The 62293-nt window shown below is 42.4% G+C and overlaps 2 protein-coding genes and 1 long non-coding RNA gene across 8 annotated transcripts; 2 read left to right on the forward strand and 1 right to left on the reverse strand.

The window, feature by feature from the left end:
- The first annotated feature begins 4099 nt into the window (after positions 1 to 4099).
- DHRS7 (dehydrogenase/reductase 7) lies at positions 4100 to 18010 on the forward strand. Its single transcript, XM_018082769.2, has 7 exons — positions 4100 to 4145; positions 5016 to 5168; positions 10467 to 10573; positions 10905 to 11144; positions 15374 to 15496; positions 16891 to 17106; positions 17795 to 18010. Exons 1-7 carry the CDS (start codon positions 4115 to 4117, stop codon positions 17828 to 17830), a joined length of 906 nt encoding a protein of 301 aa, XP_017938258.1. The 5' UTR covers positions 4100 to 4114; the 3' UTR covers positions 17831 to 18010.
- A 1804-nt stretch (positions 18011 to 19814) lies between these two features.
- PCNX4 (pecanex 4) lies at positions 19815 to 35659 on the reverse strand. Of its 6 annotated transcripts, none has more exons than XM_018082827.2 (12): positions 35619 to 35659; positions 33177 to 33229; positions 31808 to 32534; positions 29988 to 30167; positions 29385 to 29899; positions 28470 to 28570; positions 28199 to 28321; positions 27595 to 27958; positions 24332 to 24435; positions 22845 to 23881; positions 22137 to 22323; positions 19815 to 21784 (listed from the first exon to the last, which is right to left on the reverse strand). In XM_018082827.2, exons 3-12 carry the CDS (start codon positions 32494 to 32496, stop codon positions 21533 to 21535), a joined length of 3552 nt encoding a protein of 1183 aa, XP_017938316.1. In that variant the 5' UTR covers positions 32497 to 32534; positions 33177 to 33229; positions 35619 to 35659; the 3' UTR covers positions 19815 to 21532. The 6 variants fall into 6 exon arrangements, with proteins under 6 accessions (XP_017938316.1, XP_017938315.1, XP_008920451.1 ...); XM_018082826.2 differs by having other exon boundaries at positions 35608 to 35631; XM_008922203.2 differs by lacking the exon at positions 35619 to 35659 and having other exon boundaries at positions 33177 to 35272.
- A 10439-nt stretch (positions 35660 to 46098) lies between these two features.
- LOC108641340 lies at positions 46099 to 52198 on the forward strand. The gene is made up of 4 exons (XR_001921905.1): positions 46099 to 46168; positions 47148 to 47287; positions 48806 to 48840; positions 51925 to 52198. It is a non-coding gene; the product is annotated as an uncharacterized LOC108641340 (long non-coding RNA).
- Positions 52199 to 62293: the final 10095 nt, after the last annotated feature.

Consider the following 62293-nt stretch of genomic DNA (forward strand, 5'->3'; position numbering starts at 1 on the left):
CGGTGGAAGGGAGGGCTGGGCAGTGGAAGGTAGGCGGGAGGCGGCAGGGGGCCGGCGCTGGCGGCCGGGCGGCGCGGGCGGCTCCCGATAAAGGGGCGCCCCGGCGGGGCGGGCTTGCGGCCGCGGCGCAGGCGATGGCCGTGCGGCGCTTGTGCCTGGTGCTGGCGGGCGAGGCCCTCCTGGCGCTGCTGCTGCAGCGCTTGCGCCTGGCGCGGGCCGACGGGGACCTCACCGCTGCTGTGGCCCCGAGTGGCGGGGGAAAGAAGGCCAGGTAATTGCCCGTCCCCGCTTGCAGCCTCCGGGGCGGGGTGCGCAAGCGGGGCGGCCGCGCCGCGGGTGCCGGGCCGGGCGGGCGGGCGGCGCTTGCTTGCTCTGAGGTGCGGCAGCGTGTGGGGAGTGCCCAGAGAGCCGCCGCTGCTCGGTGGCACCAACCCTCGCCGGCTGTCCCGTGGGCTTATCCAGAAAAATACCACAAGTTTACCTGCCCCTATGCCTGGGTAAGACCTCCCGTGGCGATAAAGCGGCTCCCTGAAAGCCGCGCCGCGGCGTCCGTGGGGTCCCCGCGGGTCCGTTTGCCCCAAAACTTGCTTGTTTTGGACAGTTTCTGGGCAGGTTCCCAGCCCTGGCACGGGCCCGCGGGGAGCGGGGGTGGTGTCGAGGGGAGGGTTGGGAAGGGGACGGGTGTGCCCGGGGCGTGCGGCGGCTTCGTCGTCTGTTTTAGCTTCTGCTTCGCCTTGTCCTGACAGCTCCAAGCAAGCAGGTCTCGGTTTCGCAGGGGTGTTGAAAGTGTTTACTGCGAAGTAAACGTGAATATTAATGTTGGGTTTAAAGGGGTTTCCTCTTCCGAGGACTGTGCCCCGAGCGGTGCCAGGGACCAGCCCCACGGGATGCTCTCGGGGGCTGGACATGTTTCTGTACGGTGCTGCCTTTGTCACCCGTGGGTACGAAAGTTCGATGAAATGCTGCCAAAACAGGGACTTTCAATTCTAGCTCTTGAGGAATTATGTTCTTCAAGTGTTGATCTTTCTAATCCGACTGCAATTCTTCCCGCTTCTGCACAAAGATCTTCGGAAATCATAGGCTTTGTTTGCTTAATAGAGGCTTTTTTTCAGAAAAACCATAAATTTCTGGATATCCCCCCTCAGCCTAGCCAGCAGTGGTGATTTGGGGCTGCTGTGAGCTGCTGGGTGCGGGTGGTTGAGGTGGAAGCAGGGAGTGGAGGCAGGGATGAGGTGGGATGAGGGACGCTATAAGATGTCCCATGTGGAAGTTGAAACGTTGTTGGGTTGAGACAGGGAGATAGGACTGCATCAAATGAAGGTGGATCAGGAATGATGGAGTAAGGTTTGGCTTGGGACTGTGATTTGGTGGTGGGTGGTGGTGCAGGTGAAGTTTGGTGTTAGGAATGGCTTGAGAGAGGAGAAGGACAAACTCGTTGAGACATCCCTGTGTTTTACTTTCAGTAGAAGGCTACTGCAAATGTGCATGCTTTTCTGTTCTCCATTAGATGGACTAGCACAAGTAATAAAGCTCTAAAAATTACTAAATTTAAATCAGTGTGAACAATCTTGTGTAACTTTGGATATACATCCCAAGGTTTTATACTAACTCCATCAGGAAGATAGTTCCCTTGCTGTAAGAAAACTACAAAAAATCTTCATGTGTGGACTTTGCCCTGAGTCTTCTATGACCTTTACAGAGAAACAAGATAAATCCTGACTACTAATACAACCAGAATTGAAGCTCCATCCTGAGGGATCTACGTGCAATGCCCATCAAGGTGTAGGAGCTCTCAGGTAGACAGCATTACTGAATGTAGCCTTGAGAATTATTGGAAGCCTGGAAAACTTTTAAGTAGTGTCTAAAAGTTACAATATAAAGAGCAATGTAGTCATTTTTTGATGGAGTTGTTTCAACATGTAATACAAGAAGAATCAGGCAGAAATTTGACTACGTAAGAGGTGAGCTGTGCTTTGGCACCCCACCCTACCCCCAGCCTCAGTGCTTGTAAGTGAGTAAAATACATAGCTGAAATGGTACCATTTGGGAAATCAGGTAGGAGAGCAGAAGTGACAAACACTGGAAAAGATGTTTATTTAAATAAATTTCTCTTACTCATCCCGATATTGTGCATGTAATGTAGTGTGTCTACATAAATTACATGGGGATCCCATAAAAAACCCTTTGATTTTTAGTTAAAGCTGTTGTTAGAGCTGTCACTCTTGCAGTCATTATATTGTGTTATCACTTCTACAACATTATTATAGATGTTGAAGTTTTTGGACATGAAAATATTTGGCAGAAAGCAGACTGATCTCGTATATTTCTTGTGCTGTAAACTGTAATTACAGAGAAAGGCTTCAAGGTAGGTAGGACTGGTTCCATTTCAGTGATTCAATTCTACAGAGAAAATCGACTTCTGGATTTTTTTTATTGGCAGATGCTGGATTGCTTCCCACCTTCTGAGTATGTTTGTGGTCAGGAGGGAAGGATTTCTGGGTGCCTTTCCTTGTGTGTTGTGTTTCCTTAGCTGGACAACAGTCACTCTAAACCCTGTGCTTTTTACAGGCAGCCATGTGTTATGAAGTTAAGGGGGATCCATTTATGTATGAAAGCCTACTCCTAAATTTGGGAATTATGGTGTGGTTCTTTAGGTCTCTGGGGAGGATGCTCTGCTGTAAACTTCCCCACCTCAAATATTTTTCCTGAATGAAATGACATGGCAGCCTTGTGCTATAAGAGCTATACAATGTTTGAAAAAAACCCTCTAAATAGAGCTACAAACCCACCTTTTGGATTACTTGCAGTGTGACTCTGTCTGACCTTTCATTTGTTATGCCTGGTAACACAGTAGTTAATGGTTAGTAACAGTATAATCTGCTTTTAGTTTTTAATTTCGTGCGGTTAATTTTTAAACTTGCTTCCAGTAACAGCAGGACACTTACTCTGGAGCAGTCTGATGGTTTGATACTTGTTCTGCACCAGGATTGGAGGTTTTCCATTATGGTAACTCTCAGTAGCTCAGTGCTGGGTAACTCAGCGCTGGGGAATTGGTGGAAAACTTGCCTTATCTCAGTTAATTATTCTGTTCACAGAACAAGATCCTGAATAACTGCTGTGAAGCTGCCCAGGACAGGTTGGGAACTGGGAAACTAAGGGGTAGGAGGAAGCGGATTTGTTTTCAGTAGCAAGAGGAATGAGTGTGGTAAGCAGGGCTGAAAGTATGTCCATGTGTTGTTTTGTTCATGTAGTGTTTGTCTACTTGTGTTTTCTTGTCATTAGTTCAATGAATTGGGAATATATTGGAATAAAACTGTAGTAAAAGGGTGTGAATAAGCTGTACAGGCAGCAGCCATTTGGTATAATGATGAATACATTATACCAAATGGATATTCCTGCAACTTCAGCAATATCTCTTTCCACCCCCCAAGCTCATAACCTTAGAATACATCTCTCCTTTGGGAAGTGACTCTTGTTGCTGTTGTTAGTGTTTTTAGAAACAAACAAAAAACCCAAACCACAAAAGCTTGTTTTTCTGAGGGATTTTTCTTTGGCTAAAATACAGTCAGCTTAAAAATAGACAAATACCACTCACTGCCAGTCCCACAAAGTCAAGCTGAGCTCTGACAGTCAGTCTTGAGTGCTCTCTGCTCTTGTCAAAAGAGTAGAAGGTTTTGGTGCTGATGTCTTTGTGGGTTTTTTGTCATTAAGACTCCAAAAGTAGAAATTTGAAATGCAGTGTGGTGTAGAGAAAACCAGGAAATGAATCCCTGGAGTAAGCAGGAAGTAAAAGCAGTGCCAGCCACCAGCTGCAGTGAAAAAGAAGTACTTTTGCTAAATTAAATGATGGGTGAGTTTCAGCTTAAAAAGCTGGAAAATGCTACTGTGGCCCTTTACAGAGTGGAACTGGCCTAAAGTCTCAGGAACTGCTTTTGGCTCTGCTGTTTGAATTATGCCATGACATCTTATTGGCTGGCAAGATGTTGAAATACTCCTCTTCATGAACTTGAGAAAGAGAAGGAGGAGCTCCTGTCAGCAGTGCTCTGAGTGAGACAGATCTTCCCCAAGACTACTATTCACTAAAACTGATCTTGGAGAACACAAGTGTCAGGCAATGGTACATTCTGGAAAGTGCTGTGATATTAGTGAGTGATCATTCATCCTTAAATCATGTTCTAGAATTAAATGGGTGATTTTCAGCCATGTGTTGTATTTGATGGTTTTGGATACATGTCTGGAAAGCTAAGCCTTTTCCCAGTACCCAGGTGTACCATGGAATGGGAATGATTGTAAACAAGGGGGGACAGGCCTATCAGCAAAGGAGTAAGAGGAGTAAGATGTTCTTATTTTTACTACAGGCTAAAAAAGCGTGTCAGGGCAGGAACTGTGACTACAGGGGGAATTCACACGTGAACTTACACCTTGGGAACTCTGTGTGCTGTGCTCTGGCCAGTGCAGGAATTAACCTGCATCAGATACAAAACAAAGTGAATTAACACCCATTTGGGTTTTTATGATCTGCTGTCTTTGTTCAGAGGATTCTGTTCTGTCAGCAGTTACTTAGAAACGTTATTGGGATGAAACATTATTTGGAAGGGTTTGCTTAGGCTTTTCTTTGGATTTACAATACAGTAACTATTTCCTGTCACTTCCAAGTATTCTCTTTTCCCTTTTCCTCTGAAGCTCTGTTTGATGAGGTTAGTGGAACTGCTATGTGTGGATGGCTTGCAGAAATGCAATCACATTTCTTCCATCAGGTAAATAATCCATGTTTATTCAGATTACCCTTGGGACAAAGTTCAAATGGCAACAGGACAACTATGAACAATTTCACAACTTCATGTGACTAAAAAATAAAGAAGTCAGGATTTTGTAATGCCCTCAAACTGGAGCATATCTCTTAAAAGCAGTATCAGAATTCTTAAAAAACAGTATCAGATTGTACTCCTGCAGTGAGTTAGATGTTTATCCTGGCATTGGCAATGTGTAAACTGCTGTCTTGATTCCTTTGACAGAAAATGAGCTGCGTGGCAAAGTTGTCTGGGTGACAGGAGCTTCAAGTGGAATTGGAGAAGAACTGACTTACCAGCTGGCAAAGATAGGAGCCCTGCTTGCCATCTCTGCAAGAAGGGAGGATGAGCTGGAGAGAGTGAAAAGGAAATGCCTTGGTAAGTACAACTTACTACTTCATGCAAACAGCTCCACTCTTGCTGTGGTGGAATTGCCACAGAAACACTAACCCACGTGTCACAGGAATAAATTTAATGGTGAAAGTCAGCTTTATAGAGGGCTTCACTGTACCTTTGAAGCTGGTATTTTCTTTTTGTGAGCGAGAAGCCTTTATGTGGACTTGCATTACAAGTTCCTTCATAAGCCTCTAAAAATCTCCTTATCAACTGCAAGTGGTCTTGTAAGATACTAGATTAAGAAATGCAATAAATACTGTGGGGAATGGAGGAAACAATCTCAGGGGTATCATCCTGTAAAGAACCAAACCATGTAGGTGCACCCTGCTGAGAAATCTTTCTTCAGGTTTGTGTGTGTTACAGGCAGAGCGACGACTGACTTTGCTCTTTAGAACAGGAACGAGTAGAAATGTTCAGTAGAAGTTATTCTAAAAATGTGCAAGAAAAAGGATCTCCTGTAGATCAAAAGGGACAAATGTGAAGTGGAATGTTTTACTATTCCATTTACCTTTCATATGCCTGTGGAGTCAGTAGTCTGGTTTCATTTCTCCTGTTTCTCTTTTTCCCTCCTGTTTTCTGTTTTGGCAGCGAGAGGGATACACAGTTAATTCATGCTGACAGAGGTTTTGAACATGGTTAATGTTACACCTCTTTCAGGCTGTTTATCCTCTACAGCTCAGGATGCAGTGTTTTATAGGGAATCTGTTATCACACCAGCAGTTCTTTCCTAGTAATGTTGATAAAATGTCTACAGTCTACTTGGAACGTGTGCTAGGGAACACTGAAATGTTTTTCTTGGGTTAGCACCTGAACATTTCTAGAAAGCTAAAAGCTGCAGCAGCCTACTCAGAAAATCTCTCGAGGAACTTTCAAAAATGCACAACTCCTTAGTTTTGTTTACTGATGGTTCCAAAAAGCAGCCACTTAGAGGTTTACATTTAAAAAGAAGCAGGGGACATGCAATGACAGGGTCAGTCGTGACTGAATGTCAGTGCTGTGTTTAGTGGTCAGGAGAAGTCTGCAACTACATCTGCATCTGTGGCTGTTTGTTATCATTGCAAAACTGATAACACAAGATAGGCTGGCAGGAGCTCTAATCCTGGATAGGCATTTTCAGGAAATACTTGCATAAGAGGGTTATGTGTCAAGGGAATATTCAGAAATATTATTTCAATTCACGTGCACCAAGAGCACAGACTTATCTGAGATGATTTCTGCTTTTGCCAACTTTTAAGTAACCCTGTGAATGTCTGAGCTGTGCTGTGTGTGAGCTTTAAAGTCTTGTGTAGCCCTGTGCTTTGCAAATATTTACTGCTAAACTTTTAACTAAAGGTCTGATTAGTAGGAATATTGGAAACTCTTCAGTAACACAGAAACAAAACAAGGGCATGAAGTGATAGAACAAGGGGCTTTAATTTGACAGAGGACATGTTTAGATTAGATATTTGGAAGAAATTATTCCCTGGCACAGGTTACCCAGAGAAGCTGTGGCTGCCCCATCCCTGGAAGTGTTCAAGGCCAGGTTTGGCGGGGCTTGGAGCAACCTGGTCTAGTGGAAGGTGTCCCTGCCAGTGGCAGAGGATTGGAACTGGATGGTCTTTAAGGTCCCTTCCAACCCAAATCATTCTCTACAATTCTATGACAGTTACTTCATGTTTTCTATCTCCAGCCTTCCAGTACTGGAAGAGAGTAATTGAACACACTTCACTCTCATCCTTTGCTTCTCAAGGCCATGTAAATCCAGCTACTACCCCTTTCCTTGACCATCTTAGTGGCCCTATTCTACACTATCTCTGGTGTATGTGTATTTGTTTTGAACTAGGGGGGTCCAAAACTGGACACAGTGCTTCAGATACAGTCTGAGAATGCTGTGTAGAGGCTCTTAAAAATCACTTTCCCTCAGTCTGCTTTTGTTAGTGCAGCCCACTAGCATTTGTATTGCCAGAACCAATTGCTGACTTACTCTCAGCTTGCTCAGGACCTCGGGTCTTGTTTGGGGAGCTGATCTGTAACCAGCTGGATGTTGGCCTGCAGTACTGCAGAGCATTGTGCTGACCCAGGTGGCAAGTTTGGCATTTGACTTCATTGAGCTTAATGAAGTTTGTCAGACTGTTCTTAGGGCTTGTAAAGATGCCTCTCCATGGCAGCCCTGCTCTGCAGCAGAGCAACTGCTCCTCTGACCTTGATGTTAACTGAAAATTTTCTCAAAACCTGTATTTTGTCCCATTATCTGGCTCATTAATGAAGATACTAAAATATATTGATCAGGGAGAGATACCACAGATCACAAAAAGCAATTAAGTTGATCAGGCGGTCTATGGCCATGCTAGATCCATGCAGATTTTCCCACGTACCTACTTCTCCTTCATGTACTTGGAAATTGCTTTCAGGAGGAATTGCCACATAACTTTCCCAAGGGCTGAGGTTAGGCTGTGTGACACTTCATTTTCTCCAGTCACTGGGCAGTTACTGCACTTACCAAGGACCTTCCAAAGACGAGTGATATCAGTCAGCTCTTGTAAATCTCGGATGTATATATTGCTCTGCTTATATGTGCAGTTTGTCCCTAATTAGTCTTCCTCTGACTCTGTTAGTATTTATTTCCCCCAGAGTTTAGCCTCAGGAGTGTGGGAGACTTGAGAGGAGATCTTGCCAGAGAAGACTAAGGCAAAGAAGGCAATAAGTACCTGACATTTTTCTGTGTCCCTCCTCACTTCCCCCTCACCATCCCTGCTCAGCAGTGAGCTCAGTGTCTTTGGTTTCCTTTCTGTTGCTGCTGTGCCTGTGAAGCCTTTGTTGCCTTTCACATTCCTCACCAGTTTCAACTCCACCTGGCTGTTGATCTTCCTGATTCCATCCCTGCATGCTTGGGCAGTGGGTCCATGTGCTTCCTGGGTGGCTTGTCCCTGCTTCCACCTGCGTGTTTTCTCTTTGCAGTTGAGTTTAAGACTGTTCTGCAAGGTTTGAGCAGCAGGGGGTGGATTATTCACATGTAACATCAACGTGAATTTGGCTGAATTATGGGGCATAATTGGAGCTAATGGGCTGTGACATGGCTGCTGGAGAGGCTGTACACAGCAGCAGCTGAACTGGGTGTCAGAAACAAGCACATGTGTCTTGTTCAAAATTTAGTGACACCACCCTGTGATACAGGTTGATGCATTCTACACTGCCTAAAAGCTGAGGGACAGAGAGAAGGAAAGCCCTGTAAGAGCTATGGTAATACCTGTTGAGTCATGCACATGCCAACTCAACACTTCATTGCACTTGTGCAGGAGGGAGAGAAAACAACTTGTATAACTTACAAGGCTCCTGCAAATGGCTCCTCTATTTCCCCCAACCACTCTCTGCAACATGAGCTGAATTTTATCAGAAATGTTGGAGGCTGCTTTCTCTCAAAAGCCCTAAAAAGAATACAAGTAACTGGGATGTTTCCTGGCTTGACAAAGCTCAAATATGACTTAAATATGGATAGGCCAGATGGGTGACAGGCAATCTGTAAGTTCAAGAATCGTGCAGTAATGGAGGTTGGGGAACGGACCCCAGGAGATCACAAGGATCAGCCTCTGCTAAAAGCTCAACTTCTGTCTAATGGCATCACACAAGGGAGAAATAAAAGAAGAGGAAATGCTGAAGAGCTGGAAAACACTACACTAAGCAATAGTGTTTATCATGTTATGAGAAACTCAGATCTGGGGTTCACATGTATTGAAGAGAGTCGTTGATCTGAAACCTGAACAATGAACTCTGAACTAAGGTCTCCCACTTGGGACCAAGTGTTTTTCTGGGTGTCATTATTGTTCCCTTAAACACATCAGTTTGGTAGCAGGCAAAAAAAGGCAGTGGAATGTTGGGGGTTATTAGTAAAAGCAATGAAGAACATCATTCTGGCAGTGTATAAACTGGGACGTGCCCATGCCTTTGGCACTGGGCACAGTGCTGTGCCCAGCCAGAAAAAAAAATGGGATGAGTGTCTCTTCCTCTGCTCTTTTCTTTCTCCTCTGTGTAGCTTCTGTGGCTGGGTTGAGTGTGTGGCCTTGTTAATCCAAGGCAGAAACACTCCACGCCCCGAAAGGTTTCAGCCCTGCAAATCTGCTTGAGGCAGCATGAGGTGGAGATGTGTCTCTGAGAGGGCAGCTTAAACTACATGGATTTTACTGCTGTATTTCTGGAAGAAATTGAAGGGAAAATACACATGGAGGGGTTGGAGGGAGCAATAAATGGAAATACTTTGTAGCGTTAAACCAGACAGATGGGTTTGTTTTAACCAGTGGCTTAAGTACTAATGACCTTTGAACAGAGGCAACTGGTGGATTTAAGTAACCTCTTTATTTCTTCATCACTGTTAAGACAAAGTCTAACCTTCCTTGTGTGTGCAAGAAGTAGTAAATAAAAAATCAAGGCCCGAGGCTCTCTGTAGAGTTCAGCTGCTTAAAGGGGAGCAGGTACACTTAGTTGTGGCTGGGAAATGATTTAGAAACAAAAATGGCACTATCAAACTAATATAAATAAAACAAAAAAATCGTGCTATGTGTGGTTAAAAAGGCGGAAGTGACGAAGATTTTGTTTTGGTGAGTCATCTGTCCTGAAACCCCAGGGTAACAAATCAGTGCTCAGGAAATGCTTTCTATGCAAGAGGTCAGTTGTTCTGAAGAGGCAGTGGTAGAAGCACTCAGCATGAGGGCTGGAACTTGATGGCAGCTGACTTTTATTTCAGGAGACCGATATGTTAACACTGCCAGTTAAACAAAACCCTCCTGCTTCCTCCAATAATGCCCCAGTAATCCAGCTCCTCTAGACTTTGCCTCATAGCTACTCAGGTATGCATGTTGTGTTTTGGCTCTGAATTGTACTGGTCCTGTTACCAGGAATAAACGTGCTTGACCTGTTAACATCCAAGCAGAATGTCAGGGCTGCCAATGCGCTGTGCTTCTGATTGGCTCAGAGAAAAATTTGGATGCACGTTACTCCCAGCTGTTGCAATTTATTTGGAGAATTGATTTGTCTGTGTGGAGCTGCACAAGCCTGTTTTGATAAAGTCCAAGCTTTTCATGTACAAAAGCATAATGATGAGAAAAGAAGGACCTGGTAGGAACAGGTTAAAAATGGATTCTTCGTGGAGATAAAAATGAAAACAAAGCATTTACTTTTCAACTTGGTGTTACAGTTTCTCGGTGTCTTTTTCGTGAAAATGTGGTGTGTAAAAGCATGTTACATTTCCCACAGTTGTTACATTAGCAGTCTCTTACTGGTTCCCATTCACTCCATGGTTGTTTTTAGAGATCAGCAGCTTGAGTGAAAAAGATATCCTTGTTCTACGTCTTGACCTGACTGACAGATCCTCTCATGAAGCTGCAACCAACAGTGTTCTTAAGCATTTTGGCAAGGTAAGGCATGCTTCTGGGGTTAAACTGCTTTTTCTTCTCTACCTCCTAGACCTGCATTTATGTTCTTATTCTACTTTTATTTTATTATATGATAAGTTCACTGGTGTCTACATCTTTATTCAGTATCAATGTTAAACTTGCCAAAAAGTCCTTGAATTTTTATCCCTTCTGTTCTTGCTTCTGGGTTTCAGCAGGCTTTGTAGAGATGCAACAACAAACAAATAATCCCTGGGCATAACTAAAAACTAATTTGGTGTCACTGAGTTGGCTGAGGAAGCACGAGAACTAAAGGAAATAAGTTATATTAATTTGTCTTTATATCTTTCCCAAGATTGATGTTTTGGTCAACAATGGAGGACGCTCCCAGCGCTCCCTGTTTGTGGATACAAACCTGGATGTCTACAATGCCATCATAGAACTCAACTACCTAGGTACAATCTCTTTAACAAAGTATGTCCTGAATCACATGATCCAGAGGAAAAGAGGAAAGATTGTTACTGTGAGCAGTGTGATGGGTATCATGGGAGCTCCTCTTGCCACTGGGTACTGTGCCAGCAAGCACGCTCTGCAGGTAAGTTAAATTTTGGAAGTTAATTAAGTCTTGCTGTGTAGTAGACCAGCATCAGTGCTATGGCAAAGGACTGTTCTGTGCAGAAAACACAAATCTCCCAAGAAATTAAACACAGCATCCTCAGGTATTGAAAGTCCTGAAATTAATTTGCTCTGAAATGCAAAATAGCTCCCAGTATAGATCTATTTTCTGACTAGAATTCAAGTGCCATCTTAGTTGGTTCTAACCACTACCTGGGTAAAATTCCACTGTGAAACACAAGACCTTGGCCCTCAGATGAGGGGATACCTAAAGAGGAGGATTATTCTGTATAGAAGTTCTCAACTCAGTGAAGGAGGAAAAATCACTAGTGAGAGTTTTAAGACTACAGGAAATCTTTAGGACAGTAAAGTGAGAAGAGTGAGTGGTAAAGCAAACTGCTCAGGGAAAGGAGAATTTTTGATCCATCTGGGAAGATCTGAACAAATCTTCCCAGCAGTTCTGAATGTTGTTCTGGTGTGAAGAACTGGCAGCTCACAGTGTCTTAGGAAGTTTCTTTCAGTATTGCTTGGAAGGGGTTTTTGAAAGTAGCCTCACTTGAGTGGAAAAACATAAAAGAGGAGCTCAGAAGAGTATCTGCCTGTATGGTTGAGGAATCATTTGTTTAACTGGTAAATTTGTTTAGACATATTCGTCTTTCACCACTGTTTGTCTTCCTGCTAATGTACATTTTGGTCTCAGTAAAACAAACTTCAGCTGTGCTCAGTGGTGGTTTAAATAAGTGGCACCTTCGCCCTCCCTGCTGCATTTAAGCACGTCAACAGAGTAAATAACTTCTTAAGCTGGGGGATCAATATCTTTTGGATGATTTGACTAACAACAACAAAAATGTAACAAGTGGCTGACACTGCAAAGCCACCTGAAAGAATGAAGGTGTAGGCAATGGTGACAGGTCTCTGCTGACAAAAAGTTTTCACTTAGTGGTGGGGAGGGATCTGCTGCTCTTCACTGGTGTAGCAGTGCTGAAATTGCCCATTAGAGACCAACTTTTGGGTTAAGTCTAGTAGATTTAAATTAGAAGAATGCAGTGATCAGAAGCCTGGATCCCCTTCATGCTCCTTTATTTATGAAGTGTTCTTTTGGTTGAATTCTCTCTGGGTGTGGTGCAGTTGGGCTAAGCATGGCCAATTAATTGCAGAGCACAAGGAATTCATGTGCTGCTTTAAAAATACTTGGAATTCTGAATCTCATGTTAAGATTGAGAGCGTGGACAGAGCTTTAAAGAGATAGATTTCTAAAATTAATTAAAATATGCTCTCTGAACTGCTTACATCTTCATTAGCTTCTTCCTCTGCTCAATAACCAGGCCAGGCTTTAACCTCCATTCTTGCTTCTTTCACAGTAATTCTACAAATACCAATTGCAGGTGTTGAAACTTGTGATTTGCAGCATAGATTTCAAAAAGACACTGTCTGAGAGTCTCTCCTGGTCTGGAGCTAAGGCTAAGTGTGGGCAGGAAGCCCCCAAAAACTAGGAAAAGCTTTTTTTTTGAATATTGAACTTCACCAGTACAGTTCAGGTAAGGAAAGTCTGCAAGAGTGGCAGCCCTCTTCAGATAGCACTGCAGCCCATCTCTGATGGTGACCAAGAAGAAATCACAGATATCACAGAATATTCTGAGTTAGAAGGGACCCACAAAGCTGGAGAGAAGGGAGGGGAAAAATAAGACAAAGCTTAAAGTGATGCTTTTCCTGTTGTGTTTTCCCAGCATGTATCCACCTGTATTTTAAGACCTTCTTGAAATGAAGGTTGCATTTTGGCCACCAGTTATTAAGTATGTGAGCCTGTCTGACATGAATTCATCTGTTCTGGTTTATTGGTTTGTTTTTGTTTTTTTTAATTCATGCCTTGGAGTCTGTCACAGCTGACACCCTTAATGCTGCAATCTTAATCATACTTTTTGTGGAAAAGTCCCTCCTTTTGCTGGTTTTGTTTTGGTTTTGTTTTTGTTTTTTTTAAATTCTTTTAAATGGCAGTTGGAGGAGGAAGGAAGGAATGAATTCTGCTTAGAATTAGAATTTGTTCTTGAAACAATCACGCTTTGATTCATGCCAACTGGAATTCTTCATAACAATGTTCTAGTGATGAAATTATCCTTTGTTTCAATGCTGTAAGAGTGTGAGTTGAGTCCATGGGAGTCTGCATCTGACTGAAGCAGTTTCTCTCTTGGTGAGATGATGCTCATGGAGATCCTGTGCCATTCATCCAGTTGTAATTTGTCTAATTGGTGGCACGTGGAGTGGATTAGAGTGGCCTTCAAAGTGTCCCTTCATCAGGAACTTACCTAATAAGTCTGCACTGAGCAGCAAAAACTCCTCTTTTTGTTCAATTCTCTGGTCATTAGTGGAATTTGTAAATGTTTCTGTCATAGGAGTCATTTCAGCCTTACCTTCTTCAGCATCTTCTGGGGTTTGTTCACCAAGCTGGAAAGGCCCAGGGATGGCTGGAGCAGTTCCTGTCCCACACACCCTGTGTCTGTGTGGCAGAGTTGGCTGCAGTCTGGGCTTGGTGGAGACACTCAGGTTCTTCCTCTTGCACTTGAGTTCCTTTACTGCTCCCAAATCCGGGTCTGTCCCTGCCTGAATTCAAAGAGGGCAACTGCTTTTCTTTCTTAGGAATTTAAAGCTTGTCTTCTGGGAGGAAGTGGAGGAATTTCTTACCAGCTATCTTTGGATATCAAAGATAAGTGCTGGAATTAGAGAGCATGTACAAACTGTATATAGAGCCTCCAGAGGGGACTGAGCACATGTAAGACTCTGGTTTTCACAGCTGTGTTGGTGCCACATCTGAAGGTGCTCAGTGGGCTGGAGGAGGCTCCTCTCAGGGCAGGAGGTAATCCAAGGGAGGGCCTGGCTTTTTAATCCAAAAAATCTGGGTGGCTGGCAGATTCCTGTGGTCCAGCAGCAGATTTCTGGGCACATAAGTGTCTTTAACATTAGAACTTGGTCCTGTCCAGGCTTTGCTACCATGCTGTGAAGGAAGGTCTGACACCAGCTCTGGGGCCTGCAGGTACTTATGACTTTAAATATGCTGTCAGGGTTTTTGGGAACTGAACTGCAAAGCCTGTGTGTAATCCATACACTGGAATTAGCCACCAGCAATTGGGAAATTGGAGCTCATGTTCTTGGTCAGAGTGTGCAAGAGCTTCTGTGGCTTGTCCCAGCTGATGCTTCTGTGTCATCACAGCTTTGTATCTGACTGGTTTTAGCCCTGTATTGCTACTCAGTGAGGAGCTCTGGGTTAGCCAGCCCTCTTCCCAGGCTGGAGGGGAGTACAAGTGATAACATTTTACTACAGTGGGAGTTTATCAGCCTGTGCTCACTCTTTGTCTCTCTTGTGACACAAAATTTCATGTTGGAATAAATACAGGGAACTGCTACTAAGCAGGCCAAAGATAAGACATGATGGGGTGTTGGCTAAATCATCATTACTTGACCAGTGCCTGACTAGTGCCCTCCAGAATTACTCGTGTTTCCCATAACAGTTGCCATGTAAATGTGAAATGCTACCCAGATTCAGAAAACTTGTATCCTGTTAGCTTAAAGAAAAGAAGTACTTGCAGTTTTTTGTAATTACAGTTTAACTTGGATACACTGGTGTCATATTCCTGAGCTGAAATAAGATTTATGTCTGTGTGGATGCAGATTTCAAAGTTTGCAGTGAGTTCAGTGGTGCAGAATTGCCCCCTCTAAATTTGTCAGGGTGCACCTTTGACTTGCTGTGCTGAAAAGTTTTCCTCCTTCTCTTACATAAAACCAGCCACTTACTCAGTAAAGCCACTTAACTGATAGAAACCACATAAAACCTTTCATCTCACCACAAAGAGCAAATCACCTAGAAAAGGTAATTTCCATGATATTGTAGTTCTTAGAATTGGTGGCATTTCCACTACTGAATAGCAAAGCTCATCCTCAGTACAGGGACAGCAGAATCCAGGTGTAGTTCAGCAAAATTATCCTTGTCTTCCCAAATACACAATGCACTGCACACTGGTTTGTATGTCAATGTCTGTAACTGCTGATAAAATGTTAAATTAGCCATTGATAGTGGAAAGTCAAAGAAAGTAGTAGGAATTGTAGTGGAATACTGTTAAATTTTTACAGCATGAATTAGTATGAAAAGATGGTAGTCAGTTAAACCTTGCAAAAACATGGTAAAAGGAAGATTTCATTATATTCTTTTTCTTCTAGGGATTTTTTAATTCCCTACGGACTGAGCTGACTGACTACCCTGAGATCAGCATCATCAACATCTGCCCAGGGCCTGTGCAGTCCAAGATTATCCAAAATGTCTTTACAGAGAATCTTGCAAAGGTAAGAACTCAGTTCTGTTCTTATAAATCCAACTTTTGCTACAGGGCCAGTGATCCTCTCATGGTTTTCTTTTCTTTTTCTCCTCCCAGCAAACACTGACCTCATCTTTTTACCAAGAAGTGCTTTGAGTGGTACAGAACTGTCAAATCTGTATGATAAAAAAAAAAAATTGAGTTTGATAATTGTTTTATGCCTTCTCTCTTCCAACACATACACCCCAAGTCTGGTAAAATTTACTGTACAGCCACTGTGCTGCAGTTCTGGGGGAAAGTCCAGGCTTTTCTGGACACAGCTCTGCCTGCAGAACACTGTCCTTGGGCACAGGTAGGGTTTTGTTTGCCCTGGTCACGCTGTGCCCTGGTGGGTGACGCTGCTGCTGGCACAGCCCCAGCTCAGCTGACAGGAGCTGTGCATTCCTTTCCTGTTAGGGATTGTTCCAGGAGGAAAAGCAAAACCTTCCAACTGCACAATGGCTTTTAATAAAGGCTGTCCTAACAAAGCAGCTGGCAAAAAATTGCCACTGTGATACATCAAACTGTAATCTGCCCTAAATTCAGTCAATCTGAAGCTCAGGATAACCCACCAGTGAGAGGGAGGGGTTCTCCCATTGCTGAATCCAGTTCTGGAAGGATTTTTGGCTTGCAAAGCTTGATAATTGCGTGAAAGAAAAGATGTACTCTTTGAGCAATGGGGAAGGCTTGCAAAACACATTCCTCAGATTGCAGCGTGGCAGAAGACCAGGGAGGAAGAGCAAATCTAGACCAGAACTGCTTTTGCCCTGGGAAACAAGAACAGATTGCTAGAGCAGTGTGTTTGTGCTGCAGTGAAATGTCTCTAAGGTCACAGGGGTGGTTTATGTTCACTAAGTGATACATGGGGACAAGACCTGGGGTAGACATCCCTGCTCCAAGGCAGCCTCCTGCTTTTCCTTTGGCTGAGATTGCCCCTGGAGGGAGAGTTGGCAGGAATATTTAAGTTAATGGGGAATGTGTCCTCATCAACCAACTTGATTACTGAGTAACTTGTAGCATAGCAGGGGGCAGAAAGCTGGGAATGCTCCCATTTCCCATGGGGTGTTCCCATTTCCTGGAGCTGCAGGAATGGGGGTAACCTGTTCCAATATTCTGTGTCACCAGCCAGTAGAAGCTGTGCTGAAGCAGGGCAGAACTTGGAGATCCATTTTTTTTTTTTTTTAAACCTTTGACCCATCATTCAAGGCATTAATTAAAAGGGTGCTTTAATTAAGCCAAAGGAAGGCGGGAAGTGTTCCCACAGTGAAGACCAGCCTCTGCCGTACCGGCTGGGGAGGCTGGGAGGAGCATGCCTGTCACACAGAGCTTGTGTCACTCCCTGGGATCCAGCTCTAATCCCTGCTCGCCCTCTCTCCCGCCCAGTCCCTGGAGAGCAGCGGTGACCAGTCCCACAAGATGCCCACGGAGCGCTGTGCGCGGCTCACCCTGGTGAGCACGGCCAACGACCTGAAGGAGGCCTGGATCAGCGACCACCCCTACCTGGCCGTGTGCTACCTGTGGCAGTACGCGCCCACCTGGGCCTGGTGGCTCATGAACAGGATGGGCAAGAGGAGGATACAGAACTTCAAGAGTGGAGTGGTAAGTGCTGACCGACTCTTTTCGCCAAGGGAGCGTTGGGATTGCGTTTTGGATCCGATCCTGGTTGGTTTGTTTGTTTGTTTTATTTTTTCCTCCTCGCTTCCATAGCAGCTGATGCCCGGCCAGAGTCCATCCCTGCAGCCTGCTGGTGGTCACAGCACAGCAAAGTCAGCACATCTTGTAGTGCCCCAGGCCTTGCTCTGATCTCCATCACATGGGCTGCAAGTTCAGGACTCACCACTAACGCAGAGTTATAAGTCACTGGCGTTAATTGTTTAATGCAGCTTGGAATTAGGACTGTGGAAAAAATCTCCCTTGGTCTTGTCTAGTTTTTGTGTCAGGCACGTAACCTGAGCACCTCCCAGGAGGGTGTTACACAGTGCTATTGTCTGTCAGGGCTCTTCACCCACACAGGCAGCCCCGGGGTACAGATGTGCTGCCTTCTGTCCCTGCAGTACTGCTTGGGAGATGCTATTTATTATTACTCTGTTTTTGTTGAACTTGGCACAAAAAAAACCCACATTAAAAGTACTCCAAAAGCAGGAAATGCAAAAATGAAACTTCCTACTTCCACAGTGTAACTGCCCCCTGTCACAAGCTCTTTCAAAGAAGAAACACTGTGAGTGAAGAACTTTAACACAGCAGAAAGCGGGGGGTGAAATACTGATTTAATGTCTTCTCCCTTCAGGATGCTGATGCCTCTTACACAAGAAAGAAGAAATAAGGATGGGCCTGTATGACATTGTGCTGTTCTTGTGCTAAGGCTGAGAAACTTTTCATACTGCGTGACTGCAGGCACCAGCTTTTTTTTTTTTTTTTTGTTATATCTTTATCATCCTGTATCTTGACAAATCTATCAAGCTGATGCCACACTTGACTAAATAAAAATCTCTTTCTAAACACACCTGTTTCGTGTCAAAATTCCCACGGGCTGAATTTTTAAGCTTACAAGCATTGAGACACACGAGAGGCTGGGCTGCTGTGATGCTGTTTTTCTGCTGCTATGACATTGGCAAATACGTGGTGAGCAGCCTAAAAATTATATACACCAGGATCCTGTTTCCCTTTTCTTGTTGAGCAGAAAAACAAATGTCTAGTCTGTGCTTGTGAAGTGTTCCTTGAGGAAAATGTGTATTGAGGGCTAAATCCCTGAAGTTCTGAAACAATGTTTAGAAATTACCTAATCTTTGGGTCTTGGTACCCCTCCAGGGTCCACAGGCCTCAGTCCTGTGGCTTTTGGTGAAGACAGACAATGGATGGGGCAGTGGGAAAGGGAGGGAGCAATGCTGTTCTTGCAACCCTTTTTAGGCAGTGCTTAGCCCTGTGCTAAACCTGGCACTTGTTAAAACTACAGAGCAGCAGGAGAGAGGAGCGGGGAATGTTCCTGCAGCAGGACAGCCTCTGGCAATTACAGTGTGAAACAGAAGCTGCATTCTAGTTCCTGTACAGAGCAGAGGCCAATCTCAGCAGCACTGGTGGTGCGTTGGGCAGCGGCAGCAGCCATGAGGGAGCAAGAACTGCACTTTTAAAATGTTTATCATGGCACTGACACCTAATTCAGCCCTTGGCTAAGTTACCACTCCTCTGCATTGGTTAACTCACCTGCTCTTATACCCTTGGTGACCTTGCTGTTGCCAAACTCCTCGGTAATCTCTGGATGTACCTCCGGCCACACACTGTCCAGGTAAGAAAAATCCTTACTTCACTGAGTGATAATAAAAGACTAACAACCCCTTTGTAAATTATGGGAAGTTTCCAAGCAGAGCAAATCATGTTTATGCCATGACAAAGATGGAAAGTAGTGTCTAGAAAGAAAAACCCAAACCAAAACCCCTAATCAAATGGCAAATGTCTCGAGTGGAGGGTTCACTCCACTTGCAGCACACCAGCTCCCACCTCACAGGCTCAAAAAAGGGGATGAGAAGCCTCTAGTAAGGATGTAAAACTGATGTCATTTAAATAAAAGTTCTCCAAAGCCATGATGAAGGTGTCTTACACTTACCTTTGTGTGCTGAACATCACAGCCTGTAAAGCAAGGAGGTGTTGGTAGGAGTTGAGTACAGCTGGTGCACACACGTGGTTACAAAGCAGAGCAGCTCTCAGGGGTCACAGGGGGAAGGGGTGGGGTGGCCTGTGCCAAGCCCAGGCCTGCATCCTGAGTGCAGTACAGTGGTAACCCCAACAGGAGCCTGTGCACACAGACAGGGCCAGGCTGGAAGGTGCCCTGATTCCTGAATTCCTGGTAAATCAAAGAAATGCTCCGAACCAAACAGGACACGGTTCAAGAGCACGCAAACAAACCAACATGCTGAACAGGGGCAGTCAGCTGCACAGAACAAGAGGCTGTAACTTTTGTTTCTGCCAAAAAAGAATATAGAAGAGTGTAACAGGAAAGGGCATTGGGAACTGGGATCACACTGCAGCAAAAAATGCTGGGATGTGCTGATGGCTCCGTGCAGCAGTGAGTGAGGGGCCTGGGACACGCTGCCTGTGATAGCAGGGGACAGGATGTTGCAGGGCATTACAGCCCAGCCCCACATTCCTGTGCACAAACAGGAATTCTGCCCATCACTAATTGTGCTCCTCCATCTGGTACCAATCAGGATCTCTGCTGGAACTCCAGGGCCAGTTACCAGCAACACTCCTCAAGAAGGCTGGGTACCATATGGAGAGAACCCGAGGAAACCAAGGGAAAAGCATCACAGCTCTCATTTTTCTTCTCAACTACTTTATTCAGTTTACAAAAGACAAAGAATGAGGGCAGAAATCACAGCTATCTCTGAATAAAAGACTGCTGCTGCAAAAAAAAAAGGTCATTAAATTTTCTGTGGCCGTACGGAAGACAAGTATTAAGAGGTTTACAATGAGGCAGGGAGGGTTAACTGGATTCAGGAAATAACTCCCAACTTTCCAATTGCTGCAAGAATAGCAGAGAACTGGAGTGAACTACTTGAAGGGTTCGTGACACTCCTGGTATTGGAAGTTTTACATCAGAGTAAACATTTGCCAGGGTAGCTCCTTCTGAGGGAGCTGAAATAGGTTATCTCTGCAAGCCCCTTCCAGATCTCTTCCATGACTCTGAATTTCCAGATGCTGCTCAGGGCCGAGCATGGCACCAAACAGGTGTCTCCTGACTGCTTTGGAATTCCACTACACCTCGTGCATAGTTTTTAAAAATCATTTATAGTCACTGACCAGAAGAAACAGCCAGCACTCAAGTACACTGCTTTGTGACAACGAGGAGTAAAAGTAATAAACATGCTCCAAATCAGACTAGGCTGGGTGTTCTAAACCAGTTCTACTTCAGTTAAGGAGCAGGTCTCATTTAAATTCATTCTATAGGTTAAGGAAATATAATTACCTGCTCCCTGCTCAGCATTTGCCAGCAGTACCTACATTGTAACTACTGACCTACAGAGAAAGCACATTCATGTACTAAGTGGTGGTAGTGAACAGGATCAGTGAGCCACTGGAGACTGGACCCAGACCTGCTTTAGAGGAGACTAATATTGCAAACCAGCTGCCAAAGTCTGTTCCAACCTGTGGTAAGGTTAAAAAAAATAAATTACTTCTGGCATAGACAGTTGGATTTCCACCTCCCCCCCTCCATCATCAAGCTCTCACTGTATTTCTGGAAGACTGGTTAGTGAGGTGGATATAGGTTGCAAATAACATAATATATATAATATATATCATACATATGGATACTGGAAGAAGGAGATGAAATTATTCCATTTGTACTCTCCTAATTATACATATTTACTTCTTTCATCAGTAGGTCACACAGGTTATCAGTGTGTCAGAGCACACACTGTTTTATATAAATTCTCTTTACCAAAACAAATACTTTTGTAAAAATTGTCCCTTGGAACTCACTTTTGTTAAAGCATGGCTGAGAACTTAAAACAACTACGGAATATCAGTTAAAGTCATATAACAAATACTAGAACTGAACTCAGTCCAATAAAAAATGGCCAGAATAAAAAACCCCTCATATAAATAGTCCTATGTACACTTTGGTTGCCAACTCTGGGGTAGACAGTACTACAGGGAGCTGTAACCTGACTGGCAGTGCAAGTCACCTGTCCAAGAAAAAAAAAAAGTAAATATGCACCAAAAATAGTTAATGATCAGAATCGTGCTGCTCCTCTCTAAACTGGAGAAGAGAATTTCAGCATCTGGCTCGTCAGCCACACAGGCAATGGTGTCTCACATTCCAGCAACAGGAAAACAATTCCAAGCTTCCTGCCTGCTGAAGGTTCTGGCCAGCACCATCTCTGTGCCAAGGACATGGGCCAGCCTGGCACCGCCACCGAGAGAAAAACCTGATCTGTAGTGCACAAATGGAGCACGAGCATTTGATTCCCAACATGCAGGTGAAAAATACAAAATAACAACAGTCATAATGAAAAAAGAGAAGGACATTCTAGAGCAGAGGGAGCTGCAGGAGCTCTGAGGAGTACACGGGGTAGCCCAGGGGCGGGTCGGCAGCCTGCACCGTCAGGTTGCGCAGCAGCACCGGGTGTGCCTGGATGCTGTACCGCTCCTCGTCGTCGTTGGTGGCATAGAGCAGCTCCCAGGACAGGTTGGCCCACTGACCTCGGACAGCCTCAGCATTCAGCTTTCCCACCTGCACCAGCAATTCCTGAAGGGTGAGGACTCGCCCGGTGTAAATTCCCTGTGAGAACAAACAGATCACGGTGTCCAGCGCGTTCTCTGAGACGAGGCACGAGCAGTTTGGTTACAAAGCTCAATGAAACCTTGGGGCTACATGCCACGAATATCATCCCTTTAAACACAGCAAAGTATATAAACCAGTCTCCTGGTTTTGACTCTTCCATCTAGGGAGATAATCAGGAAATGCTGCTGCATCTGTGGTGTGATTTTCAACAACAGTAGCGTCAGTTCCTCTCTAGTACAAACATAAACTTTGCACAGCCGTCAGGGAACACAATTACGAAGGGAAAAGAAAGAACAGTGGAAAGGAAAACCAAATTTAGACCTTGCTCACTAGTAATTCTTCTTCTTACCATGCTTGGGTCATGCCCCAGTGAGAAAAGATATGGCTTTTCCTGCAGAACTGCCTGCTGCCACTCCAGGTCTGACACCAGCCCAATGTACCAATCGCTGTCATATTCCTCCAGATAATTCACCAGCTCTTCAAAGTTCTCCACCGGACCCAGGCTGGCTTTGTCCACCATAAGTTTAAAAGTGTATCTGAAAGGTGCAGAACACCACATGGTCACTTGTGCAGCAAAGACAGGAGGGAGAAAGACTCTTCAGGCCACAGAAGGTGGAAAAAGGCTCCAGCAAACCCTGTCAGTTACTACTTGTCAGCTGAGCCACGGCCAGTCGGTCTGGCTGTGCTTTTAGCCCACCCAGATCTAAAACACATCAGCTTAAGCTTCTCTCATTCCCCTCCAACACCGTTCCTGCTGCCTGATAATGGAAAATGCCAAAATCCAAATCTCTTAGATATGGGGACAATGAAAATGCGTTGTTTTTTCCCCCCTTAACACAGCAGATTGGAGACAGCTGCTGTTGGGAAGGGAGGAAAGAAGAAAACTCCATACCACAGGCTGCACTGCCAGGGGTCACAGGCAATGGTTATGTAGGAAGAAGCTACAAATACATTTAAATGACACGGGTTAAACATAACTTCAATGAAATGGTATTCACTTCCAAAGCACAGGACTCTCTAATTTTTTCATATATATGAGGGAATGTTTTTCTTTTACCTGAATGCTTTTAATGCCAGCTGGAATAGCTCTGGTTTGCCTGTCAGCCAGTCCAAACCCACGGACCAGGGAATGCCCCCAGTGTAGGCCCTGAACACGTGGCTCGGGGCAGGCACAGCGTTATCCAGGCCAAACAGACCAAAGCAACATGACAGCACTCCCTGGATGTACAAGTCCTTCAAAGCTTTATCTTCCATGAGGTCTGCAAGTAAATTGGAAGGTTTTTCTTTCAGATGGAAAAAGTCCAGCTGACTCAGAACGAAGTGGTACCATTCCTCTGGAAACCTCTGCCTCATCTCACTGACTTTGGAAGGCGGTACCGGTGCTGTTCTCCATTCCTCAGGGATGCTCAACAGCTCTGAGTAAGAGCAACTGAATTCAACCCGAGGCAACACTTCTGGCTGTTTCCCTTTGTCTACAGCAGGCAGCCCAAGCACCACAGCCCTGTACAATTTATCTTCTGGTGACATTTCTTCTGTGAAGTCTTGGCTCTGTGTTTCCACAGACCCTGGAATGGACAGATGCACTTTTGGTGTCAGTCCCAACTGCCCAGGTTCTTTTCTGTCTTTTGTTCTGCCACTGGGTTCGAAATCAAAAATGTCGCTATCATCAGTCCAGTCCTCCACTGTATCCACACTAAAGCTGTCCTCTTCCCTTGGAGCCCTGGATCTTCCTACTGCACTGCTGTGCCGATTGTCTGGAAATGATCCTTGTTTGTTCTTGTTGGCACCGCCTGGGCTTTCCCACATCTTCGATTTTTTATAACAATACTGGACAAGCATCCACACAAGCACTTTAATGAAATCATCTTTCAGGTGCTTTAAATTCTCATGAGAGTCAATGATCCCAGATAACACGTTCCTGGCATCGGAGTACAGCCGCACAGGTACCACAGTACAAGGAGTCAGGATGTGTCCAAAATGGGGATTGGGAGAGAGAATCTTCGTGCGCTCCTGATGTTCAAAAGCCATTTCAAAAATTTCGTCAACTCTGTGAGCTTCAGCAGCATGACAGGATGTTTCCTGCAGTTCTAGCCCCTAAAGCACACATGAAAACAACCTCCTCTTAGTCTTCACCAGGACATGTCTTTATATGCTAGCAAGCTGTTTGCTTCCAACAACATTTTTTCTGAACTAAAATATATGTTCCATTGTCAATACTTTCCACCACTGAACCTATAAATCTAACTGGAGAGAACAGCTAGATGAGCAGATGCAATAACAGAGCACTCACTGCAATACTAGACACAGATCAATGTCTTAAATGAATCTTTGCCCCATGCAGATCTTATCAGCCATTTATTGAAGATACTGTGTCACAAGCTGGATGATAAATTCCACATCTGCTACACATGACTGGCTAGTATAACCCTCATCTTAAAAAATTAACTATAGCATCAGGTAAATCAGTTACACTGATGAAATGCTACACAGCAAAATGTTTTCATGATTTCCAAACATGAATATCTCAGTGCTCAGCAGAGTTACCTTAATGTTAACACCACAGTACGTGAAGCCTTTTTCCAGCACCAATATCCACATCAGCCTGTCCTGAAAGCGGCACAAGTAATGTGATCCAGGTAGAGAGAGACCTAGACAAGGGAAAAAACCCAACAAAAACTATGTATTACTTTGGTATCATAGTGATGAAGACCTTTTCTCCCTGGCAATGAAAGGATTCAACTGCAAACACAAAATATTTCTGCATCAACATCACAACCAGTTATAACTGGCTAACTAGGAGCTTAGAATCCTAAAGAAACCAGCTGCAAAGCTGGATCTTGAAACTGCAGTGTTAACTTTGAGAAAAGCTGTGGAAAACTGGGAAACCCTCACACAACTGCAGGCTAGGGTTAACCCTACTGCACGAGGGTTAAGAAACCCCACCCTTAATTCCCTTTGTAGAGATGATTTTCATGATTAAAGATCATCTTTGGCTGCATTTCCAACCACTCAGTTCCCACTGATGTTCTCTGGAGACCTAAAATTCTTATGACTGAATGCATTAAAGAATCATGATATAGCACACGAGTACCCCAATGGCCCAATTTGCTGTGGAGTAAGAAGTTTATTTGTTATGGGAGAAATAAATACGTAACTAATCAGGATTTGTTACCTACAGCACCAGTTCCTAAATTGATTGCCTGTGTTCCAGCTTTATTAGGAAATCACAGAATGGTTTGGGTTGGAAGGGACCTTAAAGATCATCCAGTTCCAACCCCCTGCCATGGGCAGGGACACCTTCCAGCAGATCAGGTTGCTCCAAGCCCCATCCAACCTGACCTTGAACACTTCTAGGGATGGGGCAACCAGAGCTTCTCTGGGCAACCTGTGCCAGGGCCTCACCACCCTCACAGGTGAAAATTTCTTCCTAATATCCTGAAGTATCTTCTATATTTCTTCCTAAAATATCCCCTACAATGTGAAATCCAGAGTGTAAATGATTCTGCCAAGTGTCAGCTCACCAGTGACACAACACCACACCCATTTTACCAACACATAAATAGAGACAGGGCAAGAGCACCTGCTCATCCTTAAATATTTGTGAATCAACATCAGACACACTGAGCACAAACAGTAGATACAGAGGAAATCTTCTGCAGTCAATCTGAAACACCTTTGTGTGTCTGTGCATAAATAAATCTGATCCCACTGTATTAAGCTTGACATTGCCAAAAATACAGCCACACAAAATAAACTGGAATTTGAAAATAGGGTTCTGAATAACACCAAAGTAGTTAGTACTCAAAAATCCCACTGCAAAAATTAATGACACTCGTGTCCAAAAAAGCCACACAAAAGGTACCTTTTCTCTTTTCTGCCTATTTCAATAAAAAGTGCAAGGCCAAACTTTCTAAGAACTGGTGGTTATACTGTATTTGAATTATAGCCTAATGTCAACTTCCCTAAAACAATGGTTCTATCCTTAAGCATGACTTTTGCTGCCAGTTTATGACCTGCTTCTGCTGTCACTCATGTCCACTTGCACAGAGAATTTTAGTTTTAGAACGCTGTAAGATGAAATGAGTGAAACCAACCATTAAGCTGTAGTTAAAATTTAAGTAACCTCTTCTATCCCACTGAGCTAATGAAGTGCATTTTCTTGCTAACATTTTGCAAAGATTTTAATTCCTTTCTTGCTAGCTGTTAAAGCTACTAAAACTCCTTTACACAGAGAAAAAGTACGGGTTTAAATTAGTGACACACAAAGTGGTACTGCTTCATTTTGAACTCATCTGAGAACACCACATTTTTTCTTGCTTGAAGACATTCATTCACAGATTTTCCCATTAAAGAAGAGACTTTTTCTCCCCCCTCAAGACTAGTCTTTTAAATTATTTATTCTGAGGCAGACATGCCATCACAGTCATTATGGCAAAGGGGAAAAAAACTCCTATAAAAATATGTATAGACATAACACAGAAGAGAGATATAAATATATCTATTATATAAATATATCTATTGTATATATAAAACACAGATGGGCTGATGCTGTAGGCAAACTGAAGTATCTCTCTCTAGAGGAAAAACACTTCCTAGTTTAATACCTCCCTCTAATCAGTACTAACAGTGCAGCAAATGTAAAAGTAAAGCACTTGGTTATATTCTTCAAAAAAGCATGATTAAGGCTAACTTCCACTGCCTTCAAATATTAGTCCATTTTGTCTAATCATAAGCCATTTTCTAAGAGGCTTATGTAAATACTTGCCTCTTGTCTAAGGGCAGCAATCTTCTGATTATTTAGGTTACACAAAGGCTGTTCCTCGAGACAACGAGCTTGCAATTTTAACAGTTATCCTGTCTCCAGCTGGGAAAAAGACCAAGCATTTCTTCACCTCTGTTTCTGTAATTCTGTGAAATCCCCCTCACGATGCCTTTCACAGGCTGTAAACCCACAAGTGCTGTTACAATCCTGCCCTGACTGCCTGCACAAGATATGACATTAAGTCTTACCAACCGGTTCTGTTCTCAACCAAATACTGCTAGTTGTGCTACATCATGTATTTTATAAACATCCAGTCCATATTCACCATAACTAAGTAACAGAACCAAATCAGCAAAGCCAGCTTCTGGATCCTGAGCAATGGGATTGATGCAGAGAAAGACACAGCCACAGAGAGCAGTTTGACACACATCCTCCTCTGTGCTGTCTGGCAAGAGAACTCAATTTATTGCCTCCAGTTAGGTGGGATGAACACATTCCATCCTTTTTGTTCAGTATAAAAACATTAGGATTGAGACTGTTTCATCACCATTTAATTTCTCCTTAAAGGGAACCACAGTTATTTTTTTTATGGGAATGTAACAAGTAGAGGTCATAGAACCATTAAGGTTGGAAGAGACCTCCAAGATCATCAGAGGCCAACCTTTGGCTGAACACCACTATGTCCACCAAAACCAGGGCACCAAGTGCCACATCTACTCATTTTCTGAACGCCCCCAGGGATGGTGACTCCACCACTTCCCCGGGCAGCCTGTTCCAATGCTTGACAATCTTTACAGTGAACAAATTTTTCCTAATATCCAACTTAAACCTCCCCTGGTGCAACCTGAGGCCGTTTCCCTTCATCCTATCGCTGGTTGACTGTACAAGAAGGATCAAAGTACCCGCTTTTTCCTCAACTGAACAATCTCTGAGCATCAGATTTAACCCACGCCGTGAAACGCGGTTTAAACCACGGTTCTCCCATTCTCCAGCAAAACCACCTTTCCTAAGGTATTTAGCTTCATCAGTGTTGCTGTGCACCTACCCAGGCTCCCAGTGGCCAGTGCAGACTGCAGGGCCACAGCCAGGCTGGGCACCAGCTGCTGGTAGTACACAGTGTCGGGGCACACACAGGCCGTGGCACCCACAGGTCCCGGCCAGCTCCGGACAGGCCTGGGAAACCCCACCAGGAAGACGGGCAGCGTGAAGAGCGGCAGCAACGGGGAGGAAAGGAGGGCGGAGATGGCGATGAGGGTCAGCAGGATGGGGAAGAAAACCACGTTGAGGGTGATCAAGGTGGCGGTGGATTTCCGGCGCTGCTTCTTCTCTGTCCACGATGTCAGGAGAATGGCCAAGGCAAACTGCAGCTTGGACACAAACTGGAGCAGGCGATCCCGGAGGAGCCCAACCTGTGGGATACAGACAACCAGCAGGTCATTTGTAACCCGTGTCATATTCAGCACTGCCAGAGCTGCCTTGGCTACAACGATTTTATGAAAATTAAGTATGGCTATCATTGATTGCTGTTACTATTTATCTTAGTACACAGTTTTTAGCTTCTGGGTTCTGTAATTCTCTAATAGGAGAAAGCAAGGAAATAAGGACTTTAAGTGACAACTACCTGCTTAAATTTACATTATGACAGTTACCAGCAAGAGTCTGATTCCTGTATCAAGGCTTCTGTTCCACCAGAGGTCTGGATTAAACACCAACATTTGTGCTATTGACACAATCACAATGTCCAGTAAGGCATTTTCTGTATTCTGCCAGACCTAAAACAGAGATATGTTAGACACACATTTAAAAATGTATCTATTTATCTCTGCTTTCATGACCTGGAACGTTTCTTCCAAGCCACCTTAATACTTAAATCACGCAGAAGAGCATTTCTTAGGCTAACAGATTTAAAATTCAAATTACCATCCTAAATATTCTCGTGAATCCAATGCAAACAGACACAGAATGAAGGTTTTGTAGCGAACGGTCTAGTGACAGGAACGCTATCATAGCAAACGGAGACACTGGAATTGAAATAAAACAATCATTGATTTCCTTTCAAAAACATAATAAAAGTCTACAGAGGTAAGCAGTCTTATTGCAGAATGGAAATCTTAATAAAAAAAAACTCTTCCCTTCATTATCAAACTCCTCTTTGTGTTACACTCCCAGGATACTGAACAGCTTGTTTGCACTAATGGCCCAGGACAGCAAACATTTACATCAGTGCTCAGTTGTTACTTGCTATTACAGTTTTTCTGGCCTTTATTTGTTTCTCCAAGAGAATGGGAATACTCAAATAAGTAAAAATAAACATGGAATAGCAGTCATCAATCCACTTTCCCAAATTAATGCTTCTTTATGAAATAGTTTAAATCAAATTTTTATTCCCTCAAAGCAGATGCATTTCTCCCTGACCTGCCAGAAAGGAGGTTCCCTTTCCTAGCAAGTTGTAAGAACCAAATATTTAGTCATTTGAAAACTCTTAGATCACTTTGTTGTGAGAACCTTTTAAAAAATCTGCAAGTGCCATTTTTTTCAAAAGTGAGTATTTAAGTCATAACTAAAATCCTTTAAAAGGCCTTGCTTTCTGAGCTGGGCTTTTAAAAAGCTGAACTTTTTAGGTTCACCCCTAAAAAAAATAAATAAAATCACTTTCAAATATTCTGAACCAGTAACTTCGACCTCAATGCACAATTTACCAAGACATCAACAAGTATTTCAAGCTATTTGGTTTTTTAGTTAATTTATAGAATCTTGCACATACAGCAGTTCTAGTGTTGTTTCAATCTCCCTACAAGCATCATCTAACAAACAACAGACAGTGTGTATTCCTACCTAGTGTTAGTAAAATCCTCCTGACAACACCAACTTTCATTAGCCTTCTTTGCTTCTCCATGAACACAGTCACAGTCCTGACATCCTTTGGGTAAAAGGGGTTTCGGAAGACTCCAAACAAGTACACTCTCTGAATCTCTCTAAGAATCCACATAATTACAAGTAATAGGATCAGAATGTAACTTGCTATGGCCTGAGGACTGGCCTGGGAGAATGATGAAGAGCCTGCGAATCGGTGCAGCAGACTCGCTTCCGTGAGGGCAAATGTCAACACAGTCAAATAGAAAATAAATTCCCTCCACCCAAATTGCATCCTAAGACCTCTGTGCATATTTTTAGGTTTGCTGGAGGCTAAATGGCTGATCATGGTGTGATTGAAGGCAAAACCAATCTCGCTTAGGTTAAGACTCAGTATGAACCCAAATCCAGTCATGAAGAGGATCACACCGAGAGTGCTGGGAATGAAATACGATGCTATTGCTGTTCCAGCAGAAATGAGAAACATTACTAATAACCTGTGAAGGAGAAAATAAAAAAGATTTGCTTGAAAAGAAAAAGGTTATGAACAATACTGATATATTTTACAATCATATAAACATTTACTTTGTGTTACTTGACATAGGTGAACCTCCTAGTCCAAACTCCAACAGTTGTTCCATTCCCCACAGAAAAAGTGCGTCAAGCGGGGGCAGAATTCCCATTGCCCACAAGAATGGCAGGAAAAGAAATAGGATGTGCAAAATCTGGTTTGTCTGTTCTAGAATGGGTGCGTTGACAGCAAACCTGGATAAAAGAAGAAATGGATTTGACTTCTGTGAAGGAAAGGGTAACTTATGTGTGGGAAGACTTTTTGTTTAAATACACAGCAAATCCCAAAGTAAAACCATTCCGTATTCAACCTACAAACCTCAATTACGATGTTTTAAAAGGAAAAATAAGGACAGACATTAATGCTTGGGGCAGTAACACATTAATTGGAACATCAGAACACAGCCCAATTTTCCATTTAAGAGATCTGAAGTCTTTGGATTATGCAGATGAATCCAGTCATGCAATTATCCCAGTTGTTTTGATACTGCTGTGATAATACACTGAAGAAAGACTTGTGCAAAAAGAAAGGTCCACAGGCTCCAAAACCTCAATAGTTTAACAAAAAAAAATGCAAAGTATTTTTTCAGAATCACAAAAGCAAAACTTTATGCCAGTCCAAGACCCAAGAGGTAAGTCTTAACACTGGAAGAACTGGTATGTTGCCTGTACACCTAAACTCTCTTTAGGAATATAAAATATTATTTTCTATATAAAAGTGTCAAAATCATCCTGTAAAAATACAAAGATCAGTGTCAGAAATCTGCATAAATTCTATGTCATATGTAGTTCACCAGCTAGATAATTCAGTTAAAGGTGGACTGCCAAGATATTTGGTTTCTCTCTACTTTTTATTAAATAAGCAAGTAAGCCTCAAAGGAATTTTATCAGGAATTTAGACAATGTCTGAATTTTCTCCTCAGGAAATTAAAAGAAGAACTTGGAGTATAATTCTCCTGACTTAACTGAAGTGGAAATGAGGGTAAATCTTTAACACAGACATCTCCAAGTGCAAAACTAGTAAAATCAAACATGCCCTTTTTTTTTTTAATGCATCTGAAGTACCCCAACCATAAAATATGTACATGTGACAAAGTGATATAAATATCACCTGACAGGGAGAATGAATGCGTAAAGTAAATCTAAAAGCATCTTGCTTTAAGAGATTCTGCAAATACTTGTTAAGAAAAACCCATCTGAAAAACAGAAATATAGAAGTCTCCTATTTGTAGCTCTTTTGTATTACAAGAGCATTTAAAAATTCAAGTTCAAAATCCATACAACCAAGATATAGCAATGCTCACATTTGCTTATCCACTCATTAAAACCAAATTTAGAGTCCTGTTTTTTTTTTTTCTGCCTGTTGTTTAAAACACTCTGCAATTATTTTGCAGAGATTAAATGAGAATATATTCCAGGATGAAATCTGGACATAAATCCAGTATTCCTGAAGTCTGCAGTGTTTAGATCTACAATTCCAGGTGAGGAATATGTGTTTTCAAAACACATTTTTTAAAAGGATAGTGATGGAAATGCTCTGGTACAAAAATACTAAAAATTACATGGTAGAAGACAATTTTACCTTAACATATGTACAAACTGCTTTAACTGTTCTTCCTAATTTACATGGAATGCTATAAAAATTTAGGAACCTTTTATACACAGCACAGAGCCTCAATTTTCACCATACACATATCTGGTTTCTTTCCTTGAAGTTCCTACAGTTGACTAAAATCCCAAAATAAATTTTCCTCAGAAGAATAATTTCATCTCTCTCATCAAAAATACACAGAATAACCACTACTTAAATTAGCTAAATGCATTATTAGGTTTACCTGTGTGCAAGATCCACTGCAATAAAGACAAAAATGTAGAAAGGTCTCATCAGAGCAGTGATTTCGTAAGTATCCAGTGCTTGGAAAGTGGCTGTTTCAGTAGCTGTGTTTATGATTAATGAATACTCTCCTATACATATGGTCACCCATCCAAATACAAAGATCACAACAGTTCCTCCAATGTTGCTATATAACAAGGTTATTCTGTTTGGCAGCAAATACCAAGTTCCCAGCCCACACAATACCCCTGCCAGAAGGGAATGAAATACAGTGTTGATTATATACTTCTTGCCAGGAATAATAAATTTTACTGTCTCTGAACCTACACAGCTGGAAAATTCAAACTCATCTTCATCTGTCAGGGTATTCTGAATTTGCATTCTCTCTACTGTCACTGTTTTCTGCTTTGCATGTAGATTTGTCATCTGGAGAGCAAGTGCAGTGACAAACATCAGTCCTCCTGACAGTGCTGCAGTGCAATAGTCCTTCATGACTCCCAGCTGGTACAAGAGTGTTCCTACTCCTCCCCAAACCCATGGTGTCAGAAAGAGAATGATCTGGTTCACATATATGTAGGGAGGGGCACAATAGCCTAATTTGAGCCGGGGACCTCCCAGCACAGTCTGAGGAAAGCGCTTCAAGAAGAACTCCTGTTTGTAATCGTTGAGCAGAGGTACATCTGGCCCCATCCTTGTGACTCAGGAATGCTGGCTGAGTGCCATCTTTCCTGTGAGAGAACAGAAAGGAAAACACGGAAACATTACTGATTCTGCAGCTCAGGACCCAGGGGATTCTCGTGTCTTAATTTTTATTTACCGAGTTACAGTGGAATTCCGACACATCAGGGTTAGAATCTGCCAGAATACAACCACTAAGCAAACACCTCTTTTAAAACGTGAACATATTCTTTAATCTGAAGCTTTAGGCACCGAATAAAACAAATAACCTGTTCTTGGGAGATGATAAAACCAGCTCATTTCCACACCAGAACACCTTCCTAAAAGTGACACTTTTCCCCACCTGGTCTAATTCCAATTGCATCTTGCCACAGAGCTCTAATTCCAAATAATCCTGTTAAGGATCTCCTTATACAAACAGAAGAGTCAGGGATTTCAGTGAGTAGCCACATAAGTGCAAGGCTACAGGCACACAGAGGTCCCTGTAAAAATCAAAGCCTTATGTAATGAACTCAGTGTAGGAAAATATTAGTAGAAGCATTAAAAATTACTTTCCACATCAGCATTGTTAGTGTCCTCCCTACAGAGCCCAGTTGCAGAACAGGATCTCACTGTACTCAGCAGTACAATGAACTAAAGAGTTCGCTTTCTGCTTCCTAAAACACATAAAATTAAAAAAATAAATACAGTACTTGTGGTTTGTAGCAGAGTCAGCATATATTCTTCTGTATGTCAGTGGAGAAAGCTGGAAAAAAGGAAACAAAAGATAACCTGTAAACACTTACAATGGCCCATCAAACTGGAATCAGGTACAAATATTCATTTAGAGGGGATCAGGCAGTGTAGAAATAATGAAGGTAAGGTGGTACCAATGATATTAAAATATAATTCTGTGCTACTAGTCATGAAAGCAAGAGTCTATGAATGACAGGTAGAAATACTCAAGCTAAAAAATAGGGTGAAAAAACCAGCACAGAAATGCAGTGCCAAAGCACTTAATTAATAATAATTCTAAAAAAGAGATGTTGGTGTGCATTAGGAGATGTGCAAGTTCTGAAATTCTGACTTTCTTCTGCTGGACCCGTACAGTCTGATGAACACCTATTGCCATCATGGCACTAAAAATTAAACACCCTGCTGCCATGGAGTTGCCAAACTGCTGTGATCCCTTCTTTCTAAAATACCAAATGCTTCTGGGCTCTTCTAAGAACAATTTACCCCTTTTATTTAAACAGGTATCAATCATTTGACTGTAGGCAGATGTTGGTCATCACGGAATGAAGTCAGAAACAGCACAGCTGAGAGATTAAAGGTCATTCACGGGCATTATCACGACTGGAAATTTGCATTCAGGGTCCACTAATTCAATACACTCCACCATGAAAAGCAGGACCCCACGGGCTCTGTAACTACTCTCCATGTAGGATGTGGAATTTATTTTTTTTAAATATAAAATATTTAAAACACAGGGATTTTTTGGTCACAGTATTTCAAGGCACTGAAAGTTTCTTAAAGCAAGGAGAAGGCAGCAAGTCCTAATGGAAAAGGCACATGTTGACAATGGAGAGGGGAATTCATCCCAGTCAGCTCAGGAATTTGAAAATGTAACAGTGACACACCCAACTAAAAACAAATTTCAAATGTAATTTAAAAAAAAAAAATCACAATTCAGCCAATCTTCTTTAGAAAAATAAGCATTGTTTAGAGGGTACATGGGTATGAGACTAAGCTGCTGTGAAAGTTACAGGCAACTGAAGTTTTATAGGCACATAAATGACAGAACCTGAGTTTTAAAACAAACATGGAACCAATAGGTGCATAGTTTTCCTTGAAAAACAGTTTTCAGGCAGCTGTGTTTTTCTGTTCCAAGAAGGGCTATTTTTGTTTTGATTTCTGGTCTGCGCTTGTGTTTGTCAGTTTATATTGCTAACTAAATGTTAACAAAACATTCCTCTTACAGTTTCTGGGTAAACAATAGGCATCTTTGTGTGAGACACAAAAATCTACACACATAAACAATATAGTTCTGCTTGGCTCCACTCCAAAACGAGCCATGGAAAGACGTGAATTTATTTATAAATGAAAATCCTGAGACTGAAGCTCACAAACTACGGAAACTCTATCCGCAACCATCCTCCTGGCTTCCAAACAGTCAGGTAGCACATGAGGACTTCAAAGAGGGACTCATATGTGTCTCTTAATTCCAGTGCAAAGCCCTAGCAACAAGACTCCGTAGATCAGTGAGTGTTTACAGGACCTGGCTTCAATATACATTCCTGACATACAGGCCTGGTCCCACTTTGACAACTTGCCTGGTTACCCAAACAATTCACACAACAGCCTGTCATCACCAGCGGGGATCCATGAGACTTGGATACTGCCACAACAAGGATGGTAAAAGGGCTTCAACACCATACAGTCACTTAACCAGTTCTCCCCTGCAATATCCTCTCTTTGTTCCTAGTACAGAAGGAAACAAAGCAAATCTTGCCTCAAATTTAGGTAGAAATTCACAGGAGGGTACGAATTTTGGTCTAAATGAACATCATCCTTCATGTACGCTGGTGGTGGGTCAGTTCAGTTTGGTTTGGGTTTATTTCCAGCAGATTACAGAATATGTGTACAGCTGACTGCAACCTAAGCAGCTGAAACACATAAGTCTTAAAAATACTTACCTCGGTGGTCTTCCAGGTGTTTTCACGTGAGGGTAAGTGAGGACTACAAACCCCCTGCTAGCACAGGAGGGTGGACGGTGGTGGAAGATAAAGAAGAGTTTGTGGCATCTCCTGTCCAGAGGCACCTTGTGCCCACCTGTGTGCCCGGACACCTGCACCCCCGGGCAGAGATCCCACTGGTTAGACATCCCTGGTTAAGGATTCCACAGGCCAACTTTCCAGCCAGGAGCCAGCCAGAGCAGGCTGGGGCCCTCTGCTCAGCAGCGCTGATGCCACCCCTCACTGAGGCTGGGGACGCAGCATTTTGGGACAACATTCCCCATCCAGCTTTGGGATGAGCATCTCAGGACCACCTTCGGGAAAGGTCATAGGCCACCTCCTCCCGAAGCACCTCTGCCCCTGACCAGGCGGGCTCCCACCGGAGCCGCCACTCTTCCCACCAACCCACCTCGGTCTCACCTCATCTGCGGATGGCACATAAATTAAAAGACCCAACCAAGCGACCACAAAAAACACCTCTGTGATCTCAGCTCCGGAGAGGATGGGTCGCCGGGCAGCACGGCCGGGGGGGTGGGGGGGGCAAACCCGCGACAAAGAGCCTCAGCGAGGCGGAACCACCTGTGGCCGGGCTCGGAGCGGAGCCAGGGGAGCAGGGACGGGCCGAGCCGCGGCGACAGGAGGAGATGAGAGGAGGATGCGGAGCGCGCCGTGCTCTCCCCGCCCCTTCTCCCTCCCCTCAGAGCTCCGCCGCCATTTGCCCGCCTGGCAGCGGCGGAACCCGCTGCTGCGGAATGGCTCCGCTTCGCGGGGCCGTTCGGGCTTGCCCCGGTCGGCTCCTTCGGCGGGCGTGGCACGGGGCAGGAGGGGCGATCGCCTTCCCGCCCCCTCACAGCGGGCTGTGCCCCGAGCCCGCGTCCCGCGGCGGCATCACAGAATTAATTAGGTTGGAAAAGACCACTGAGATGATGCAGTCCAACCTGTGACCCAACACCACCGTGCCAACCAGACCATGGCACTGAGTGCCACATCCAGTCTTTTCTTAAACACCTCCAGGGACCGCGGCTCCGCCACCTCCCTTGAACGGCAGCCCGTTTAAGCGTCCGATCGCCCTTTTTGTGAAGAAATTTCTCCTAATGTCCAACCTAAACCTCCACTAGCTCAGCTTAAGACGATGTCCTCTGGTCCTGTCGCTGTTTCCTGGGAGCAGGGCCCGACCCGCACCTGGCTACGACCTCCTGTCAGGGAGCTGCGGAGAGCGACGAGGTCCCCCCCGAGCCTCCTTTTCTCCAGGCTGAGCCCCCCCGGCTCCCTCAGCCGCTCCTCACAGAATTTGCGCTCCAGCCCCTCCAGGTGGGGCGTTCGCAGCTCGGCTTCCACACACAACCATCGTCCCTGTGCTGTAAAATGCGGTGAGAGGCGACTCTGTAGCTGTGCCGGAGCAGCAGCTCCCGGAGTGGAGAGAAGGGCGAGGGAACCCCCTCAGTGAATAATTTGTCACCCAGGCAGCTTGGGTTTCCTCGAGTGTCTTTCCGACCCGCTGAAAGTTGGTGTGGAAGTGTTGGAGCCTTTACTTTTCATCGCCTTTTTGATCCTATTCATAATCTTCCCACATTAACAAAAGTGCAAACCCAACCACATTAGTTTTTTCTTTAATTGTTGCAGCACTTAACATTAAGATCCAATACGCAACATTCTAATATGATACTAAAACATTAATCACAAATACTCAATCCACAGCATTCTGACATAATACCAAAATACTTAACAGTTCCCTTAACCTTGGCTATTAATGACGTTCCTTTATGTCTAACTAGTTCAAGATAAGGACACTGGTTTTAGCCTCAGGTAGAACAAAATGCATTCTCAGTTTTCTTCTAGGTTAATTAAAACGTGAGCACTCTCTGGGAAATTGAAATATAAATCCCAATACTGCAATGCTACTTACTACTTCAAATTATGCCTATTAAACATTGGGAATATTTAATGGAGTCATCATGCTTAAAATAATTTACGTCCAATAATACTAAAATGTATAACTCGCTGTACTCATTAGAACACCAGGGCATTCATGTCTACCTTAATACTTGTTAAAAAATCACCATATAAATTGTTATAAAAGTTATATCCATTTTAATGTGAATCCCTAATTTAATACGCAGGCATGTGCTTGGCATTTTAGATAGACAAAGGATTCACTGCAATCAGGTCTTATCAGAAGCATCATAACCTTTTTGTAGGTCTGTATATCTTTGTTCTTCAGAGATAATAAAAAGGCAGTTAGATTGGGATGTTCAGTGTAAGACCTTGGAAACACCACGAAAGGAAAATGCTCATTTATCTCTACTGAATTTCTTTTAAATGAAGTTCAGTGATACCAATGACTCCTTTTAGAAGACAAATAAAGGTATCTAAAAAAAATACAAGTTTTTTTCAGTATTTTTGATCTAATATTTATTCACCCTGTCTTTCAAATGTATCTGTTGCTATCCTATTAAAATTATTTGTACATCTCACAGGTATTCCAAGCATTAAATAGCATCTCTGTGCGATTCCCTAAAGGCTGGTAGCAGGTATTTGCTTTTTAGTTGGCAAGTTTCATCCTGTCCCAGTTTCCCAATTCAGTTACAGTTTTGTAAAGATGATGATTCCTTTCTGGAATATGTAAAGCCTAAATAACATTGCATTGAGGGAGGCAGACACTGTATTTGTTTCTTTGCCAGTTCTGTCACTTGTGTTTCAGAACTCAGAGAAAGCTTCTTCAAAACTCTGAGAAATCATTTACTGTGATTTTGCTCTTGCTCAAAAGAATAAATTGGAATTTCAGTCAGTGCAAACTCCGAGATATTTACTGGAGAATGGAGCACAGTAATTTATTTCTCTTAAGACTTCTAAGAATTTTCTTGGTCATAGAAAATAAGATAAAACCTGCTAAAACAGAGTAGACTCTTTTAGGTGAATTTTGCCAACCTCCAGCTGTCCTTTGCTGGTTATGACGCAATTATTTCCGGATTTGGGACTTTGTTTTTGGCTTGCTTATTTTTAGTTTGTGAAAAAGCTATTAGTCCTGACTCCCCAAATAATAATAATATGCACATTTCCATATTTTTAATGTTTACTTTGTTGAGAGTGATGAGTGCAGGTGTAAATATTTTTCTTGCTGACCTCTCTTCTCTTTAAAGGTAAACAGAAAAAGTGATTCCTGTTTGGAATGCATCTTTGTGTGCAGCTATAGGAGTAAGAGAAACAGATGCTTTCTTGCTTTTATCGATTATTAAGAAAGAGAGAGCTTGTAGGAAATTATTTTTTAAAGATAATTAGTGCTAGGTAAAAAAGAAGTTTACTTTCAAATTAGATCATGGAATTGTTTATTCTCTTTTTCCTGATGCCCAAAGTTAATTATTGTTATGCTGCAATCTGTAGGCTGGCATTCCCAAACAGGAGATGTCAGAGTGAAGTCTGACTCAATGTTTTACTCAATCTATTTGTCCCACATCCTACAGGGATGTATCTGTCTGTGTAGCTGTGGAAAGCTGCATGTGCTGGATGTATGTTATCCATGACTACTTTCCTGTGGCTCCCTTGGAAGTAATGCCTTTTGACACATGGCCTTAGGCTGGCAGAAAAACATGCAAAGGAGCTTGCTTCTTTCTGGGTGACTTTATCCCTTTAAAATAAACTTTATGGAAAGGTACTCCTGTGTTTTCCCAAAGGCAAAGGCTTTTGATGACTTTCAAGAGTGACCACTAAGAGTTCAAGGGGAACATCCATGTAATGAGTTTCATCAACTGAAGTGTCAGCTCCCATTCAGCTGCCCTCCCTGTTTGGCAGCTGAGCATATGCTTCAAGTCATTTCAGACTTGCTATCTAGCTATTTTTTACAATATTAAAATATGAATGTGTTTCTTATAAATTTAATTTTGTGTATAACGTGGTTCGGATTTTATGAGAACTGTATTCTTCCCAGGGAAGGATAAAGTAGTCTGAGTTTGCAGATTTCCTTTCAGTTTGTGTAGGATATTCTTAAAATCAGGACCTGGGAGTGGAATTCTTTTTGTTGTTTAACACGGCAAGGTTTTCCTTTTTTTCCCCTCTTTGCATCTAGTGCCAAAAACATCTCGATTCTGGAAGCAATCTAGTTAAATATTTTATGTTTTGGGAAAGACTCGCTTCCTGTGGAAGTCTCTTTCAATTGCTGTGTTTTGAGAATCTGTCACTGATCTGAGGAGAAAGGGACAGAGAGAGAATTACAAATTGCAGATTTGTGGTACTACTGGAATCGTAAGTGACAGCCCAGGATTGACTTTGGGATATTCTGCATCTTTAGTTTGACAGGGTGCAACAGTCCTGTGGCCATGCAGCCTTCACAGTTGTCATTTACACCACAGTCCGTGGCCACACGGATGTTGTGGTTATAAACGGAGACAGATCGTGTGTGAGACACTCCACCCCAGCGACACACAACCCTTTACTGCTGGAGCTCCAGGACAGTTTGGAGCTCACATTGCAGTAGGAATGTTTGTATCACCTACGAGGCAGCGTGTCCTGTGTCCTTGAGCACTTCACCCAGTTAAAAATGGTCATACACACACGTGCTACTTGTTAAGGACCAGGTCTGGGTCACCACCGTAAGGCATCCAACTTCGCAACAACTTAAAAATATTCTTGACCAAGAAAATTCAGAGATCTCTGTAAGACATTCGGGCTTTGTGCAGTGTTGGGAATGGAGTGAAGGAGGTGTCTCTGGAGGGAGCTGGATGCCCACTGAGTGGAGAGCTGCCATGTGGGTCACTAGGGAACATCTCTGCAGGAGCAGGTCTGAGCTGCTGTCTTAGTGCAGCTGGTTTGTGATGGTGCATAAAGTGCCTTGATCCACTCAGAGCAGGGATGCCCCTGGTAGGGCTGGTACCTGCTTAACAAATACTAAAAAGCAGTGGTGTGGTGCCAGGAACTGCTTTGTGTGAGGGGGGCTGGTGTCTGCCCACCCCAAGAGGAAGGAGGCCAAGGACCTTCTTAGCTCACTGTGCTGTTCCTGAAAGATGTCCTAACCATGGAGCTACAGATGAGACTATGGAAGAGCCATTATCTCCTATTCTAGTCAATCAAACTAGAGAAGGAGTCTGATCCCATCAACCAAGGACAAGCATTTCCCTTGTGTGCCTGACTTAAAGTATTAATTAGTCCTTACCTGTTGCTTCTAATTATGTCTTCAAGAAAGCAGGGCAGCAAGGGAAGATCTCAGTGTGAGGTTTCTCAGGTGAAATTCCCACAATATCAAGGAGTTCAGCCCTGATGCCTTGGTATACACCAGGATCATCTCTTGTCCTTACAGCATTACAGACTCTTAGGATCCACATGGAGAAAGGATTCACCACCAACCATCCCAATACTTCCCAGGAGCAGAACTGGCCCTTCACAGTTCTCTCAGGTGGCAGTATTGTACAGCATGCTTAGACAGGAGAGCAACATTTTGGGTGAACTGGTTGCTCTTGAGAAGAGCTCAGCTTCTGATAAAGGCTATCCAGGTCTGTCCTAAGTAGTAAAACAATATGTAGAGAGACAAGTGGTAAAGTCCTGTGCCGTGCTGGTGCTTAGCACACTGCAATACTGTTAATTAAGCTTCGTTAGTTTGATGTCCAGTTTTTCTGACATGGGGTTTTGATCTAATCTTGCAGAATTCTAAAACTCTGCCTTTTTTCTTTTTATGTGCAAGTACATCTAGAAAAGATTTTCATAATTTCTTTGTGTCCAGCTTCTCTAATAAGGTTGGACAGATTCTCACAGTTTCTTTTGCTAATATGATTCCTGGCAAATAGAGCAGAAGGTTCAGGAGAACAAAAGAAGTGATCTAATTTTAGTAATGGTGCAGACTGAGTCTGTCATTTTTCTCTCTCTTTTATCCTCCTACCCTTTCTGAATGTCAGAACCTCTTCCTGCACTGCCTCTTTTCAGTTTGAATTGAATTCTTGTTCCTCGTCAAGGACTGGGCATGATGAGTTTTAAGATACTCCTCTGAACAGACACTGAATATTTGAGAGGTTGATCAGTGAAATCCTGACTTGTCACAGGTAATTTGCTGAGAACAAACCACTTCCAGTGAAGCTTTTTGCAGATTAGAAACCCTTATATCTGAAATTTCACTTAACATGTATGTCATATTTCTATTCTCCACTTCAAAACTTAAATTGGAGTTTGAGTCTATTACAACGTAAAGACAATAAAGGAATTTAATTTCTGTGCAAGTAGGTCTGCTCAGTTTGTGAGGTGCTCAGACCTCAATCCACTGAAGGTCTTTAAGCCTGTGCGTAATTCAAGTGTGAGAATTTCTATAGAGAAGCCTTAACAAAAAACATATTCTTTCAAAGGCAATGGAAATACTAACATGTTTTCAATTAAATATATGCTTACAAACTTTGCTAGGTTTGCATCTCGGTGGATTGTTCTAGTGAACAACAATTAGAGTTGTGTTAGTCAACCTTTATTCTTGTGCTTCTGTTTTGGATGTGAGAAATAAACAGGCTGTTTGCAATTTGGGGGATGGCAATTATAGACATCTGATGTGCAGAACTGGACAAGAAAGCAAAGACTAAAGAATAACATGGTTTGAAGTGAAAATTGCTTGAGCAGTAAGAAAATGCAGAGGATGTGCTTTGTTGGATGTTTATCATGTACACTACAAAAACACCACCGTGGTTAGAGATAAATTATAGTTCAACATTTAGAGACATAGTATATTACAAAATGAAAAATAAAGCCAACCTTAAAATTAATTTTCTTCCTGAACAAGTCCACTTAACTAACCATGGCAAACATGATTAAAAACGTGCAATCATTTTTCGAAACAAATAATTCCTTAGTATCTGTCTCCAGTTTGTTTCGTTTTGCGTCATCATTATAGAAGGGGGCAGACAAGCATTGCAATTGAATCTATGGAACCTATAGCCATATGATGATTGATGTAACAGACCACACTATTAGACCTAAAATTGGACTTTGGAATACACTCCACGTACTTCAGAATAGTATTTTCATCTGTCTTTGCAGATGAAATAATTAGTTAGACCTCCTCCCCTAACTTACATGATGGATTTAAAAGCTAGGCTGAACGATTTTGAGATGTGAAGAGTTTTGCTTCTCAGCTCTGTGTCTTTAGGAATTATATTTAGATGGCTTTTTCTGAAATCATTAGGCCTGAAAAAAAATAGAAGCTTAAATGTATTCCAGGAACTGCAGCTTTAAAAAGCCCTCTACCAAACAAGTAAAGCTGGCAACAGAATCTCCCTTATTGTGACCAAACAGCTCATCATTTAACCAGGAAATGGAAGGGAGGGACCGTTCTTTCTCCATTCCTGTTTTCCATCTGTGAAGAGGTTTGGATGGTTCCACCCTGAGGTGGTGGGAATGGATGTCCCCAGGACGCTGTCCCCCACGCCCATGGCACCACGTGGTGCTAACAAGAGCCAACTCTTCATCCTCTCCCTCTCCTGCCACAGCAAATATACATGTGACTGCCAGCCCACCCCTTCTAGAACTGTTCAGTCTTGCTTATCCCTCTTCCTGCTCTGGTGCCTGGCCATTGCTCCCACTCCACCTACGGTCACCAAATAGCACGAGATTTCTGCTGAAATGAACGGTCATGAAATGCTTCTCATCCAGGGGCTGGGTGGAAGACTAGAAATGAACAGGAGGCTCTGGGGGCTGCTGGCAGTTTTCCCCAGAGTACAAGAAGGCCAGCTCTGCCAGGTGTCTCTGTTGGGTGCTTTGGAACCATCTCCGTAGTTCTTTCCCATGTCTGGCACTTGTTTGCCACGGGGTGATTTTCTGGCTGGGCTGAGACATCTGTACCCCTTTTGGTGCAGGGGAACTGGTGGCACGGGCTCAATCCCCATTTCAGCCTCTCCCATTGCTATCCCATGCAGCCCTTATCAGGGAGCTGATACTGTGGCTCACAATGTCGATGTTCAGGAGACACATCAAGAAATCTGGCATACAGCCCACGGCTACAGCTCAGATTCTGCAACAATAATGTTTGTGTTGGCAGGCCATGGAACAGAAACTTGCGTTCTCTCCAGCTGACTGGTGTGATTCTAGCAATTAATTCAGCTTTTCCAGGCGCAAAAGTTTGTTTATACAGCTTGTGGCTCTTCCTATTTCAAAACACATCAGTAACTTGGGAAAAACAAACTGGCTAGGCAGTCACAGAATCACAGAAGTGTTGAGGCTGGAAGGGACCTTTGAAGGTTGTCTAGTCCAAGTACTGCTCAGAGTAGAGTCAACTACAGCAGGTTTCTCAGGGCTGTGTCCAGTCAGATTTTGAGTATCATCAAGGAGGGAGACTCCACAACCTCTCTGGGCAACCTTTTCCAGTGTTTGACTTCCATCTCAGGATAAACTTCTCATATTTAAATGGAGTTTCCTCTATTGCAATGTGTGTCCATTGCATTTCCATTGTCCTCTCCCTGGGCACCACAGAGGAGAGTTTGTCTCTTCTTACTCCTTCACATCATGTGTTTATGTACATTGATATGATTCTCTTGTCTTTCTCCACACCAAGCAGTCCCAGCTCCTTCACTCTCTCCTTATATAACAGATTCTCCAGTCCCTTAACCATCATCATGGCCCTTTGCTGGACTCATTCCAGTATATCTATGTATCTTTTGTACTGGAAAGCTCAGGACTGGACCCAGCTCTGGAGATGTGACCCCCACTAGTGCTGGGGAGAGGAGAAGGATCACTTCCCTTGACCTGCTGTAGGTATTTTTCCTAATACTGCCTTGGAGGCTGTTGTCTCTCTTTTCTGCCAGGTCACATTGCTGGCTCGTGGGCAGCTTGTTGAACACCAGGATCCCCAGAGCCTTCCTTGCAAAGCTCCTTTTCAACTAGTTGGCTTCATCCTCTACTGGTACTTGGGGTTATTAATCTCTGTATGCAGGACTTTGCAATTCTCTGAGTTGCCCTTGATGAGATTGCTGCTTGCCATTTGGAAATCTTAATAAAGAACTGCTTGGGACAGAGGTGGAGGGATGGAGATTGAAGTATCTGAGGTCCCCACAAAATGCACACATCATTAGTTGTCTAGTTTTTTAACTTCATGACCCTCACATCTGTAAGACCATATCATCATTCAGAGCTCTGGAAGCTGTCAGAAATCTGAAAACAATCCATACAAGTATTACCTGTGTAAATCTATACAGAAATGAGCAACTGCAGTTATTTATCTGTGTTGTAATTTGAGTCTTAAAATGTGGTATTTATAGCACTTCTGTTTCAATCACAGTAATTCTGCCCCAAAAGAAACATGTGTGAATGGAATCCTCGTGGTAATGAATGAACTACTTATTTTCTCTTTATTTATATGACTGAAATTCACAGTTTCCTCCGTATCTTGTTTTTTTTCTGCATGGTTGTTCTTTCCAACAACAAGGCCTCACTGCCTCTGCCCTCAGCTCCCCAATGGTGAGAAGTAGTGTCCATGTGGTGTCCTGAGTACAGAGGATACAGCAAAATCCTGACTGTGAAATCTCACCAACTGGAATCGCCATCAGATTGCCAAATGTCCTAAATATGTCCAATTTTTTTCTTTGTCTTTATCCTGTTACATGTTATTTTGGGGATAGAAGGGACCTGGAGCCTAATGGAGCTGTTTGAGAACTCCTATTTTTTTCCTTTACTTTTGCCATTCTCACAGGACAGTCATTGATTCACGACAGGGATTTACACCCAACTGTGAAATTTGTTACTTTGGGCTTTACCTTGAATCCAAACTTTCCAGTCTATATTGGATGTCTCAGACAATGAACTAAGGACATTAAGAGAACAATCCTGGTTTCTTGGAAGTGAGTAAGGAAAATGCCTTTGTGTTGGAGGCAGCCTTTATTTTCAAATGTTTGGAGATAGGAGAATCCAGGCTTGTTCTTTCATCCACACGGAGAAATTTAAGCACATGCAAAACCTTCTAGCTACCTTTCTTTACCCAGACTCACAGAGTAATTAACACAGTTTACTTACTTTATTTAATTTACTTCCTTTGGTTTGTAATTTCTTTGTTTTCTTTCAGGTTTTATGCTGCAAATTTATCAATAGCACCAAAAATTAGATTTGTCAAGAGGGTGTACAACTAGAATAACTTTATAAAGGGATGTAGCAAAGAAAAAGTAGAAATGTTGCTGAAATTCATTTAGGGTATTTACGATATGCTCACTCCTCACTTCACTGTTGAAGCAAATCAGAGCAGAAAGTCTTCATGGCGTGGTAGTATGACTCACTTTGAGTTCATGGAGATCTGGGCTGCAGATTTGAACCCCTCAGCTCCATTCCTTGTGTGCCTGGACACAGCCCAGCCTTGCCTGGGGCTGCCTTTCTGTCTTTATTCCCTGCAAGTTCCTGCACCTCCCCATCGGGACATTTTGATTTGGAGGATGGAAGAATGGCCTTGAGTTTAAGATGCTGGGTTGAGGTGTGCCCAGGCTAAAAAAGTCAAAAATTCCTTTCTTTAAACACATGTGGTTTCTTGTGACCTTCAGTGAATCGGCCAAAACTTCAGCTTTCCCCCTGCAAATTGGGTACTGTCCAGCTAAATTGGTTGGATACCAGGTGGTAGGAAGGAAAACACAAAATTATTTATTAAAAAAAAACAAATTCTGCTTTATAGACAGAGCTCATCTCTTGTAAGTGGGTCAGAATCGTCACAGAAAGTGTAGCTGCAGTCACACGGTGTGTTTAATAGGTCCTGTTAATGTTTAACAGTTTTCCCCTCTTTTAAAGCTTCCATTTTGAAGTCAGATGATTCTTAATACGTTTTTTTTTTTTTTTCCCATTTGCAGTTAACACATTGACCCGGCGTCGTGGCAGCAGCACTGGGAAGCTGTGTTGGTGAATCCAGGTCCTCCAGTTTTCTTCCCTTCCTTCCTTCCTTCCTTCTGAAGGAAGCCCCCATGAACGGGTCCCTGGGATTAAGGGGGAAGTGGAGGTTTTAATGAAGCAGACTCCATTCTTCCGAGGGGTGAAGGGAGGTAAGGGAAGATCCTGTTGCTTATGTGATTATTGCTAATTACTCTAATTGAACATCCTCATGACAGGAATATTTGGTGCCTGAGGTGTAAAGCTTGTTTGCTTCCATTGCTTTTTTCAACTGTCTCGTGGTGCCCTCTCGAGGTAGGAGAGCAGCCCCTTTTATTCCCTGTTTTACAGCAGCTGGAACACAAGCTGGAAGCACAGACCTCCGTGAAGAAGCTGAGAAATTGCTATTTGCTTTGAAAAAAAATTAAATTTGCTAAAAATCCTTGCAAAATAAGTGGGATTCTTTTGATTCCCATTTAAAAAAAGCACGCCAGTCTCTTTGTTTCCATCTTTTCAGTGAGATCAAGCACTCAAAAGGATGCAAAAAGCACAGGGGATGCTTCTTCACAGTGCCCTGAGGCCACAAAGGTGCATTTCCTTGGAGCATGAACAAGCTTAAAGGCTGTTTCCATGAAGGAAGGGAACACATTTCCCACAGCATGCTTTTGTGCCCTTGAAGCAAAGCACAAAATGCATCAGGAAATGCTGACGTGTTTGGATATTAAAGTGGATTAGGAAACCTTGACACATGAGAAAGGCTGACCTTAGGGCTCGAGTCAAACAGAGGGTATTGTGCTTGTGAGGGAGGTCTGAATGCCTTGGATGTCATCACCACCTCACTGTGAAGGACTGCAAACTGCAAGATTCTCTGTAAAAGTGACTATTAGATGCTCAGTCTTGAAATATCTCTTGCCAGGTGACAGCAGATTATCCTTCCAAAAATGCCTCATCTTAAATCCAGCAAGGAGCAAGGACTGGCAATATAGTGGGCCCTCAAGAGGCAGTGAATTAATCAGTTTGGGTTTGGACTGGGATAGGGTTGATACTCAGAGGTTGGGGCAAGGACATCCAGTTTTAGAGAGGAGCACGCTATGGGTACACGGTAATTTATTTAAAAATACAGATTTTAATAAAAATCTCTGCTTCTCATAGATAACTTTTGAAGGGGATAAATGTAAGCAAATGCTGAACAACATGCCGATTCTGAAGGCACAAACCCCCTCCACAGAACTGCAAATTGAAGACTCAAGGCTCCTGTTTTGTTGAAAAGGGACTTTTGAGCCCAACAAGGGGTAAGATGTTAATAAAACCTTTGTTCCCTGTTACAAAAGGGAACAGCTAAGTGTGGGTTGGGGTTTCTGCCAAGTTAACCCTGACTTCTTCCCATTGCCACCAATACTGCTAAGAAACACCTTAACATGTTATTTAAGACAAAGAACAAAAACCAGTTAACACTTTTCATTTTGAATGCTGTATTTAAAGCAAAAGCTTTCATTTTAAACACATCTTTATTCGCTTTCCTTGTTGCTAGACTAGGGGCTTTAAAGCAAATTCACATTTTATGTGGCATTAACTTTCTTTTTGTGGGGAAAAAACAAAGTTAGCTTAAGTGATCTGAAACTGGCACTGTCTTTAATACTAACGGAGTTTTATTTTCTTTAAGGTGAAAGTGCAGGTGTTCTGAGTCTCCCCAAACACGTGCTAACCAGGCTTATTTTATTATTTCCTTCCCTGTGGTCTGCTGGGCTTTGCCCATCTGTAGTTGTTGTCAGCTCCTTCAGAGCCACGATCGGACAGAATTGCTATGGTAGTTGGAATAATAATAACAAAAAGCCATGGAAAAATAAGGCGACATTGAATCACCATTTCCACTTTTTAATTCACCAGCAAAGAAGGACAAAAAGGAGATGGCTTCTGTCAGCAATGTTGCCTTTCATTTGCAACTGTGCTGTTATGGAATCAGAGGCTACTTAATACATGGTTTTGGAAACCCTTTGGATTAGTATGAGGTGGTAGGAGTTGCTGGATATGATGCATCTCCATGAGATGCTGACAGTGGTGTGATGACATTGTAGTATTATCTGAGAGCAAGGGAAGAAGTGAAGGAGGGAGGTGGCAGGTGTGTCTGGGTACTCTCTGGTCAGGATTTGAGCATCAGGGTCACAGAGGTCCTGTGGTGTCATATTTAAAAGCAGGCTGGCAGAATATGTTGGGGTGACAGCCACATTTCCTCCTGCCCTCATACCCTCCTCTGCTCTCCTTTGTGCCACCCCCTCATCTAAGGAAAGGTGGCATCTTTATTCTGGTAGAATTAACTAATCAAAGTATGCTGTTGGTGATTTCAATTATAAATGTTTCCTCCCATTCTTAAAATGTTTTCACTTGTTTTCTTGGCAGGACCTTGAGGAGCTCTCCTGAGAGTCCCTTTCACATAGATATGCACAGAATGAATAGTTTATCTCCAGCTCCTGCTGACTTTCATGAATAATTTGATGTAAAAAGCTAAGTTGCATTTCTGCTGTGTCGGTTAACTTGGAAGTACCAGCTTCTAATATTCCAACCACAGACTGAAGCAGACTTTCCAGTTTTAGAGGCCAAAGTGGCCTCTCTGGCTTCCACTCATTGTGAATACCTTACCTTTTTTCCTCCTTTAACTACCTGGCTGCTTCAGGCTCCCCAAAACATGAAAGAGGCTCTAGAGCTTCCAGCTGACAGAACATCTCTTGTGAATGAAAGCTCTTTACTTAAACACAGAAGATTTGGTGGGATATACAACTGTGATTTTTGCTGTTTCTCGTTTTCATTCCCAGGTGTATGCCAGAAAATCCTGTGGTCAGCCCTGAAGGTAAGCAGCTCATTTTACAGAGTGTATTCATCTGCCCACTCTCATTAAAGGCAAACAGAATTGCTTATCTGAGTAATGTCACACGTGTGCCTAAATGATTGCAAGAGACTGAAAGGAGCTGGGAGTAGAAATAATAGCACTACTTCATCTCTCACAGAGCAGAGCCAACAAAATAATGAAGCCATGTGAATAAAGAACCAACATAATAATCAAGGTCTAACCATTTTGGGAAAATTAGCACTTCTTCCATAACAGTAACAGGCTGCTGGGAAAATGGTACAAAGTATTAACTGTCAGGTTAAGCACACCTTCATCAACATGTGCCGAGTCCCACTGATGTGTCCTCAAACCTGTTACTTAAGTACTTGTTAAGGCCAATTAAATAAACAAAATTTTAAAGCCTAATAGCATAAACCACACAAATAACATAAAAGAGGCATAATGGTTGAATGGGTGGGCGTTTAGCCCTTCTTGATTTAAAACAGTGAAGTGAAAAATGTTGGAGCCCTTGAAGGTGATTTTGAAGACGAGGAAGTGACTGTGCTACACAAACAGCAATCAGAGACAATTAAGAGAACTGGGACAAGTGCCTCATTCTCCCAGCAGACTGCATGGGAAATTGCACTTTACATTTCAGTCTCATTGCATTTTCAAATAAGGCCCCCAGCTATGTCATTTTTTCAAGTCCAACTCAAATCAAAAGATATTGCTTAAAATCTTCCTATTACTCCAGAAGTGAAAGGAATGATTGTCTATGCTGATGAGCCTGGAAGATTGTCTTGGAAAGAATTTGACAGTTTTGTCCCCGGGTCCCATTATAACGTTATTACTGCCCCTGGAGGAGACTGACAGAGCCTGAATGCCGGCGTGAGGACGAGGGTGGTTGAGGATGGCTCTGTACTGCTGCAGATCTTGTGTTGTTTCTCTACAGAAGCAGCAGAGAAACTGTGAGCTACGCTGTGCATGTGTTTTCTCTTAAAGCTTAATCTGATGAAGAATCTCAGCGAGACCCTGTGCTAACAAAAGAGCAGAGCATACGAGCAAGCTAAAAATAAAAACAAAGACATAAAAATGGAAAGAATGAAAATAGGGAAATTTGGAAATAGTTATCCAGGTCTAATTATACCCCTGTCCCTCTGCAGAAAGCACAGCTCACCAGTGATACTTTTTAAAGAACTTTCTGTTAGGCTCGGGAGGGTTTCAGTACATGACTCAAGAAATTTCCTGAAGTGCTGAAGTGGTCTCACTTTTGTAGCCTTCTTCCCACAAACAGGAGTACAGAGAGCTTGCAGAGCTCTTGTAGCTGGTTTGGTTTGCCAGAGTAAGTAATGGTGCCTGGGAATGAGCCCTGCCCTTGTCTCTGGCTCCTGCCAGGATAGAGAACACTGGCCCAGCTGCTGCTGTCCCCCAGCACAGGTTGGAGTGCAGAGGGACACAGGGGGACCCTGCACTCCATCTGACTGCCCATGTGGTGCCCAACAAACCTTCCCTGAACCAGCCCTGACTCCTCTGCTCAGTGTCATGAAAGCTGTAAGATGGGGGGGCTGTGGTACATCCACAGAAGTGATGCAAGCTTTCCCTGACAGCAATTTTCCCATGGAATTGTCTTATCTTACTGTTTTCTTTCCATGGGGCACTTTTTCCTTTTAAAGATTTTTATTTTAATGAAAAAGGCTCTCAATGTAAATGTTCAATTATAATGCTAATTGATAGAAAGTTAGTGTAAGATCTCTCCACTCAGATACAATTAACTCTGCATAAACCAGGTCATCATAGCAAACAAGGACCTAAATCAATTATTCTCAGATTAAAGATTTAAACTTCTATGTTTCACTGTATAACAATTGTCTGAGAGATAAATTACGGTTACAGTGACAATCTGGTACATGCTCTCCTTAACCCAAGTCATAAACTGCTCAGATCTCAGACAAAAAAAGCAGTGCCTTGTTGCTTTGTGAGGGTTGCTGAGCAAATATGCCCACTGAAATTAAGAGGAATTTGTAAAGAAAACAAGCTGCTTCTGAGCCAGGGATTTTAGAAGTAATTTATAAATTGTGATGGTCCCAACAAGAAGCCTTTTGCAACTCCAACAAGATCATTCACGTATTGAACTATACAGAAGAAAGAAAAATACTGCAAAACCACACTCACTGCACTCAGAACCTTAACCCGGTTCCCAGAACCACAGTGGATAATGTCTCTATTAGAAATTAATTTATTTTGCTGGGACTTCCTTGGAGTGTGGTACTACTCAACTAATGACTGCAAATTTGGGTCCTAACCTGCTTGATTTAAAACAGCTTTAGCAAAATTACCCTTAGGGGCAAATTCTTGTCACAATAAGACCGATGGGAGTTTTGTGACTGAGTTTTGATATCATATAACAATTGAATTTTCTTACGTGTCTGTGTCCCTCAAATATGTAACTCCTAAGTGTAAGAAACACATTTATATATGTAAAAATGATGTATATAAAAATGCAGGGTCTATTGTTTTATGTTCACTAGTAGCTCTATGGCTCTGCATCCACATCTCTCTGCCGTTTTCTGAAACAGAGCAGAAAGGCCAACGGGGGCGAAATACCAACCTGAGATAGCAGTCTAGCAAGGAAGGCAGTGCTGTCACTGCAGAGGGACTTTGAGCACAAGAAGTGACACTTGCAGTTACTGAGGCTGTCAGTCCAAATCCGTGTTGCTTTGGTACCCCGGATAAAGATCGGGCCAACTTAAGAGCTGGCGACACGCCACGCAGACAGATGGACAGATGGGTGAGCAACACAGAGACCGTGCTGGAGCATCAAGTGTGGGTTCTGAAGGCAGCATTCCTAGCTGGGAGACTCCAAACAGCTGGCCAGCCTGAATTTTTTAAAGACAATTTATGTTTTAGGAAATGCCGCAGTTTGTTTGGTTCTGGTAACGTGCTGAAAAAAACAGTGATGGGAAGGGGGTATTGTTATTTATTCTTGGTAAATGTGGCTTGAGCTGCACAAAAAGAAGGATGTGAAGAAGGGTCATTCCCTCTGAGCCCTGGAGAGAGTGAGGATGAGAAATGATAATAGAATTTCCCTGTGTTTTTCTGTGTCAGGGCAAAACAGATCTCTGCTGAGCAGAGCAGCAGAGGGAGTGTCAAAGCTGCATGTTGGAGATGGGGAAGAAAAATCTCACCTTGGATTCAGGAGCTGGAATTCATCCTAAACTCACACTTCAGCCTTCTTCTCCCAGGAGGATCAGCATCGGGGTAGAGGCGCTATGGGACAACTCCTTTCCTGGGACAAGGGTAGACACAGGAGAACCTGAATTTTTATTAAAAGCTGGAAAACTGAAACCCAAAGGTGGAAATCTGATACCAGTGCATTTCTTTTTTTTTTTTTTTTTTAATAAAATAGTTTAAATGAGCTTATCTGAATTTAAATATCTAGATTTAAGCAGTTTATTTCCTTGCACAACAAACTAAACAGATGATTCAAGTGCATGTAAAAATTCAGCTGCTCTGTTGGAATTTGAATGGTTTGTCCTCACATGCATCAACATCCCTTTGGCTTATAATATTTCTTGCCTTCTGTTTGCAAAATGAGTAGGGTTTTCCCAGGCAGATACTTTGTCTGGACTGCACCATATTTGGTCTTCAAATAATCAGTTCAAACTGCAAGTCAAACACCTCTTCTGCTCCATTCTCTGTAATTGATTCATTATTTCTTTCAAATTCCTTGGCTGCCTCATGTCTTTTTGCCAGTGCATATTGAGCAATCAGGTCATTCCAGGTTGCTTTTGTTTGTGTTACTCCTATGAATTCAGTTTATATTTAACCCTGGGAATAACAGACATAAAAAGCCAACACCAAAAAAAGAAGGGAGGATGCATCCAGTGCAGTCAATATCATGTCCGGTCACAGAGTTAGGAGGGGACAGGATGATTGAAGGGAATGATAAAGGGCACAAGCTTCTAGTTTTTGGAATTGGTTTAAGTTTGATAAATCAGAAAACTGTTACCAAGGAAGAGCATTGAAGGGACAATGTTTCTAGTGCCATCTCAGGTCAAGACTTCAGGATATTCTTCCGTATTCCCTGGGCCCTACAGTTCCCACATAAAGGCAAGATGAGGGTCATGTTGTATTCAGCATGTTTGGATCATCAGAGGCCCAAGGCCACAGCACCCAGTATAGACATTATCTAACTGTTTGCTCTATCTTGGCTTACAAAGATCAAGCACAGAACATTGTTCACCACCAGCAGAGAGGACAAAGCCACCACCATGACCCCAGCCCTAAGTCAGTGATGGTACAAAGGGGTGAATTGAGATTTAAGTCTGCCTTGGCTTTTTTAAGGTCACTGATTCCCTTTAAAGAAACAAAACAACACAGAGACTCGTGTGTGCACAAACACACACACACAATAATTAAAAGAATTAACATGGGAATTAGTTTGTGTTGCAAACCAAGGCTGTTGTTAGGTGGAAATTTGCCATATGCTCTCCAACACTAGACACAAAGAAGGACCATTTTACCACTTAAACCTCCGTTTTGCTGTAGGATTGGAAAGCCCAGTGCTGTCGATTGGCTCCTTTAATTTAAAGCAAATTGATTGTGGGAGCTGGATATCAAGATTACTCAGAAGTTCTTGGAAGCTCATTCTTTCGGGCTGCTGAGCTTTTATTTTGAGGAGAAAGTAACACAAATAATAAAATACAGAGATGCATGGGCTTAGTGTAAAGAAGACTTGGAGGTTTATATGTCTTCCTTCTTTTTTTTTTTTTTTTTAAACAGTCCAATTATGTACCACGTAGCAGCAACTGGGCTAACACCAGCCATATGATGGAATAGCCTGTAATCCGGTTGTGTCTAACTCCATGAGACAGACTCCAAGTAGATGAGTTTTAAATCTCCTTAGAATTAAGAAGGGTTTGGCAACCAAATTAATTGTTTTGGAAAAATCCCGCTTTATGGATCATGAAGAGGATAAAAAGGGAAAAAACATGTCATCTGTAGTGGTTAGTCAGATGTTCTTTTGGAGTTACAATGATTTCCTCTCTAATTCCTCTCCTTGTTGACATTCCCGTTAAAAGAATAATGAGTACGATGTTCGTTGCCTCAGCGCTGCTCATCCCTGTGTACATTACGAAATCTTTGCATTAAGCCACCCAAATGGATTGAATCCTACCGTGAGGCAGGCACTGAAAACAACTGCACTCAGCTGTGAGATGCATAAAAGCCACGTATAACCCGATCCGCTGCGCTACAAGGGGCGATAATCGCTGGGACCCTGTACGGGAGTTTGTTTGAGAGCAGTGGTGGGGGCCCAGACAGAGTGCATCACTCTGGTTGAGCAGGACTGAATTATTTCAGTCTCTGGATTTTTAATATTTATGTAGTTACCCTTTTACCGGTGCGGTTGTGATGCTTTGGAGAAAATATGTTCTATGTATTATTAATGGCATGTTTAAATAATGAGAGACAATTAAATGATCGCTGGGTGATAGTTTCCCAGGTGTATTTCTGTTTGATGTGTTTTGTAGATCTGTACTGTATTCTCACAGAGGCTACATTACTTAATTACCCCGTGCTTCTACAGAATTTTGGTAAAAATAAGTGTGCAAAAAAAGATATCATTATTTTACAGGTGGCATAAAAGCAGCTTCATTAGGGAGCCTGGTATTAATAGTCCTTTAATACAGAAAGCCAGAAGATGGTTCTTCACATGGTACATTACACAGTGAAATATGCCAATTTTGACTTGATTTCTAATGCTGCTAAACTACCCCACATTCATTTGCTTCAGCTTTAAGCCCTTTCATTCTCATATTCTCCAGCCCTGCTAACAGAATTGCAGCTTGCTTTTCACCTATCTCCTAACAGTTTAACATGGATGTCTGGGTCCAGCCCATTGTTCCAATTGTATATAGTTTAAAAAGCTCTGCAGTATTTTACTCTTTCCATTATATCTTGGCTTCCCTGAGCGCTCTGCTTGCTGCATTTTGCTTGTACTGGCTCTGTTTTCTAAACCCATTTATGGCTTTTTCTTCTGTACACACTTGTTCATTGGGGAGCTTAAATTGACTTCTCTCCATTCTGTTTCCTTAACTAAAAACGCACCATTAAGGTTGATTGAAGTCTTTTGAAAACACTTCATAAAAAATGAAAGGCCATAAGAAATTAGGCTACCAGTGTTTGCAAATACCTGTTTTCAGCCAAATTGATGGGAGGGAATAAGAATTGAAATTTAAAAGTGCTACTGATATGTATTTTGTTGCGAGTTGTTTTTTATAAGAATAGAAAAAGCGCGTGTAAAACATTTTGAGGAATAAAATATTGAGACGTTAACAAGATATGCTGTGCAGTGGCTTGTTGTTGCAGAAAGCCTTTTCTCCAAAAAAACACCAGGCACAGTTCTGAAGAGAGAAAACTGCAGAATGAACAGAAGTATCTGGATCAGTGATTTTTCCTGATTTTCTGTTGTAAAAAATATTTTTTACTCTCAAATATTTCTCTTCAAAGAGTACTGCAAAGTCTTTCTTTAAGAGTGACATTTGAACCATGGAATAGCATATTCATCAGGAATAGGAGGAGTTCGTAATAAATTGCTCTACAAATTGGAAAAAAAAGCTTAATTAAGTCGGTGAAACTTTGAGTGCCTTTCAGAACAAAAACATCTGTGCAGTGGTCAAGGATATAAAGTATGTTTTGCATTATGTACACATATCCTTAATGAACAAAGCAGCCTCATTTCACGAATCCCCCACCAGGAATCAGGGAAGTCGTTCTGAACACTGGGCTGAATTGTCAGGGAAACTTTTATGGACATATGGAAATGCATCTGCTTTAAAAAGAGAAATATCAAGAGGGATTTGCACAAAGTTAAAAGCAAAGCAAGTGCTTTAGAATCAAAAGTGATTACACTGAAAATGGCAGCTTGCCTGTCAGAGCAGCTGAGGCGGCTCCTCACCAAACAAAATACTAATAGTTCCAGCTGTTTCCAGGCTCTCCTAATACTGCTGCTTATCATTAAAAAGTGCAGACTTTATAGAAATGTGGAAAGCTCTGAAATAAAAATTATTTGATTTTAGTTTATTTCTAGATATCTTTTTCAGACAGCTGCCAAACATGTTTTATTTACAAGATGTATTACTTCTACGGCTTTTTCTCTTTTCAGAAATTTAGATATTCATTCTGACAGTCATCTCACTAAGTGGAGACATCTAAAATGCAGAAGACTTTCAGTAAAAGACTTACGTTGCAGAATAGGAGCAAAAAAATCTGCATAGGGTGAGTTTTACAGTTTTAAAGGACTGTTTAAAAAAGCCCCAAATCTTAATATTGAAAAGCCACACCTACTGAGCCCTGAAATCAAACTCAGATTTGAATTCAGAATAAAAAAAAAAAAAGTTGTAAATAACAACTGTTCCCAGGCTTTGCCTTTAATAATATGATGAATTTAAGATTTTTGTTCCTTTTTATTTTATAAAAGCAATAGAATAAATGCTCCAGACCTCGGCTGCGGCAGCGTTTGATGGTGTACGTGAGCACAGACTGTAGCAGACTGTATCACTTGCTTTAAGAATTCTCCTGTTAATGGAGGGTAGGAGCAGTGAGATCAACAAGCAAAGTAGCTGAGTACAAGGAGGTCATGCAGCAGCGCTGAGTTCTGTGGCAGAGCTACAAGGAAACCCTGTCAGCTTCCATCCCATTAAACGAGCCATGAGCTATGTGTTGGACTCACTGGGATTACCAGCAAACCCCTACCAAGCTGTCTGCTGGCTCTTGCTCACATCCTCTATCAATTATTCAGTTCCTTTTATGCAAATAATGTTTCATGGAAGCAATGGAGATCCATAATGGGAAGAGGAGTAACATCCATTTAGGAGAATTAAATGGTAGATGAAAAGCGTGACACTTTGCAGGCAAAAGCTATTGAAGTGGTGCAGTACCAGGACTCTCTAAATGTCTGTGTGCATGCACAGATGGGGAGAGTCAAAGTTTTGTTTGCTTTTTTTTGACAATCAACTTTATACAGAATTAAAGAAGGTGGCAATAGACACAGACTCCAGCATTTCCAGTTCTGCCCAGGGGACAGTTGAGAAGCAAGGCCTCTGTAGCAGATCTGTCTGTGCTCTGCAGACTCTAAGCTCTCATTTTGTATCTTACAGGGAGTGTATGCAGCAAGCCTGGATGCCAATGTGTTTGTACTAAAGAGAGACTTTGCTGCTCTTTGGAGTCAGGAGTCACAGAAAAACCGAGGGCCACTCCTGCATTCTTTTATCAAAGCATTCTGTTGGTTTCAATGCATATATGGGATCAAAACTCTGCTGTAGCCCCAGTACAGTTCATGGGCCCAAACTCTACTGCTGTGTGCAGAGGCACTTCCATTCCCCTCAGGAAGTAAGCTCTGAGTGAAGTTCAACAATGATGCTCTGAGAACATTTTGTTTCTTCTGAGATTCTTCCCTCAGAAGAGATTGATGAGTAAACGCAGACAATCCTGGCTGAACCCAGCCAAAGAACTGATCATGTCCCTGTTGAGAGCCTTTAAATCCTTGTCTGGGATTTTACTTGAAGGTTTATCCCTTTTCTTGTCAGTCAGCTAATGGTAGTTTGCCTGCTGAACTGTCTGCAGGCTGTTTGGTCACTTATGTCTGGGTCTGCACTGTCAGCTTCAGAGGTGGTGGTACCCCACTAATGCTCTGCACTGCAGAGGCTGTGGTGGAGCTGCTTTTCTTGAACTCAAGCAGGTCAGCTGGGGTGAGAAAACCTCCATCGTCCTGTGTGCTCCAACATCAGTCACAGAATCTTATAATAACGTTGGATTTTATACCTGTTTAATAAGGCAGAAGCACAGAAATAGGACCAAAGCCTCAAGGCTTCTGTCTGTGTCCTGTTGCAGCCCCTCTGCCACACTGCTACTCTTTGTGTGCAAGGAGTGTGAATCAAAAACAAACAAAATGTTATTAAAACATAGCATCATAGAATCATTTAGGGTGAAAAGACCTTTAAGGACATTGAGTACAACCACTAACCCATCACTGCCAAGCCCACCATGTCCCTTCTTTCAGTCTTTCAACTTAATTTGGGAGACAACAGCCAAGAGTTAAGAAACTTCTCACATCTTGAATCTGTATTTCCTGGAACTCACATACCAGATCCAGTGTTGTAACTTTGTCTTCTAGACATACAGACGTCTCTTCTAAAAGCTTTATAATGTGAGTACCCTGTATATTTATGGTGCTTCTGCATTTAACTGGTTTTTTTTGATGACACTGTTATTTGCAAAGGAAATTTTCTTTTGCTAAACCAGGAGGGACTGAAAGTGTGTTTAAATGGAGTGCAGTTAGCTCTCCCAACAGAAATAGGCTTCCATTATAAAATTCTGCACTTAAAGAAGCCCTGGCAATAGGCAGAGATGGAAAATTGAAAGAGTATTTTGCAGCATAAATCAGTTCAAGAGAATTAAAGCATAGCTAAGTTCAGAGAAATAAAAAGAAACCAAGCTGTAGGGGGTACAGGAGTATTTGAGATGTCATGTTTACCACACTGTGCTTTTGCAGCCTACAGAGATGAGAACTCTTCACCTGTAACAGGCTGGCAGAGCAGTGGAAGCAGCAGGCTCCAAGCTCCAAGACCTTTAGGAAACTTTGGCTTCTTTAAGGCACAGAATAGTTCTACTGAGCATTACACAAGGGGCTTTCTGTAGGGGTCAGAATTACACAAACAGCACAAGAGCAAAGAGCTGCTCCGAGCAATCTCTGCAGAGAACTATCTGAGCTCACTCAGCCCTTTTCTCTCCCCTCATCCCACCTAAGGCCAGTTGTTACTTCTTGCCTTAAAATCCATTTATTACCTGAGGGGGCTGGGACTGACATTGTACAGAGATCAGTAACACAAGGCCATGGATGCCACATGCTGCACAAGCAGTTCTACTCTGCTTTTTCCTCCACTTTGTATTTTTACGACATAAAGGACTGTATTCTGATTTGTGTTGTTCCTCTGCTTCAGCTACACTTGTGATTCTTCCTCCTCTTGGCTCACCTTGGAGGTACAAACTGTTTTCCCTGACACTACTGTGTCCTTTTTGGGGTCCTTCTGGCTCAGTGAACACACCTAAAGGTTCACAGGAGTGACCAATGTGATTCAAGTTGTCTGTTCCAGAACAAACCCAAAATTGCAAGAATGGTGTCCAAATATACGATTTATTCTGGTGCAAATCTGCCATAACCTCGCCGAAGTGAGGGGAGAGTCCTTGTTCCCCAGTGCGCTCTTAGCGTGTGTCGGTATCCCTGATGTAGAAATTCAGTGGTGCAACAAAGACACCTCGTGGCTGCCCTGCAAACCACACACGAGACAAAGAACTCACCAGCCAGAAAGGGGAATGTCTGCTCTGGTAGCAATCTTCACACTTCCTGCCTACAGCTACTTGTAAGTAGAATTAATACTAACCCCTGGTTCAAATCACTTAGGAGAAACAAAACTTAATGCGTACAAATTGAGCACGTTATCCGAGTTGTAAAAATTAAATAATATAATCCAAAGAAATTTGATGATGGCTTCCAAATTAGCATGGGAACTCAAATTATTAAATTAAAAATCCCTCTCAATAATTCTAGTAGTAATTTAATTTGACCTGATATGCGAAGGGAATGTTATGAAATATTTATCACATCTAGAAGTAAGCTTTTATTTTAGAGATAGTTCTCTAAAGTCTTCTAAGAACTAAGAACTTCTAGGAACTTTATAACAAGGTAAGTTATCAATGTTTGCTTTTAAACTACTTATAATTTTATTAGAAATCAGCAGATACATGCTTATAGCTTTGTATACCAGTATATTTGTTAACCCCACATATAATCCTATACACTGTACCCCAAACACTATATTTTAAAAAAATATAATATGAAAAGTTAAATTTATTTTTTTTAAATAGTGGAATAATAAAGTCCATCATTACATTCAGATGCAGTTTCATTGCCATTCCTTCCATCAGTTCACACACACATATATCTGAGAAGGGCTCTACAGATATGGTAAGAATCATCTAGTGTAACAAAGTGGCAATTTTTGTGATTAAACTGTTTCTGAACAGCAAAAGAAAATCTTGCACAGTGAATGTACCAGCATAAAACCTTGAGCTGGTGTGTGGCAATGTTTTTCTTTCTTCCTCACCTTTGCATGAAAATTCACACGGTGTTTTCCCAGTTCAGTAAATATGAGAAATTAAGATCATGAAGCTCTTGGAAAATAGACCAACTCACTATGTAGTAAAATTGGGGGGATCAAATTCTGCCTTCCAGTTTTCACAGTGCGAATCAGAGGAAATAATTTTAATTTAGACTTACTGTAAACTAAATTCTGAGATTTTATTGCTGATTTCTACCAGGGTGAGTGAAAACAGAACAAACCAAAGGGATCTCCGAGTCCCACAGGTATTCTCTGTATGCATAAATGGTTGCTTCACTGAATTAAATAATTTCATTACATAATTGATATTTCTTATTCATTATACATTCACAATCACTGTATTAAAATGAAAGTACAAATGCCCAAATTCTCCCTTTGGTAACACCACTTAAGTCTGTGGAGCAATCATCAGGAAGATTTTTTTTTCCTCCAGGATTTCTCTAATTTTTGCAGTGCTTTTGGCTCTCAGGGTTGATTTAGGTGGAGATGCTGGAAACAATTCCATGTCAAACCACAGAGACTTTGTTTTTAAAAAATCCATGAATTTAGAGAAGCAATAATCATAATAATATGTATTTAATACATTAGTAACATGACATTCAGTCCTATCATGTACCCCCATGACAATAACTTTATAATGTTCCCTTCACGGATGAAATCAGGACTTTGCTTAATTAACTTGGAGCTCTGCTGCTAATGCAGACAAGCCAAGGTTTCACCATCTACTTCAGTACATCCCTCTACAAGTATTTTTAGAACTTTTTTTGTTTTATAAAGAAGAGATTGTTTACAAAGAAGATGAAATTTTCAGTACCTAAAAGGGCTACAAGAAATTTGGAGAGGAGCTGTTTACAAGGGCATGTAGTAAACAGATGAAGGGGAATGGCCTTAAGCTGAAGGAGGGCAGGGTTGGATTAGATATTAGGAAGCAATTAATGACTGTGAGAGTGCTGAGGCCCTGGCACAGGTTGCCCAGAGAAGCTGTGGATGCCCCATCCCTGGAAGTGTTTAAGGCCAGGCTGGGTGGGGCTCTGAGCAACCTGATCCAGTGGAAAGTGTCCCTGCCCATGGCAGCAGGGTTGGAACCTTCCAACCCAAACCATTCTGTGATTCTACGATTCTGTGAAATACTGAATTCCCCTAGGATCACACTTATAAACATACCCGGGTGTTGCTCTGATAGCCCTTCAAGGCCTCAGTATCTTACTAGTTCTAATTCTACTGAAAATCAACCATCATATTCCCCATAGGAACAGGTCATTCCACAAATAACAAGCAGAGAAATGTGCCATTAGTGGTCCATAAACATCCCGTTGCATCTTTTAACTGCACTCTAACGTTTTGATTTCTCTGGGTAAAGAGAAAGCTTTTAACCCTGTTCCAGTTGTGTTAACATGAAACCAGCACTGACCTGATACTAGAGCACATGTGTCCCAGAAGGTGACCTGGAAGAACATGTCAGATAATAACATATTATCTCATGATCACTCTCATCTACAAGCAGCAGGTGGGTGGAATGACTTACTCGGAGCCTACTGCTTGGTACCATTGAGGGATAAAACCCCAACACTTTAAAACACAGGTGTTTCCATTTGAGTCCAAATTATCCTTTTAAAAAAACATCTCTTTTTGCTAGAATTTGCCTTCTTTTGAAATATACTTCACAACTAAAATATTTAAAACTGAACAAATCAAAGCCTGGAAGGTCTTAATATTCAGAAAGGCAGACATGTGATGTTCTCTTTTAAGCAGGGAAGACTCCAGTGGTAAAACAAAGTTGTTTTCTGTATTGAGCAAGGATCCAGACTCCTTCTTTTGTACATTAAACAGTGCATACCTTTGTACATTAAACAGCTCATTATCATCTCTCTAATAGAATGAGAAAATTCAAGCAAATCCATTTGTTACTTTTTAAAGTACAATAATCTTTGCCTTCCCGTGTGGGTTGCTTCTTCTTCTGATCATAGCAAAGGAAAAATACACACACTTCAAACTTTCAAGGGAAATCTATATGTTATACATAGAATGCACCTATATAAATTAGTCTACAGTAAATTTAAGTTACTAATTCAAATAATACACATGTGTTATGGTTAATTAGGTCACACATAAACCTAGGATAAAAATTCAGTAAACTCCAAAGGGTGACTTTCTTAGGATGCATCCATCAACCACTCCTGCTGTGGCTTCCACTGCTAATTTTCATGTGATATTTCCAAGTGTTTTATGCTTGGTAGCATAAAGTTGTTAATTGAATACTTCCTGTCCTAGGAAACCTCATGGCTGCATGGTAC

This window comes from Manacus vitellinus, unplaced genomic scaffold (genome assembly GCF_001715985.3).
Source record: "Manacus vitellinus isolate BGI_N305 unplaced genomic scaffold, ASM171598v3 scaffold_6_pilon, whole genome shotgun sequence".
Taxonomy (NCBI): Eukaryota; Metazoa; Chordata; class Aves; order Passeriformes; family Pipridae; genus Manacus; species Manacus vitellinus.

Coding starts and splice junctions, on each gene's coding strand:
- DHRS7 (XM_018082769.2), top strand. CDS start 4,115: ATGGTACATTCTGGAAAGTGCTGTGATATTA. Junction 11,145..15,373: donor CCAGCAAGCACGCTCTGCAG/GTAAGTTAAATT, acceptor TTTTTCTTCTAG/GGATTTTTTAATTCCCTACG. Junction 15,497..16,890: donor TTACAGAGAATCTTGCAAAG/GTAAGAACTCAG, acceptor TCTCCCGCCCAG/TCCCTGGAGAGCAGCGGTGA.
- PCNX4 (XM_018082827.2), bottom strand. CDS start 32,496: ATGGGGCCAGATGTACCTCTGCTCAACGATTACAAACAGGAGTTCTTC. Junction 28,322..28,469: donor TCACGAGAATATTTAGGATG/GTAATTTGAATT, acceptor TCTCTGTTTTAG/GTCTGGCAGAATACAGAAAA. Junction 27,959..28,198: donor CAGGAATCAGACTCTTGCTG/GTAACTGTCATA, acceptor TGTATCCCACAG/GTTGGGCTCCTCCGGGATCG.